At 40.0% G+C, this 51084-nt stretch overlaps 1 long non-coding RNA gene across 3 annotated transcripts; it reads left to right on the top strand.

The window, feature by feature from the left end:
- Positions 1-6185: 6185 nt before the first annotated feature.
- Positions 6186-39889, top strand: LOC126335265 (uncharacterized). 3 transcript variants are annotated; one of them, XR_007564838.1, is made up of 3 exons: positions 6186-6434; positions 6657-6750; positions 38532-39889. It is a non-coding gene; the product is annotated as an uncharacterized LOC126335265 (long non-coding RNA). The 3 variants fall into 3 exon arrangements; XR_007564840.1 differs by lacking the exon at positions 6186-6434 and having other exon boundaries at positions 6503-6750; XR_007564839.1 differs by lacking the exons at positions 6186-6434; positions 6657-6750 and adding an exon at positions 7541-9223.
- The last annotated feature ends 11195 nt before the right edge of the window (positions 39890-51084 follow it).

Below are 51084 nucleotides of genomic sequence, written 5' to 3'. Positions count from 1 at the left end.
CTTATTTACAAACGTGAAAAGTATGGCATTAGCGGCAGTGCCCTACAATGGGTTCATCCTACTTATCAAACAGAAAGCAAGGAGTTAGCATCTCTTTAAATTGCACAAATTATTTTTTTGGCTGGAAAAAATATCTCAGGGTGTTCCAGAAGGCTCCACATTAGGCACAGTCCTATTTCTCTTATATGTTAATGACTTATCAGTAAATATCAGCTCCTCATCAGATCTGTTTGCAAATGATATTTCTGTCTTAGTTGAAAATTAGGATTTGGAAAAAATTTCCAAATCTATGATCACTATCCTCAGTACCTTCGAAACTTTACTTCAGCTAAATGGGTTGAATCGAAACATAGCTGAGACTCACATGATTCAATTCAAAACCTAAAGTCAAAGTGTGAGCAGGTTAAGACTGTTCGCAACAACCAAGACACAGAAGATGTTGAGTCAGTCAAATTCTTAAGTTTAAATGTAGATAAAAATTTGAGCTGTCAGGCACACCTTGAATACCTAGAAAACACACTGAACAGCTTTGCATTAACAATAGAAATTTCATCAAGTGAGACTGGCATGGACACACGAAAGTAGCATATATAAGCTGCTTTGAATCCATTACTAGGTATGGTATATTTTGGGGGTAACTTGACAAATATAGTGAGGATACTAAAACTACAGAAAATCATTTTACATATGTACATTGCAAAACATAAAGAACCATGTTGTCCATTAGTTAGAAAACTTAGAATATTATTTCTTCTATCGCAATTCATCTGCATTAACTTCTTCCCTTTTAATTTATTACAAATTTTCATTCTCTTGTATTGAGGTCCCTGGGCACATAGTCTGAGGTGGTGGGTGGGGAGCATAAAATCTTCTTTGTTTCTAGTATAATGTGAATGGACAAAATGGTTTCCCTCAAACAATTCACGTCTGGTGAACAAATAGCTATTAATCTCATATTTTGCATCTTGCTGCAAGTACTTGCCGAATTTGTCATTTTGTTGGAGTTTTTCTCCAACTTACAGAAGTTGTGTGTTCACTACTGATGAAAAACTGTCAGTGTCCTAAAAGAGAACAGGATGAAGACAGATGGGCCAAAACAAATGTACCACTGCAACATTTAAGCAAATATAAGTGGAGCCGCCAGTCAAGGAAGTGCGAATGAGCTTACCTATCAATTTGTTTCACCAAACGAGAAAGCAGAGTGGCATTATAGACAAGTTTAAACTTCAGATGTTTTTTTAATGTTAATGTAAACATAAATGCATTACACTTATGATAAAAGCAGTAAATCTGCATGCAAAAATCGAATAGTAATCAAAAGGCAGTCTCTTATGATATACCATGCAGCATTTTTGATTGTGTTGTCGAATACTTGAATGTACACTAGACAAGATATGTAAGATATGTTCGAAACTTGCATACAACATCTTCAAAGTTTTTAATCTATAAGATATGATCTGGCTTTAGTTAATTGAATAGTGTTTTTGGTAACATCATATGCACTTCTTTAACATTATTTTCTATTTTTTAATTTTTGTATTCATCGTAATTTTTATTCATTAATAATAATGCTTCAGATGTGAAGACTGCTTTGGTTTTTAAGAATAACTGCTCTTCTGCAACTAGTACTTGCATAATATTCCTGAAATAAACTCGTCCCAGTGACTGGAACATTTGAATTCGAATAAGACTTTTGTCTAATGTAAACACCTCAGCAAGTTCTTATACAAGTTACTTGCTAGTAAACACAAGCGTTTCGTAATACTCTATGTCTTGGGGCAGCTTTACATTGGCAATGCTTGGAGATAAATTAATACCTTTCAAGTGGTGCCGATTTTCTCTGCTTCGGCAGCACTAATGCAATTGTGGCCAAATAGTATGTATTATGTGGTCTACTGGATACTCAGTGGCATTGTCACTAGTAAGTATGTTTTATGTTTTTTCTTCCATTGGCTTTAATTTTGTATTAAGGAAACAATTGTGAAAATATTATTAGTGCAATTAATATGTAAGTAGCCATACAGTACCATAATAATTCATGTTTAGAAAGCGAATTCTAACATATTGTTATGTCCACAGGTACCCAAACTACTTTTCAGTCACTCAGTATAGCGATAATTCAAAATATCATTGTCAATAGATCTGGAGAAATTGCCACTGCAGCTTTAGACTGTCTTTGTCAGACGAGAGGTTAGTTTCTAAGTGTTTCGATGAATTCAATTACTTAAGTGAGATAGTCGGCCTTTGTGTCCGAGTGGTTCTAGGTGTTTCAGTCTGGAACCGCCGTGCTGCTACAGTCGCAGGTTCTAATCCTGCCTCGGGAATGGTGGTGTGTGATTTACTATGTTAGTTAGGTTTAAGTATTTCTAAGTCTAGGGGACTGATGAACTCAGATGTTAAGTCCCATAGTGTTTAGAGCCATTTGAACCATTTGAGCTTAAGTGAGATCGTTCTTGCAAATGTGAAACATCCCCAATTGAGTGGCTTTCAATACAGGAAATATTAGCGATACTACTCTGTCAATTACATTACTTGTAATTAGTGATAGCAAAAATGTTTAAGAATCCTTGTGATTTTGCAGACGCAGTTCTGAACTTGATTGCTGGTTGCTGTACGTATCTATCCACATCAAGGCTCTTGAGAGAGAATCGTGAAGATTCCTGACAACTCTTAGAGGATTTGCAGTTTAAAAGTGCCATAATTATGAAATAAGTGTGAAGAATGAGTGACTGAACTGTGTTTTATTGACGTTATTGTGCGATTTTAAAGGGATGATAAATAAATGTTAAATACAGTGAGTGAATAATGAAAATCTCATCTTCTGCCTGTTAAGCCATCCTGTACCAGCTAAATTTTCGGCATTTAATTATTGGTAAAGAATTTTTGGATAATGACATGCTCCCCCCCCCCCCCCCCCCCCCCTCTTTCCCAACAATCTTCGTGTGGTGAAGCTGACCTGTAACATAGCTTATAACATCCCAGCTGCTCCACCAAATTATAACATTTCAGCTCCTCAACACCAAATTAAAACGTTGCATTAGGAGGTGTCTGATTCGTGCAAAAGGTCTTGAGTTCATATTGACGACAAAAAGTAATTCTTCATTACAGACGTTTATTTACAAACAGAACTGACAGACTTCACAGACTCAACAACTGACTCTCCGAGCTAACCGCACTGCATATCTGAACTGAACTGGCAACTGACAACTCCTAGGTGTATTAATATCTTTCCAAACAATGAGAGTCTTTGACAATGTTTTGTTTATAATAGGATAGCAATTCACGACTTAAAACTAAATTAGACATTACAGAATTTTAGTACAGATTAAAATAAGTAAAAGGATCAGTACATATAAATTCTTACAAGCATAATTTCCAAATAGATTTTATAACATTTTTCTACCAGCTTCTGGATAACCTTCACCAGATTTTTGCTTCCAGAAATATCTTGACATTTGATTCTGGATAATTCTTGAGAGATTTAGAACAACTATTTATATGTAAAATGATTTAAATCGTGTTTCAAAACGTAAATAAATCTTTTTAGCAATATCTCTTGATACAAATCGTCTTTCGAAATTAGGTTATGAAACAGTTTTCACAAGTTTTCGTATTTTTGCGATCATAATATAGAATTTCTCCATAGAAAGTTCCAGAAGCGCGCATCAAACGTTCATCCACAGACCCTCTCTTTCGCTGGTGAGCCTCCAAAAGCATCTTGTCCATATTATACGAAATAATTTAGCTCAAAACTGATAATTTATACAATTAATCATAGCTACAGCAAACAGTGAGTCTTTCTTTTACAAAATGAAATATAATTACAAAATTGAATGAAAATAGGTTACTAACACTAATATACACTCCTGGAAATGGAAAAAAGAACACATTGACACCGGTGTGTCAGACCTACCATACTTGCTCCGGACACTGCGAGAGGCCTGTACAAGCAATGATCACACGCACGGCACAGCAGACACACCAGGAACCGCGGTGTTGGCCGTCGAATGGCGCTAGCTGCGCAGCATTTGTGCACCGCCGCCGTCAGTGTCAGCCAGTTTGCCGTGGCATACGGAGCGCCATCGCAGTCTTTAACACTGCTAGCATGCCGCGACAGCGTGGACGTGAACCGTATGTGCAGTTGACGGACTTTGAGCGAGGGCGTATAGTGGGCATGCGGGAGGCCGGGTGGACGTACCGCCGAATTGCTCAACACGTGGGGCGTGAGGTCTCCACAGTACATAGATGTTGTCGCCAGTGGTCGGCGGAAGGTGCATGTGCCCGTCGACCTGGGACCGGACGGCAGCGACGCACGGATGCACGCCAAGACCGTAGGATCCTACGCAGTGCCGTAGGGGACCACACCGCCACTTCCCAGCAAATTAGGGACACTGTTGCTCCTGGGGTATCAGCGAGGACCATTCGCAACCGTCTCCATGAAGCTGGGCTACGGTCCCGCACACCGTTAGGCCGTCTTCCGCTCACGCCCCAACATCGTGCAGCCCGCCTCCAGTGGTGTCGCGACAGGCGTGAATGGAGGGACGAATGGAGACGTGTCGTCTTCAGCGATGAGAGTCGCTTCTGCCTTGGTGCCAATGATGGTCGTATGCGTGTTTGGCGCCGTGCAGGTGAGCGCCACAATCAGGACTGCATACGACCGAGGCACACAGGGCCAACACTCAGCATCATGTGTGGGGAAAGATCTCCTACACTGTCCGTACACCTCTGGTGATCGTCGAGGGGACACTGAATAGTGCACGGTACATCCAAACCGTCATCGAACCCATCGTTCTACCATTCCTAGACCGGCAAGGGAACTTGCTGTTCCAACAGGACAATGCACGTCCGCATGTATCGCGTGCCACCCAACGTGCTCTAGAAGGTGTAAGTCAACTACCCTGGCGAGCAAGATCTCCGGATCTGTCCCCCATTAAGCATGTTTGGGACTGGATGAAGCATCGTCTCACGTGGTCTGCACGTCCAGCACGAACGCTGGTCCAACTGAGGCGCCAGGTGGAAATGGCATGGCAAGCCGTTCCACAGGACTACATCCAGTATCTCTACGATCGTCTCCATGGGAGAATAGCAGCCTGCATTGCTGCGAAAGGTGGATATACACTGTACTAGTGCTGACATTGTGCATGCTCTGTTGCCTGTGTCTATGTGCCTGTGGTTCTGTCAGTGTGATCATCTGATGTATCTGACCCCTAGGAATGTGTCAATAAAGTTTCCCCTTCCTGGGACAATGAATTCACGGTGTTCTTATTTCAATTTCCAGGAGTGTATATTTACATTAATTCTATTTTTGTTCTTTCTGTGCAAAATGTCCTAATATTGACACAGTACAATATTTAAACATCACCAAAGTTTCCCTTTACATTTTGCATATCTGTATCGACATCCTCTAAAAGTCTACAGTATCGAATACTTCAATATGTCCTGTAATGTTACAAGCTCAAGGTCTAGAGTATGCATTTTGAGGTTGTTGATATGAAAGTGGGAAGTACGGACCTTCCAGTTAAATCAGGAATCGTTTAAGTTTAGTACTTGAAGGAAGCACAGGAAAAGCTTACTTGTGTGGGTTGTATTGTCGGCAAAAACCTCCTGTACGTTCAGTTGGCATGTAGAACACCAGATGTGAAATTTTTTACAGTGCCTTGAGCTGTGTCAGAACAAAAGTGAGGCATGCATATGACTCAATAATATTGTTTTCATTTCATTACACTTATACAGATGTCTGAGTTGTGCTGTGATAACATTGGAAAGTCCTGTACGCATATGACAACTGTCGTATTAGAAGCAGAATCAAACCATTTTTTTTGGTGACTAGTCGCTAAATGATATTTTCAGGAGAAAAAGGCAATGTTGCTTCTTATTGATATAATACCTTCAGAGTCACAACTGTGGTTGACCAACCAGAACTGTTTCTGAATGCAAATGTCGTCATATAGAATGCATACACAGTACATCGATCTCGTGAGACACAAGGTTCTTATAACGAAGTACGAACATCGCTCAACAGATGGCACTAGACAAAGAATGTTAACAGCACCTTTTAATTGCTACTTGGTCCTTCCGACTTTTAGTCGCGACTTGTTACCGAAATCGCAGATGGACCTTCGACCATAGATACTGGTCGAAGAGTTGGACTCGATAGCGAATCGCAGAGAAAGAGCGTAGTACGAACTTTGGCCGAAAGATGACACTGTTAACTGAGCTTTTTAGTTGTTACTTGCGACTTTTAGTCGCTACTTGTTACTGAAATCGGAATTAGACATGGAGGTGTAAGGAGGCATACCTCCATGGAGTTAGACTACATAACGTATCGCAGTGATAGAGCGTAATACGGACTTTGGCCAACAGATGTCACTGTTAACTGCGCTTTTTGGTTGCTACATGCGACCTCCAACCGCGACTTGTCACTAAAATCGCAGGTAATTCCATTGCACGACACCAGGTCTACAGAACACAGTACGAAATTCGTCCAACATATGGTACACGAAGTTGAATGTGAACTGCTACTTGCAACTGCTAATTGTGACTGAAATCATAATTAGATTCTGGAAAGTTGTTATTGTGATATTTGTGATTTCTCAATCACTGTGATTTCCAGCCCACCACTTTTAGTGATATTGCTGGTCTCTCTTCGTTTACAGCCCCCACCTCAAACGAAAACAAAACATATTTCTATGGCCAGGTGACGTCCTATTAATTAATATACATTCTCAAAATCATAGAAGAGGAAAATAAGTGAGTAGCTTCAATTTTCTGATCTTATATTATTTCCACATTATTAGCAATCAAGCATTAATTTCTTAATGAAGTTATTTCTGTCGAGTTTGTAGAGAAATTTGCTTGTATTGACTTTTTCGCCGAGCCAGTTAGTTTATTTGAAACAAAGTTTTTCACACTACTGGCTCCTTTAAACTTCGTTCAATTTCAAGTACATATTTTCAATTTCGGGGGCGAATGACATTATACCATAATAATCAATCCTGAGATAATACAGCACTGGTACTCCAAGAAAATTGTTATCCCGAAAAGCACATAGAAAAGCTGAATTTCGGGTACTACAAAGTGCGTATGGGCGTAGACATATACACTTAGAGCAGAATGAAGCATTTTAGTATGGTTTACGAAATTCCGATGCTGTTGAATTGTCTGATGTCCTGTTTCTTTTATGACACTGTAAGATCTAATAATGCTATATATGTACGAACATATGTACACATTCACTTGAATCTGACTAAGCAGGCAAATTTGGTCAGTAATTTCGAATTAAATATTTTGTTTTACATATATTTATAGCTGTAGCAGAATTTTACAAATCTACCTTCTGTGAAACACAATGTTTTTCGATCACAAGACACTTTTCTAGTGCCTCCTCTAGGCCTGAAGTTATTTCTCAATTTGTGTTGCTTAAATGTTAAATTTATAGAATGCCATTCTATGCTAAATTATAGCCTGGCAGCACATTGTGTTTCATCGTGTTAACTCCCCACATGGCTTTATATTTATTCCTGAAGCAGAATATAAACTGTCAGTTGAACTGTTTCTTTGCCTCACAGACAACCTTGTTAATTTTTTACACATTTTGCAATAGTCATGAAATAGTTTAGTGTCCTTCATTCTGGTGTAACGTACACAAGGAATTGTTTCTTTCATTTTTGCAAGAAATTTGTATTCTTTCTGATCAACTTTTTCCAGTGTAGATGTAAACCTGATTGGAATGCTACATAATATGGCGCAGTACGAATATTAAAAAAAATCTGTCAGTAACCACATAGTAAAATTTTAGGGTACTTTGACCTGTAGTCTAGTTTTGTAAAGAGTATTACGCCAAGAACTGTTTCCTTATTTGCGTTCCTTATGTGGGTAGAATTGATAAAACAATTGCTCTAAGTACAACTCCCTAGGTCCTCTCAATATGCCGCAGGGCTGCACATGGCCACCTGATGCCCCACCACGCACGAAAAGCGTGAGCAGAGCAAAAACGTCATCGTAGCTGCGCATGTGCAGTACGGCCTATTCAGTGTTCCCTGGCAACTACGTAAAGTCACTAGACGGTAGACACTAACGAAGTCGGGAGTTGGTGTTGTTGGTGTAGCCATATATATTTGTACATTGTACAGATTACTCGTTACTTTCATTATTTGTTGTTTTTCTGTGGCTACTGATTATTTCACAGTGAGTGGTGGAAAAGAGCAGTGGAACGTTATGAAGTGTAGTGGATGCTTAATAGGTTGCCTCCAGTTTTTCAGACTTAGTGTGACCAGCCTGTGGGAATGGCTTATTGATCACGATGTAGTTCCAGGCAAGATGTGCAGAAAATGCCAGCAACTTGCGAAGTTTTTATTTTATGACTTTTCATTTAGATGTTGGAGGCCGCGCATTGTGCGGAAGGGTAGTTGTATGGTAAATGTTCAATGTACGTTTCACCAGAGCGCACAAAAAGGTTCTTGGCTTGGGAATTCACTGTCAAGTGTGATCGACATTGCTCACTTTTGTTCCCTTTGGCTCTGTACTCCGTATCCTAAGACGGTAAAGCTCAAGAGGATAACTAGTTTCACTTCACTGACGGTAGCGAACTGGACCTCAGCATGCCGCGAAACCTGCATTTCGTGGGCTTCGAATCCTGCGCGACGTTTAGGTGATCAAGGCAGCGTTGTTGAGGTAGCAGAAGCGAAATTCGGCGAAAAAAGATATTCTCTTGGTAGGAAAAAAGACGTGTGCTGGGTTATTGGCGGTATACATTGCGGATCGTCCAAAACATTCCTTGATCTCGTCGATAGACAAGGAAAATAAACTTTGCGGCGCGTTTTATCAGAAAATTTTCTCCCTGGAACTAGCGGTATAAACAACTGCAGTAATGTATACGGCACTCAGAGTGAGCAGGATTCGGAACAGAGCGATGAAAATCATGGGCTGCAATTTGTATTAACTAATAATGGCGATGCTGATACACGAAATGCGCAAAGAATATTGAGACGTCTTCGAAAATTTGTACCAAAAGGTCGCAAGAGAGAACACTTTCAGGGGTATCTGGCAGAGTGTTTTCAGACAAGCATATCGGCCCAAGGAAAGATTACATCACTTCTTTGTCGAGGCAAGCCAAGTTGGCTCATCACGAGGGTCAATGATAGCTTAGTAACATGTTGGGCAAAGGCAGTTGTAAATGCCGCAACAGGGTGAAACGTACTGCCAACGATTCCCTTCTGTACATGTAAGTAAGTGTTATATTTGACGGCGTCATGTTGCCGACTGTTGTACCACAAACTGTACAGAAAAATGATGCATTTTACAAAGTGTGTAATGTGTCTTGTAGATCATTCCATGTCAAAGCAGCCGGATCATGCCACCCACTATCTCAGATTTTCATGAAACTTTGCACATTTGCTTATAACACCTGTTACTTTTTTTTTGTCTGAGGCAAAATCGTTATATATTGAATTTTCAATGCAGTTGTGTTCTGGTAATTAGGGTCAAGCTTTTAATTTAGAATTTGTTTCATCAGTTAAGAGGTGCATATAGTCAACAGAAATGCATTTATTTCAGCAGTAAAGTTACAAAGAATATTAAAAATGTCATGTTCCATTTCTGGTAAAATTATAAGGGCATTGGAAAAACTCTTATCACATTTCTCCAACCTGCTGGGCACATAGTTTTGGTAGTAATTGTAATAGCAGCTTTATTTATATGTAAATCTGTTTTTACGAAGACATAGGACATGTCAAAGTGTTTACAAGGTTAGATCAATTTAAAATAAGCTTATTCTTATACACATACATTTACAGACTTCTAGTTAGAAATAATCATTAGATTTGCTCCTGGAATACAATACTTTTTTAGCAAATAACTTATTAAATAATGTAATGCCACATTGTTCACTCATATTTCACTGTACACTCACTGTTTCATAACTCTTCACACACGCAACACTGGTGATCTCTGGGTCATTTTCTATATTGCAACTTGCCATTTGCTATTGTGAAAAACTGAGTCAGCATCCCTCAATAATGAGTGAGATGTTGAGCTCAGAAAGAGGAAGAGGTGTTAGTATTGTGCTATGCATAGCTTTGGGGTAAGTTTTTCTAGAAAAGGAAAAAACCACAGTGTGAAGGTGTTATATGGAATGTTGGATGTTTTATAATTATTATTTATCTGTATAACTTTTTTTTTACCATACCCTACTGTTTCATCTAAGTAATCCTACAATGTGTAAAATGAATTGCATAATAGGTACTTTATAGCTGCCTTTTTAAATAAATAAGTGTATTTTTGCAATTTCTTTAATATCTTTCAGTAATTTATTGTAAGTTTCATTCCTTGATAGAAAATGCTGTTTTGAGTTTTATGTTTATTTTTTTGTTGGTAAATGTAAGTTGAGTCTCCCTCTTGTTGCATGGTCATGGACAGATCTGTTTGTGCAGTAATTACCAACGTTATTTTTGATGTGTACAACTGACTGGTAAATGTATTCACATGGAGCAATGTATTCACAGCGCCGAAATTTGTTGGTGGTAATTAATTGTTTTTTGGGGTCTATTTTTCTAGAGTTGTAATGTTTCGTGTATTTATTGTGCATCGAATGTGTTAGTTTACGAAGGGATGTTCGACTTTACAATTTTTGAGGTGTTGTGGTTTTAGTTCTGTTTTTTGTAGTTGTAGGTGTTTTTTTTTTTTGTATCAGTAGTTATGGTTGACCTATATAGGTCAAGGGAAATGACCGATTACAATTTTCATATAGTTTTATATGGAGGTATTGGTGTTTTGGTATTGTCAGCTGTGGTCAAGGGAATCGTCTGATTCGAATTTCTGTAGTTCTTGCTGTAAGCTTTGGTGTTTAGGTATCTTCAGCTGTGGTTGACCTATGTAGGTCAAGGGAAGTGTCAGATTCGCGTAGATTTTGTAATAATTTTTTTTTTTTTTTTGCATGTTTGATGATTGTTTCTTTATTTATAATGTTATGTTTAGCTTGCCCCTCCCTAAAAACCCCAATTTCTCACGGTTGTCCCATTAGTTTGATTGTATTTTTGGAGGGAGATGTTATTGTCTTATTTATAGGTATTTTCGTGTTTTTTTGCCAAGCGTATGTAGTGACATCATAGGTGCCATATTGGAGATGCTTAGAATAGCCATTTCCACCATATTGATGATGTAATGGGTCAAAGCAGGGAGGTGGAATCGAACACTTCTGAAACCCCAAAAAGACTTGTAGTGGTGAATAATACTATATTACTGATTAGAATTTGAAGTACATCAGGCGACAGCTGTACAAAGTTTCAAAAATGGCAGAAAGTTCACAGTGTGACTTGGAAAGCCCATGTTTGATGAGCCATAAAGCATAATTTTATGGATGAATTCAGCCAAGAATTGGTAATGACACACAGCCATTTACTACTTTTCACACCCAGTGTATATGTTGGTCTGTGACATTGACAAGTAAACAGCCATGCATTTCACAGTAGCCTCCGACCTTTTCTATCAAAATGTGTGCACCTGCAAATTTGATGAATACATTTTTGGGTTCCAAACTATGGGTAGTTTTGGGCCCTTATATCTGTACTGTGTGTTCTTTAATCTTTTCTATCCTGCTATTTATAAGGCGGAGTATTCTCTAGCTTCAGAAGCAATGTACGAGGTTTGCACAGAAAGTAATGCATCACATTTTTTCTTTTTCTTCAACAATACTTTATTGAACATAGTGAGAAGTAAACACACGACAGGGTAGTGTTTTGTCTATTTTTCCACATAACCTCCATCCCGTTCTATGGCCTTCCTCCAGCACGGAACAAGGGTGTGTATGCGCTGTTGGTACGGATCCTTGTCCTGGTGGCAGAGCCAGTGCTTGACTTTGTGAATCACCTCCTCATTGACCTCAAAATGTCTTCCACAAATAGCATCCTTTAATGGCCCAAACAAGTGAAAGACCTAAGGGGCTAGGCTAGGTCTGTAGGGTGAATGGGGTAACACTGTCCAACCCTGTTCTGTGATGTGTTCAGCAGTTATCAGACTTGTGTGAGGCCAAGGGTTATTGTGTTGCAGCAAAACATCTCCTTGGGTTGCTGTAGTGCCAAAGTTGCTAGAAGTGCGTCTTAAGTTTTTTCTGATATGTTGACGTATGATTCTGAATTAATGGTACCACCTCTTGGCATCACATCAATGAGAATCACACCTTCACAGTCTCGGAACACAATGATCATGACCTTACCGCTGGAGGCAGGTGCTTTGAATTTTTTCTTTTGTGGGGAGTGGGAATGGCTCCATTCCATCAACTATCGTTTTGTTTTGGGCTCAAAATGGTGAACCCAGATTTCATCACCTGTCACAATCCGGGACAAGGTCTCCTCCTCAGGTCCAAAACATTGCAGCAAATCAAGACAAGTGTCTATTCCATGAGATTTGTGATCCACCGATATACACTACCAGGACCCATCTTTTACACACTTTTGAGTATCCAAGAGTGTGGACAGTTACAGGCAAACTTCCTTTGCTGGTTGACAGATGCAGCGCCAACTGGTGAGTCGTAATGTGTCTGTCCTCCTGAGTGACAACATAAGCTCGTTGCAACCTTGGATGGTCTCCCTGACCACTGCAAATTGTGGAGCTCCACCGAACTGCCTTCTGAAGACCTCACCCTCCGTGGTCAGTGACAAACTGTACTTCTGTCGAAAGTGGTTGCTCCAGACTTTGCAAAAGCGTTTGTGAATATTCCCTACAGTTTCTTTCTCTGCAGTGAGAAAGTCAATGATGGCATGTTGCTTGTAATGTACATCACTTAAAAACACCATTTTGAAACTGTACTACAGCTACGCTACCTGTCGGGAGATGGAAACTTGGTCTGCTCTTTTAGGAGATTTCAAATAATACATATGTTAAATTTTGCATTTGTAGAATTGTTTTCGGCTGAAGGAAAAAAAAAAGGTCTGTGAAAACTAGCATGAGCTGCCTTTTAGCTGTTCCTTCAATTCCATCACAATGAAATTTTCCGTGACTGGTTCCAAAGAAATTCCTCTCAGCAGGTATACCAATATTCTTTTTATGCAGACATAAATTGATAAAATTCTTCAAATTATTGTACTGGGCAGCAGATCCATCACTAGAGTAGTGTATGTGCTTGATGTCTCTTGTTGTTATCCTCATGAGTACATGAAACTGCAGTGGTAACATGACGAAGGCAGTCACTAATAATACACACTTATATTCTAAACTTCTTACTTCCAAAGTAAACTACAAAGGGATGCAACACATTTTTGAAATGAAATGGTGGCTTGTTAAACCATTAATTTTTAAAAGCAGTTCAACTGTAAGCTGTTGTACAGTTGCTCGTTTTGTATCTGTTTTATCACTGTCATTATAAACCTGAACCCACTGTTGGTATTTTATAACCTTTCTAGCTCATATGCTTTGAAAACATCTACCAAATAAGCTTCTAGTGCAGGTTTTTTGTGACATTGTTCATAATGTCATTGTTTGATTCCAGACAGTGCACTGTCTTCTTTGATCAGTTCCTTATAGTCATCATCCTTGACAGGTGCTGTAGCCAACATCAGGTTGGAATTTTGATGTATTACACATACAGAGTGAGCACCAGTGGTGCTGACTGTAATACACAACTTTGGCCTGAGTTCACAGAATTTGGCGAAGCCTGATTTGCTGAAATTCTGCCTACAACAGACTATGGACATTTCTTTCAAGTAGACACATTCCTGCTTATGAACTTTTTGGCCATGCACTCTTACTGCTACGTAATCATTTTTACCCTTTGCTGGTAGTGCCAAGATGCCAGCCCCCATGTTTAGTTCCCTTGCTTGCTTTACCATTCTCACAGAAACATTAAATTCTTTTGTTGTTCTAAGCTCCAGCTGGTTGGGCCCAGGGTCAAAATTTGAACTTTGCTGGAATGACTTGAGTGATGCATTTTATTTTCTAGTTCATTAATTAAAATGTTCATGACCATACATTGCTGGCAGTGCTTCACCATATGTGTCCATAACAGTGAACCTCTAGCCAGCAGCTGCTGCTATAGCCCAGGGAAGAGGAAAGTTCGAGATGAGTCGCTGGCTTTGGCCAATGACATAATGTTAATGTCTGCTGTCATGTTGCCTTTCTCTGCATATATTCGCAGTTAGCTGTGAGTTGCCAAAGCCAGAGAGAGAGAGAGAGAGAGAGAGAGACAGACAGACAGACAGACAGACAGACAGAGAGAGACAGAGAGAGACAGAGAGAGACAGAGAGAGACAGAGAGAGAGAGAGAGACAGAGAGAGAGAGAGAGAGAGAGACAGAGAGAGAGAGAGAGAGAGAGAGACAGAGAGAGAGAGAGAGACAGAGAGAGAGACAGAGAGACTGTGGTGACACAGCTTAGCCCGTTTGAAAAAATCAGTGTCATATTATAGTCACCATATTGTTTAGTGTTTGAGTGTTTGTTGCATGATTCCTGTGTCATTGGTAAAAGCCAACAACTTGTTTCGAGCATTCTTTTATATTCCTTTAGCATTGGTGATGCTTTTGCTAATTCATTAAAGCTTTAAAAGAAAATCTTCAAGAAATGCCAGGTAAGTATTCACTGCGCAGAAAGTGTCAGCTGCATCCATGTAATCAGTAGCTGTAGGTTCTTGCTCATCTAGAGCCTGTATTTGTTATGAGCACATTTGTGCCTACATCTGGGGCAAAGCTGCTGGCCCGGCTTGAAAACTTTATTAGCCAACAGTTTCAACTTTTCAAAATGAGTAATATCAATTGTATATAAAGCCTTCTTAATTTCATGTTTGTTTTTTCCAAATGGATCACAACAGGTATTTTGTAGAAATTGAAAATTTGTCATCAGCTGGGCGTTGTGGTAGGTATGGACAAATGTGAACATCTAGGGTAAAATAAAGTCCAACAATTATATTTCTTTCAGTAGCTGAGGCTGACTTTTACCATAGTATAATTGTGAAAGTTTAAAACTTGCCACCTCAACTGCAGCAGGAGAGGGGGAATGCACCAGACACTTCTTGCTTCAGAAATTAGTTCAGTCACAAAACTTTTCAAGAGTAAGATAATCATAAGATCAACTCCAGAGAGGAACTGACAGTTCAGAGAAAATAAATACAATTAAGCAATGACTAAACAGAGAGCAATTATTTTTGGCCATAAGCAGGCATTGGTAAAAATTAAACTATTAGCTTTTGAAGCTTAAAAAATTCTCTTTCAGGTTACAGCAAGTTATAAAAGATTAAAGAACATACAGTTGAGATATTGACCCCCAAAACTACACAAAACTTTGCACCCAAAACTCTTTAATCAAATTTACAGGTGCTTAAATTTTGATAGAGAACAGGGGCATTGTACAAAAAGCAAAATACAGCATGACTGTCATACACTAAATTCTCGCTAATCTGGCCCTCGGTAATCTGACCCAAATCTGATAAGGTGCACAACAATGAATTATTGTGCTACAATGTTTTGAGTGAGTGGCAATGTTAAGGGATGCTATACATATATGACATTGTGATATTTTATACAGTTCAGTATCATGTCTTTCTAAAAGGATACAGTAAACCTCAAGCAGGAACTGGAAATTTTAAATTGAACAAAGGATCTTCACAAAAAGGCATTGCTGCTGAGTATAGTATTGGTCAAGCTACTATTCAGGACAACAAAAAGAAAGATGACAGTTTGCAACTGAAATGGATGTACTGGGAAAACAGTAGGTTATGCGAAAGAGTGAGAACCAAGAGCTGGGCATAGCGGTTCATAGATGGTTCATACAGCAATGTGGTAAAGGAGTTCCAGTCAGTGGCTGGATAATAAAGGAAAAAGCAGCTGCATTTAGCAACCAACTTTGTAGTAGTAACTTGTTTACAGTGAGGGATGGTTGGCTATCACTCTTGAAAAATAACACTGCATTCGGCAGCAGACAGTCACCAGGAAAATGTGTAGCTAATGAAAAACATGCAGATGAGTATGTAAACAAGATGTGGAAGATAATAATAGAAGAAGAAGAATGAACTGCTGATGCCTTGTACAATGCTGATGAAACTGGACTCTTTTACAAAATTCATCCTTCAAAAACATTAGCTGCCAAGAATAAGGCAGCTCGTGAAAACAAGCAGCAAAAACAGCATATAATGTTAATGACTTGTAATATAATTGGGAGTCATAAACTTTTGGTTATAGTGATTAGGAAATCCCAGCATCCATGTTCTTTTAGACACAATAACATAAATCACTACCAGTGCAATATTGTACTCAGAAGAAAGCATGGATTGGCAGAGAAGTATTCTCTCGGTGGTTCCATGAAACATTTGTACTGACAGTGAGTAAAGAACCAAAGGAGAAAAAGCTTCAGCTGAAAGCTATCCTTATTGACAATGTTCCTAGTCATTCTTCCAATGTATCTTCAAAGTCTGATGGTACACAAGCACTCTTTCTTCCACCCAGTGTGACGGCCCCTATTCAGCCCATGAGTCAGGGAATATTGGAATCAGTGGAATGTCATTATCAATTTGGACTTCCTGTCTCCTTGCTGAATGAATGTGAAGACATACTGACACTATGCTGAAGGTGTGTAAATCAAACGACCTACGTGATGTTTTTCAAACCGTCAAAGCTGATTATGGATAAAGCAGAGTGTGCTACCATAACGAAGAGCAGGAGAAAAGTGTGGCCATCTATTGATGCAGAGCTGCATCCCGTACTGAGCAATGACGATAAACCAGACAATTTGGAGTATTAGATTGCTGATACTTTTGTACACTTTAATGTTCCACAAGCTTCCAGGAGAAGGAGAAATTGGTGGAGATGTTGTTAAGTGGTGCATGAGAAAAACTGGAAGACAGACCGAACTTTTAACAGATGGAAGAAATAATCAAAAGCTTGCAGTGAGGTATAAGTGGAAAATGATGAAAAGCACAGGTGGAGAGAGCATGAAGATTTCTCATACTGCTGGTGCTGAAGCTGCAGACGTTTTCCTGCAGTACATTATGTAACAAACAAGTACATGCAGTACCAATGTAATGCTTGTAAAACAGCTGTGTGACGAAGCAAGCTGCTGTTGCGTATCATCGTTGCAACAGTTAAAAATTCGGGACCAATTTCATAGTGAATGTTGATACTACTGTATAATTATGTAAACATTCAAGGACAAAGTTTTCTTGGAAACTGAGTGTATGTTTTTAAAATGGTGTCTCTGGACTTAAATTATATCCCATATGTTGTTAAAATAAGTTTGACAATATCAGTAATCCAGTGCTGCTGCTACTCGGGCAGCCATATGTGCAAGGAATAGTCAGATTGAGAGTCTAGTGTATTACCAATTCTTGGCTGAATGCAGTCGTCAAATTATGCTTTATGACTGGGTAAAGATGGGCTCTCCAAGTTGCACAATGAATTTTCTGCCATGTTTTGAAGGACTGGTAATACATCTGTCATCCAATGTTTTTAAAAGTCCAATCAGCAATATATTTTTACTTAGCACAAAAAGTTGTTTAAGTATATAAAAGCAGGGGCTTGTAATAGTATGTTTCTGTCCTCTATCTATGAGAGGGTGTAGAAATCAAACCAAAGGAGATAAAAACTTGAAACTTTGTACATATCCATAGATGGCACTGAGAAACCTTTCCATAAAATTTCATCAGATTTGGAATGGTTGAGTGGGAAGTCCGGGTCCACTTGACATGGAATGGCCCAGAAATGGTTAACTGTTTCCAATTTATTTTCCTCATTTACCACAGAAACAAACAGGATGGATTTTACAGCTGTTCGTTTCCAGCAGTAATGGTTGGACTTCATTCTGAGTTATAAAACTGCAGTTTTCGGCAGAATCCATAAACAGAATTGCTTTTTCAGGCGTTAAATTTTCTTCCAAATTTTGCAGGGGTCTTACCTGCACTTCAGATGCAAAGTAGTACATTTTAAGTGCATGTAATTTTATCAACAACAACGCCTTGTATTTTTAAACAGTTGCAGTTGGCTTGGTGGTCAGTATTAACCTTCTTGGCTGCACTCAATTTTGTCAGCAGTATCTTTGTAAGCTAATTTTTCTTTTGAAAATTCTGACAGGTCACCGTCATCTGGATAATTATCACAGTGATTATGCATGCAGTTGTAGTTTTCTGGGGTTATTGAAAGTTGTGATACACCCATTGGCTTTGGCCCATGATGTCATCAAGGCAGAAGACACTCCTACATCATATGTATTTAGTAAGGCGACCACTACATCACTCGTACACCTGCAGATAATATGGGAAGTGGGAGGTTTGTGGGTGGGGACAAACTGAATAAATGCCAATAACACCCATGACATCATTCCAAACAAATATACCTCAAAAATGAGGTACACGGTATCATATGTTTCGCTTGACATAAATAGCTCAAACAAAGGCAGCAATAACAGGAATCCACACACAACTCAAAAACCTGGTACTGCATAGTATGTTTGATCTATACACATGCACACCATACTATGCAAGTCACCTAATGGTGTGTGTTGGAGGGTACTTTTTTACCACTAAGTAAGTCCTCCAACCCAGTTCCACTCTCGAATAGCGCATGGAAAGAATGATTTTCAGTGAGCATCTGTATTGGCTCTTGATTTCTCGAATTTTCTCATGGTCTCTACGTGAGACATACGTATGGGGGAAGTAATGTGTTGCTTGACTCTTCCCAAAAAGTGCTATCTCAAAATTTCAATAGTAAATCTCTCCATGATGCACAATGTCCTTCTTGTAAAATCTGCCAATGTAGTTTGTTGAGCATCTTCATAACACTCTTATGCAGACTAAACAATCCCGTTTTTGAAACTCGGCACTCTTCATTGTATCTTCTCTCTCTCTTCTTTCAGTCCTACATGGTAGGGATTTCAGGTAGATGAAAAACACTAAAGAATCTGTCGAACAAGTGCCTTATAAGCCACTTCTTTCATGGACGAGTTAAATTTCCTTAAGATTCTTCCTATGAATCTGAGTCTGGTATGTGCTTTTCCCACTGTTGGTTTTGTATGGTCATTCCACTCAAGGTCCGTCTGGATGGTTATTCCTGGGTAATTTATTGCAGATATTGTTTCCAGTGGTTTGTCATCAATACTATAGCTGTACTATAGTGGATTTATTTTTCTATGCTTGTGCAATATGTTACATTTATTTACGTTCAGGGACAACTGCTAGAGCATGCACCGTTCATTGATTCTCTGATGTCATTCAGTAACTTGTCACTTTCGTCTAGCATTCCTACTTAGTTATAGACAACTACATCATCTGCAAACAGCCTTGGAGAGCATTGTAGATCATTCATATACAGTGAAACACCACTTTTACACATTTTAAGGGACTTCAAAATGATGCTATAAATTGTGGGAAAATTTTAAATGTGGGAAATAACGTTTTAAGCTGTAAAAGTCAGATGTATGATACCTCCTTGCATTTTGGGCTTTATGTATGGTATACACAGTTCAGCAAAACAGTATGACCACCTGCTTAATAGCCTGTTTGTCTGCCTTTGGAACAAAATACATAACTGGTTCTGCGTATTGGGTATCTGACAGTTGGTTGGTAAGTTTGTGGAGGTTTGTGGCAGTAGATGTCTATGCACAGGTCATGTGCTTCACGTAAATAATGGGCGGCTGATTTGCATATGTGGTGATAATGCCCGATAGTGATCCAGATGGGTTCCATATGTTTTACATCAGGCAAATTTGGCCAGCAAAATATTGTGAGTTCACTTAAAACTCCTCAAACCATTGTAACACAGTTATGATATGGAGACATCGACAGTTATACTGCTTAAAGATGACATTGCCATCTGGGGAGAGATCAAGCATGAAAGGATGCAGTTGGTTCATAGCTGTCAGTGTGTCTTTGATCACTACCACAGGTCCATGCAAGCACAGGAGAATATCTCCCATAGCTTAATACTGCTCCCACTAGCCTCTGTCCATTGTGTACTGCATATTTCGAGCCGCCGTTCGCCTTGATGACGGCGTTTGTGGAGACATCAGCCTGGTGTAACAAAAATGTGATTCACATGCAGAGCCGACACGTTTCCATTGATTGACTGTTGAATCCAGATAGTCCCATGCCCACTGCAGTCGTATTTGATGGTGATGTTGGGTCAACATGCGAACACCTAGTGGTTGTTTGCTGCATAGCCGCATGCTCAACAATGTATGATAAACGGTGTCCTCTCAAACACTTGTGCAGGCACCAGCATTCTGCTCTTTCAGCAGAGATGCCACAGATCATCATCTATCATACTTTACAGAGATGACAAGCCTCCGAATCCCACATCTTGTGAAGAGGTCATGGACGTCCAAACATTTAGCACCTAGTGGTAGTTTCACTGTCCTACCTCTTTCTGTAGATGCTCACAGCAGTAAGACGTGAACAGTCGATGAGCCTTGCTGTTTTTCAGATACTTGTTCACAGGCTCTGAATAATAATAATAATAATAATCATCATCATCATCATCATCATCATCATCATCATCATCTGTCCTTTAACAGAGGCACTTATCTCAATGGATTTCCCAATTTGCACCCTGTATCTTCGGTAGGGTGATCCTCCATCCGTATGTGCTCCGCTTATGTACCTTTGCTAAAAGTCATGTTCCCGCAACACAACCAGGCAGCATTCAACGTCATGGTGGGCAGTGGTTGTAATGTGTTGGCTGGTTAGTGTATGTACATAATAAGCATCAAAATGCTTGTCAGGGACTTATTATTTGATAAAGGTTTATTATCTAATAAAAACCACTGACTTAAATGGGACAGGTAACTGTATGGGGTGAAGAAACATTTGATTCAGTTTCGTACATCATAATTGATGTTAGTGGAAAGCCTGCAGTTGTCATTCATTATTTAAATAATGAAACACTACAACAGTTACATATTTTTTCATTCTTAGCACGACACATTTCGAGAATTTTTTCTCATTGTTGAGTGCAAATATTTGCATAAGTATTTTGTGTGGTGTTTGCAGATGTGGTGTTGTGTCTCTCTTGGACTGTAGTTGTCTTTCTGAGATTATCAGGTACTGTGCCTCCTCTTTTATGTAGAAAACTACACTCAGGCCAACTATCACTCACATAGTTTGTGTAACACCACAGAAAATGTATATGTAAATACTGCATTAGACAACAAGAATAGTTTCCTGAAACACATTTTGCTCATGTTGCGTTACCACTGTGTGTTAGGCTCGTGACTAACTATTGTGTTCGTATTGTGGAAGAAGTAAGTCTTCTATGTTATCGTGTTTTTATTGAAGATCTCTCAGGGAAGAACACATAACATAGGCAGTGATTACACAATAATAATCAATGGAACGTTACAGAAAACTTGCATATAGCTCCCCAAAAGTGTTCTGTGAAATCAACAACGGAACAATTATAACATAGCACATCATTTAATTCATGGAACGCTTGTGCGCCACGGCAGGGAGTAAGTATTTGTCAGCACTCCTCTCAGCCAGCACGCGAACCCCGTTGACACTTGCGATCCTTCAGCTGAAGGCCGGTTGGTGGAGGGAGCTGTACGCATCTAAAGATTCGTCCAAGACAAAAGCAGGCTTAATTCGATCAACCAACACAGTTCCTTTTTCCATTCACCATAGTGTCCATAATTTTGCCCCATCTTGTTACTATGCGGTGTGTCCCAGCATAAGGTGGCTTGAGCTCTGGTTTAATGCCGTCTTTGCCTAGCATGACATGGGTGCAGTGCTTTAACTCTTTATGTAGAAAAGTATGTGGTGTCCCATGTGGTGATGCCAGATGCGGTCGCATGTGTGAAATCCGATACCGCAATTGGATTATAGGCTGGACGACTGTGATAAGTCCCCCGGTGAGGCACCTGGATCAATAAACTCACCTGGTAGCCGCAGGGATTCTCCATAGACCAACTCAGCAGGAGATGCATCAAGGTCTGGCTTAGTGGTGCTGCGAAGGCCGAGTAGTACTAAAGGAAGAGCTGTGGTCCACTTTGATTCATGACACAGTAAGGCGGCTTTGAAGGTCTGGTGCCACCATTCAGCCATGCCATTGCTAGCTGGATGATAACTCTTTATTACATGATGTGATGCGCCACAAAACTTGTACAGCTGAGTAAACAATTGAGACTCGAACTGGTGTCCTCTGTCAGTTGTTATATGCAATTGACAGCCGAAAGAAGCAACCCAGTTGGACATATATGTGGCAGCCAGCATTTTGGCAGAAATGTTGTCAATTGGAATAGCTTCTGTCCAGCAAGTGAATCTATCGGTGATGGTTAGCAAATAGCGTTGACCCTCTAAAGGCAGTAAAGGTCCCACAATGTCCACAGTGGACATGGGCAAACCTCTTGGTCGTGTCTGGGTATTTGCCTACTGGCGCAAAAAAACATGACGTGAAATTTTGCTGCATTGACAATTGACACACGCGCGAGCCCACTGACGGCAATCTTTTTGTATCCCCGGCCACACGTAACAAACAGATATGAGCTTCGTCATTGCCTATACCCCTGGATGACCTAAATCGTAGGGGTTATTAAATATTTGCTTTCGCAGGTCTGCCGGGATGCATGGGCATGCTTTGTTATTGGAGGTATCGCAATATATCTTAGTGTCTAATCCTGGTACATCAATGAACTTGAGCTACAGGCCTGCTGTGTCATTGTTAGGCAATTTTCAAGTTCTTGATCTATTTGATGTGGTTGGGCCAGGTGTGCGTTGACGCGACAAACAGTCTGCCACTACATTGTTCAACCCAGAGATGCGTTTAAATGTCGGTGGAAAATTGAGCAATAAATTCCAACTGATTTAACTGCCTTGGCGAACATTTGTTGTTCTGGCGGACGGCAAATGTCAGAGGTTGATGGTCCGGATAAATTGTAAATTCTTTCGGCTCCAGCCGCATTCAGAAATATTTTATGGTAGCTTAGATGGCCAACAACTCCAGGTCACAAGTGCTCCATTGTTGCTGAGTGGGTGATAATTCCCACGAGAAAAAGAGGTGCTGCCAGGCTTCATCCACATATTGCTGCGTCGATGGCCACCTGGCTAGCATCAACCAAAGTGCAGAGGCATGTCTAAAGCAGCGTGAGCAGGAAGCGTTGCCTCATGTATGCTTTTCTTGGTGATTTCAAAAGTGTCTATCATTGACTGTGACCACTGCACAGGTGCTTTGCCTTTTGTTTTCGGACCGGCCAGAACTGCTGTAAGTGTTTCTTGAAGTTCTGCCACATGTGGCAGATGGCAGCAATAGGAATTGAGGAGTCCAAGGAATCTACGTAATTCTTTGGCTGTCTCTGGGCGAGGAATATTCAATATGGCTTTAAGTTTATCTGGCAAAAGGTCCAATCACGCAGAAGAAATTAGGTGACCCAAAAAACGTTATCTCCGGTTGTCCAAACACACACTTAGTGATGATCAAAACAATGCCATACTTGTCAAAGTGCTCAAACTTCAATGAGATGCTGTTCATGTTCCTCTGGCATTGCTGAGATGAGTATGTCATCTAGGTAGGCAAAACATGGTAACCCTCGTAATACAGAATCAATGAACCATTGCCATGTTACTGCGGCGTTTCTCAGGCCAAACATCATAAATAAGCTTTCGAACAAGCCAAAAGGCATTGTAATGGCTGTCTTCCTGATATCTTTCTCAGCAACCGAAATTTGTGTATGTGCTTTGGCACATTCAAACGCGCTAAACAACTGTTTTCCACACAATGCATGATTGTAGTCTTTAGTAGAGGCACTGGATAGCAGCCTGGAATTGTTCTCATGTTTAAGGCTCGGTAGTTGCCTCATGGCCGTCACATGCCGTTCTTTTTGGGCATCAAATGCAAGGGTGACGACCACGCCCCATTGGACAGGCGGATAATACCCTCGGCCAGCAAAGCATGAAACTCTGCCGTAGCGATCGCATACCAGTTGGGAGCTAATCATCGGGGTCTGCATGAAATTGTGGGGCCAGCCGTCTTATTAATGTGGTGTACTGTATTATGATGTACTTCTTGTTGAGCCCCTGGAGGCCTTGAGAGAGCAGGTTACCGCGCTAGCAGCTTAGAGTAACTGTTGTCCACAGTCTGGATTGCCTTATCGTCCTAAATTGCAACTTGGTGCCGGAACCCAGCGGTAGACAACCCTGTGATTGTGTCTAGCAGCCGAGCGTTGGCGACGTCAGGCATGAGGTGCCAAGAGGTCTGCGCTGATGATAGGCTCCATCACCTCTGCAACTGTGAAGTTCCACACCAAAGAATGTCTCAGTCCGAGGTCTAGTTCCAAATGCTGTACTCCATAATCTATGATTACAGAATTATTAGTGGCAGACAGTTGAAATGCGGTGGCCTGACGGTATTTATGTAGCTTATCGCGTGGTAGAATGCTGAGGTCGGATTCGGTGTCGATCATAAACTTTTGGCCTGTCTTGCGGTCTGTTATGAATAGACATACAGAAAATCTGCCCGATGTATTTACCTAAGTGTGATGTTTGTGGGTGGTATATGCAGAAGGCAGATTACATTTGTGTGCCTGCTCTCCATATCGCTGGTGATACCAACATACATTAGTAGGCAGCGTGTCACAAGAGGCGTGGGCACACGGTGAAGAGTGGCTTTGTGATGTCTGTCGGAACTGTCACCAGATGTTGTGCCACGGCAAGGAGTAAGTACATGTCAGTGCTCCTTGCAGGTGGCACGTGGATCTCTTTGACACTTGCATTCCGTCAGCTGATTGCGGCTGCCAGCTGCGCGACTGCCTTAGTCGCCACACTCAGTATGAAAAATACGTAATTGGTGCTGTGTGTAAAACAAAAGCATTGAGCAATGGAAAGTGAGTGAAGTTGTCGTCAACTAGCACTACAAGTGGCCAAACAAAACACACTAAATATGATTCAACTAACGCTGATTCGACAAAGGTGTCACGGTTACAACAATATGGTGTCAATGTTTGTGAACACTACTTGATGGCCAATGGCAAGCCAGCATCATTTTATGTCAGTCTTTTCTCTGTGAACAATTTTTCATGAACTGTAAATCACAGGGAAAATTATAAATATGTTGATGCAAAATCAGGTGTGAATTAACATTGTGGACACAGGAAATTTGATGGGAATGATAAAAAATGTTGTAAATACCAGGAAAGCGCCAATTCTGGAAACATAAAAACAGAGCTGTACTGTATATTGTAAACAGAAATGGTCCTATCAAACTTCTTTGGTATACTCCAGAAATTACATCTGTCGATTTTGTTCCATTAAGAGCGACATCTTCAGTTCCATCTGCAAGGAAGTCTTGAATCCGGTTGTAAATCTGCTCCAATACTCAATGAGCATGTATTTTTTTTTTTTTTTCACTAAACGGGAGTGCAGGATGGTGTCAAATACCTTCCTGAAATCAAGGAACATGGCATCAACCTGAGCGCCATTGCCTATGGCACTTGTATCTTGTGGAGGAACAAAGCAAGCTGTGTTTTGTAGGATCTTTGCTGAATCCATGTTGTTTTTATAGATGAGATTTTCATTCTCCAAAAACGTTATAATTCTTGACCTTAAGACATGTTCCGTATTCTATACAAATTGACTTCAGTTGTGTATGTGTGTAATTGTGTGCATCTGCCCCACGGCCCTCCTTATAAACGGAAATGACCTGCACTTGCTTCCAGTCGCTAGGTACCCTTCATTGCTCAAGCGATCTACGATAAATTACTGCTAGGAGGACAGCAAGTTCTTCCATGTAATGTTTAGAGAGTCTAATAGGTCTCTCATCTGGTCCTGACGTCTTTCCACTACTAACCAATTGTAGTTTTTCTATTCCGTGATCAGTTACCTCAATAGCTGCACTTTCGATTCAGTTTTGGCCTTCTCTCTGTTATCTTCCATTTTGGTGGCATTTGGTCACTGAGTGAATCAATAGATGATTTTGACCCCCTTACTGTTTTTACAAATGACCAAAGTCTTAAAATTTTTACTCATATCAGTCAAAAAAATTTTACTTCCAAAGTCATTTAATGCTTCTGTCATTGCTCTCCTTATGTTCATTTTCACTTTGTTCAGCTTTTGTTTGTCAGCTAGGATTTTACATCTTTTGAATCTGAGATGAAGTTCTCTTTGTTTACAATGCAGTTTTGCAACACAGCTATTAAACCATGGTGAGTCTTTCCAATCCCTTAACACCTTAGTTGGAACATACTTGCCTAGGGCATATTGCACATTTCCTTTGAATTTTTTTCATTTGTTCTCCACATCTTCAGCCTCATGCCCTAATATTTGATGCTGACTGCCCAGATACTCTGAAATTTATATCCTGTCATTCTTGCTAAGCAAAATATCTTCCTACCTTTCTTAACACTTTGTCAGACCCAATGTAATAGATGCTATCATAACCCTTTGATCACTGATATCTTCCTTCGCATTAACAGATTCCATAAGTTCAGATCTAAGATGTTATACTCAAGAGTTGGTTCTCTATCTATCTGCTCAAAGTAATTTTCGGACTAGACATCCAGAACAGTGTTACATGAATCACTGTATCTGGCACCAATTTTTATTGCATAACACTCCCAATACGCACCTGGCTAGTTGAAGTCACTCCCTATTGCAATGGCACGATGAGGAAAATTATTAAGAATATTCTGCAAGTTCTGCCTAAAGTGCTCTACCACTAGAGCTCTTGAGTCAGGTAGTGTATAAAAGCATCTGATTACCATTTTTGATGGCTCTTTGATACTTAATTTCACACAGATTAATTCACAATTGGAATCCATGATAACCTCACTAGATTTTATCAAATTGTTTAATGCAGTAAACAACTTCTGGTTTCAACCAACTTTCTGTCCCTAATACTACCTGTGCATTATAACCTTCAGTAAGTGATACTAATTCTGGGACTTTTCCTTGGATGCTCACGCAGTCTACTGAAGTCATATAAACCTGTTATATCCCTAATCGGCGAGAACGAAAATTCCCTTAGGACTTTATGGCTAATTTATCAGGAAAATCGTCTTTAATCCCAAGGGAGGGCTTCTCTTAGCGTAAAAGAAAGACCCATGTGCATGCCACACTTACTCAATTATCCGAGAAGTCACCACGTGCATGTAGTACACACTTGATCTGTTAAGTGGAACCATACAATTCTGCACCTGATAGTGGAGGTCGAGAAATTTGCATCCGATACCATCACAGTGTCATCTGTGCCTTTGGTTTAGCTCTTCCAGTCTGCTCCAAACCAGAGGGCCACAATCATCAGTGGGTACTATGCTACAAATAGATAGCTTAGCCTGCACCACACATACGATGCTAGATGCCTTCACCAAATCATCCATCTGTCGAAAGGAACCGAGGATGCCCTCAGAAACCAAGCAGCAGGCGTCATTTGTGTGAACATGTGCCACTATATGCAGTTGGTTGCACCCAGTGTGCTTGATAGCTGCTGGCAGGGACTCCTCTACATCATAGACAAGACCCCCAGCAAACATTCTGAGAGCACACTGGCATTCTTTCCTGCCTTGCCTGCTATTTTCCTGCTGCGGCCCCATCACATGCCTAATCTTTGAGCTCCCAATGAAGAGTATACCCACCCTCTGCACTTGTTCGGACTGGGCAGGAAAATCGGTCACTGGCCTAACAGGAGTAGCATCCCATGCTGGCTCAGAGTTATTGTCAACACTGGGTAGCACCTTGTACCTGTTGCTAAGACATAGGGAACCAGTCATGCGACCTCCTCCTACTTTCACCTTATGCCCAGTGGTTGGTGAACCCACTACTGTCTGCCACCCACTTTCGGAGGAGGACGGATCGATCAGATGTTGCTTATCAGAAGATGCAGTGATACCTGGGTCACCAGGGGATTCCAACAGCACCAAAAATGTTGCAGGTCTTGCCTCCAGTGCTCTGATGTCACCACAACTTCGAGTGTTATCCAGAAGTGTGTTGATGGTAGCCAATTCTGCTTCTGGCTGTTTACAGACAGCAGCCAAGTCTTTTTGTGTCTGCTTACAACAAGCACAGTCCCTAGCCATGTCGTGATGTGTAAAAATTCATATAAAATCTCAGATGACTCTATTGAGTTTAGATTGTATGCAAAATATAATGAAAAGAATAAATAAACACTAAAAACTGCTCTGCAGATTTCTTGCTATATCCTGAGATGGCAACCTATTAAAAAGAAATAAATCTCTCTACTGAAGTTGTTGTATCTGCCGTAACCTATTACTAGAAACTGCTTACCCAAAAGCTACTGCACAAGATAAGTATGCAAACTAGAGTGCACTGAGCTAAACTATATGCTGCATACCAGCACGAGATTTAAACTTAGTGGTGTGACGTAGAGCTTCTGGCAGCAGGAAACTTACATTGGGAAATTGTCTTACACACTTTCGGCAGTGTGGTTTGTTGTCCGAGACTGCAGATGTGTGCCAGTTGCGTTTGCATTTGCACGTGTGTGTGTGTGTGTGTGTGTGTGTGTGTGTGTGTGTGTGTGTGTGTGTGTGTGTGTGTGTGTTCTTGATGGCCAAAAGCTATTATTGTGTGAATCTTTTTGTTGTGCTTATCGTGACTCAGCCGCTCTGCTACACGATGAGTAGCAATTTTCCTTCTCTAATATTGTTCCTGTATGTAATGATTTAGTTTTTTTTTTGTGTGACAAAACGATTACACATCTTTGTGATTTTATCCAGTTAGGTATAAATAACATAGTACAGCTATCAAAATATTCATAATAGGGGAAAGAAAAAGTAGAATGATATTATAGAGTATATAAGGGGACACTGGTTAGAAATCAAAGTGTTGGCATTGACACTTGCAAGTTATGTGGGTCAGAACACTATACTGAGACATTAATGAAATATGTAAATGAAAGTTTGACACTGTGAGACACAAAAATGTATTCAGGAAATTATAGAAAACTTTATTTCTGTAGCATCTCCAGGAGAGTAAGAAAAAAACTAGTGACATATGATTGATGCCAGAGTGTGGAAGTCAGTAACCAGACTTATAGAGAACATTTTGCCAAAAGAACAGATGGAGTTTGTTGTAGATTTATATGTGCCAATACCCAAATTAAAATTTACAAAATTAAAGCCACCAGAGAAAGCATCTAGCAGGAATAATTTTAAAATCGTGAGAGATTATATTGCAAATGTGGCAACACCCAAACAAAATCCTTTCTAATGATGGTAAGGCTTGGAAAACTTTGTTGAGGATTTAAAACATAAGTCATATTCCAGTGTCTATGTATCCATCTTGTAACACTGCAGAAAGGTGTAGGGGAGCAATGGGAAGGTTATGTAGGACATAGTGTTAGTAAAAATCGCACAATTTGGAAAGAACATGTCAGTAGTTTTGAAAAGGTGTTCCAAACAGTCTTCAACACATCACTTCTGGATTTTCTCCCTACAAAATTTTATGCTATAAAAGGCACCTAACTTGATAAAAACATTGATTGGACTTCCAGCTTACAAAAGAATTTCTCCACAAGAAACAGAAGAGATCGTATGGGAAACTATGGAACAACAGGGAAATATCAGGAAATAAAGACATGACAAGAAGTTCAAATCAATCCAGTTTACAGTTAGTGAACTGGCTCTAGGCAAACTAAAAAATATCTACATCCATCTGTGGCGAATTAAAGCAATTTTTTGATGTTTTGATTCATTCAAAATTCTTGAGAATCCCTGTCCAAATGCTAACAGATCCACATACACAAAATCAAGAATTTTTTTGGTTTAAGAAATGTAACCAAAGTGAAATGATATAAACAGGTAACCAAGGCAAACAACTAATGTGAACATGTACACCCATGTAATTAGGAGTCAGATTTTTATAATTTGTTGCCTAAACACTTCTTCCCATGTGACGTTATGCCTGTCAGGGGGACATACAACCTTCTGCTATTTGTGGCAGGCACGAGGTCCTAAAGTTGATTTTACTTTTCCAGGCTTCTTGTCAGAAACACCATAGTATTCCCATAACAGTTCCGTTAATTCTCTCCTGATTAAGACTTCACTTGTATGCTTCCTAAAATTTAGCTTGAACTAAGTTGTTATACTGCTCATCAATCATTTCTTCCCTATAACAACATCAGAAAACAATAATAATAGTCAAATTACCCACATTCATTGGCTGCACCTCCCTGCCCCCTCTTCCCTCAACTGGTTATTGGTGTTTGCACAACTTCTAATAATCAGTCTTGTTTCTGAAGACACTGCTTTTTGGCTCAGTAAATGCAGGTAATCCCCCAGTTGATATTTATACCTAAATCTGGAATTATAAGGCAAACTTGTGTAAATTTTCTGCCGGCGGGTGTGGCTGTGCAGTTCTAGGCGCTTCAATCTCGAACCGCATGACCGCTGCAGTCGCAGGTTCGAATCGTGCCTTGGGCATGGATGTGTGTAATGTCCCTAGGTTAGTTAGGTTTAAGTAGTTCTAAGGTCTAGGGGACTGATGACCACAGATAGACAAAATGGCAGAAAAGTAGCACCATTTGGCAGTAAAAGCAGAAAAATAAGGGTATGACGTCAGACAGAGGGAGCAGGTCATTGATTCAGGAAAGGTGGGATATCAGATGCTCATGTGGTATTCATCTATACCCCATCTGCTACAAATTTCTTACTTTATGGCACAGATTGTAGGCATTATTGAATGTTTGGATAACAGTGGCAGCAGACAGGTATCAACACATATGAGGAACAGAGGCTATTAAACTTTTATGGTTTTGATTACAAGAGCTCACTATCTACCATTCAGCTTAACTAAGAATGAAAGTTTAATTTTACCAACAAATTGCTTTTTTTTCCAAAATAGCCTGCTATTTTTCAACTTGACATTCTGTCATTTTGAAATAAAGATTAAAGCTACAAAATTACCTTTCATGAGCATGTTGACTCATTTATTCAAGGAGACTACAATAAATGTATGTTTTCTGTGGCATAATAGAAGATTGGAGTGTTAAATTGGAAGGTGCATCATTCAGAGCTACATTTTACATTTTTTAAACATTTGTATGAATTCACTAGAAAAAGATGGCAATATTTAGGACAATGTTTACCCAAATTATAAGTCTGACAGTAATGACATAGCTGGCCTTACTGCACTGCAACGAAAACATTTTTTCTTCAACTAGGCAAAGTCATGAAAGATCATGTCCTCCTCGCCGTGTCTGGCGACAGAGACTCCATCAGTTGTTTAGTTTGTATTGTGGCGGGCTCGGATGTGGCTGGCAAAACTGAACTTTGCTTTGAAGACCTGGTCGCACAAAGTGTAATACAGTTGCCCAGCGGAGTTATACATATAGATGTAATTAGACTTGGGCTTAGATTTGCGGAACTTTTGTTTATCGTCCAGGTTCTTTAGGCAGATATGCTTGAATTGTTCCACACTCTTGAGTACAGTTGAGCACCACTCTGATTTATGCAATAAAAACTCCTCCCAACATTTGCTTGGAATGCCACAGGCTGTGAGGTGGTGTTTGATGGTGTCCTTATATCGCAGGTGTTGGCCACCGTGCCAGCGCTTTCCACTCCAGAGCTCTGAGAACAACACCACTTTGGAAAGTCTGCTGTTTCAATGCATATGATATGGCCACTCCATCTCAGTTGGTGTTTCATTAAGAGAGCTTCAATGCCAGGTAGTTTCATGTGACGCAAAATCTCTGTTGTAATATGGTCTTCCCATTTCATGTGGAGAATTGATCTCAGACAGCAAAGATGAAAGGTGTCTAGTCTCCTAATGTCAGCTTTATAACAGCACCAGGTTTCCAAGGTGTAGAGTAAAGTTGGTAATATTATTGCTCTCTAAACCGCAATTTTAGTTTGTAGTCTGAAATCATGTGATTTCCATACTCGGTGATTGTTTGCTGAACACTGAGGCTGCATTGGTAACATGAGCTGCAATTTCTGTTGTCAGGCTGTTGTCACTTCTAATTTGGCTACCCAGAAACTTAGTGTGACACATTTTCCAAATGTTTGTTGTCTAACTTAATACTGCAGTCGTTTGTATTGGAACCCCTAAGTGGTTGTTGAAGGACTTGCGTCTTGGTGATACTTATGACTAAACCAAATCTTCTGCAGGAGTAATTTAGTAGTTTCATGTGTGTTTGGAGAGAATCAGGAGAATTAGCCATCATGCATATGTCGTCTGTGTAAAGAATTTCTAAGATAGATATTTTATTTACGCAACTTTTTGTTCTGAGCCGAGAGATGTTGAAGACACTTGTCTGTTCTCGAGTCAAGACCCATTTGAACACTGTAGGCTTTGGTCGCGTCTCTCATAACAGCTGTGAAATAAAGTGAGAAGAGTGTGGGAGCCAGTACACAGCCTTGTTTTACCCCGCATGTCACGGGTAATGGATTTTTGCCGTCATGTTGTCATGAAACTGTCTTATCAAGGTAATAATTTTGTCAGGGCAGCCAGTTTTCTTTAGTATAATCCAGAGAGCTTCCTGTGGGACTCGGCGAAATGCTCTTTCCAGGTCTACAAAGCACATAACAGAGGCTGATATTGCTCTAAGCTTGCATTTGTTTGACAACAAATATGTCATCCACTGTGTCTCTGTTTGGGTGAAAGCCACACTGGGTCTCTGGTAGCACTTTTTCTGCAAGGTGCTTTAGCCGGTTGTTGAGTATGTGAGCCAGGACTTTTCCTGCTGCTGAGAGAAGAGATTCCCCTGTAAGAACTGCAGTCAGAAATGTCACCTTTGCCTTTGTAAATCTTGCAAATGCATGCATCTCCAATCTTGTGGAATTATTTCGCACTCCCAAATCTTTGAAATTAGAAGAAACAGTGGCTTTGTAATGTTTGGTCCACCATATTTATAAAGTTCTGATGGTAAGCTGTCTAATCCTGCTGATTTGTTATTTTTCAGCTTAGCCAGTGCTGAAATGAATTACTGAACGAAGGGGCATCAGAAAGTTGTTTGTCGACTGGCAAGCCTTAAAGTGATTCTATGTGTGAAATATCAGTCATATGATGGTTGGGATTAAGAATGCCATCAAAATGTTCTGCCCAGCAAGCAAGGATATCCTTCCATTGCGTCAGCCAACAGGTTTTATCTTTGTCATAAGCAGGTGCTATCTTCCTCGACTTTGGACCAAAGATAGTTTCCAGGCAGTCGAAGAATCTGCCTGTTCAGTTTGTGTCAGCATATGATTGCATTTCATTGGCTATATTCAGCAGCCTTTTCAGTAGTTGCAAGGGCAACAGTCTGGATGATTGACTGACCTGGCCTTGTAACAATAACCAAAACGGCCTTGCTGTGCTGGTACTGTGAACGGCTGAAAGCAAGGGGAAACTACAGCCGTAATTTTTCCCGAGGGCATGCAGCTTTACTGTATGATTAAATGATGGCGTCCTCTTGGGTAAAATATTCCGGAGGTAAAATAGTCCCCCCTTTGGATCTCCGGGCGGGGACTACTCGAGAGGATGTCATTATCAGGAGAAAGAAAACTGGTGTTCTACGGATCGGAGCGTGGAATGTCAGATCACTAAATCAGGCAGGTAGATTAGAAAATTTAAAAAGGGAAATGGATAGGTTAAAGTTAGTTATAGTGGGAATTAGTGAAGTCTGGTGGAAGGAGGAACAAGACTTCTGGTCAGGTGACTACAGGGTTATAAACACAAAATCAAATAGGGGTAATGCAGGAGTAGGTTTAATAATAAATAGAAAAATAGGAATGCGGGTAAGCTACTACAAACAGCATAGTGAATGCATTATTGTGGCCAAGATAGATACGAAGCCCACACCTACTACAGTAATACAAGTTTATATGCCAACTAGCTCTGCAGATGAAAGAATTGAAGAATTGAAGAAATGTATGATGAAATAAAAGAAATTATTCAGATAGTGAAGGGTGACGAAAATTTAATAGTCATGGGTGACTGGAATTCGGTTGTCGGAAAAGGGAGAGAAGGAAATGTAGTAGGTGAATATGGACTGGGAGAGAGAAATGAAAGAGGCAGCTGCCTGGTAGAATTTTGCACAGAGCACAACTTAATCATAGCTAACACTTGGTTTAAGAATCATGAAAGAAGGTTGTATACATGGAAGAACCGTGGAGATACTAAAAGGTATCAGATAGATTATGTAATGGTAAGACAGAGATTTAGGAACCAGGTTTTAAATTGTAAGACATTTCTAGGGGCAGATTTGGACTCTGACCACAATCTATTGGTTATGACCTGTAGATTAAAACTGAAGAAACTGCAGAAAGGTGGGAATTTAAGGACATGGGACATGGATAAGCTGAAAGAACCAGAGGTTGTACAGAGTTTCAAGGAGAGCATAAGGGAACAATTGACAGGAATTGGGGAAAGAAACACAGTAGAAGGAGGATGGGTAGCTTTGAGGGATGAAGTAGTGAAGGCAGCGGAGGATCAAGTAGGTAAAAAGACAAGGGCTAGTAGAAATCCTTGGGTAACAGAAGAAATATTAAATTTAATTGATGAAAGGAGAAAATATAAAAATGCAGTAAATGAAGCAGGCAAAAAGGAATACAAACGTCTCAAAAATGAGATCGACAGGAAGTGCAAAATGGTTAAGCAGTGATGGCTGGAGGACAAATGTAAGGATGTAGAGGCTTATCTCACTAGGGGTAAGATAGATACTGCCTACAGGAAAATTCAAGAGACCTTTGGAGAAAAGAGAATCACTTGTATGAATATCAAGAGCTCATATGAAAATCCGGTTCTAAGCAAAGAAGGGAAAGCAGAAAGGTGGAAGGAGTATATAGAGGGTCTATACAATGGCAATGTACTTCAGGATAATATTATGGAAATGGAAGAGGACATAGATGAAGATGAAATGGGAGGTATAATACTGCGTGAAGAGTTTGATAGAGCACTGAAAGACCTGAGTTGAAACAAGGCCCCCGGAGTAGACAACATTCCATTAGAACTACTGATGGCCTAGGGAGAGCCAGTCCTGACAAAACTCTACCATCTGGTGAGCAAGGTGTATGAAACGGGCAAAATACCCTCAGACTTCAAGAAGAACATAATAATTCCAATCACAAAGAAAGTAGGTGTTGACAGATGTGAAAATTCCTGAACAATCAGTTTAATAAGCCACAGCTGCAAAATACTAACACGAATTTTTTACAGATGAATGGAAAACTTAGTAGAAGCCGACCTCGGGGAAGATCAGTTTGGATTCCGTAGAAGTACTGGAACACGTGAGGCAATACTTACCTTACAACTTATCTTAGAAGAAAGATTAAGGAAAGGCAAACCTACATTTCTAGCATTTGTAGAGTTAGAGAAAGCTTTTGACAATGTTGACTGGAATACTCTTTCAAATTGTAAAGGTGGCAGGGGTAAAATACAGGGAGTGAAACGCTATTTAGAATTTGTACAGAAACCAGATGGCAGTTAGAAGAGTCGAGGGACATGAAAGGGAAGCAGTTGTTGGGAAGGGAGTAAGACAGGGTTGTAGCCTCTCCCCGATGTTATTCAACCTGTACATTGAGCAAGCAGTAAAGGAAACAAAAGAAAAATTCAGAGTATGTATTAAAATCCAGGGTGAAGAAATAAAAACTTCAAGGTTCGCCGATGACATTGTAATTCTGTCAGAGACATCAAAGGACTTGGATGAACAGTTGAACGGAATGGACAGTGTCTTGAAAGGAGGATATAAGATGAACATAACAAAAGCAAAACGAGGATAATGGAATGTAGTCGAATTAAGTTGGGTGATGCTGAGGGAATTAGATTAGGAAATGAGACACTTAAAGTAGTAAAGGAGTTTTGCTATGTAGGGAGCAAAGTAACTGATGATGGTCGAAGTAGAGAGTATATAAAATGTAGACTGGCAATGGCAAGGAAAGCGTTTCTTAAGAAGAGAAATTTGTTAACATCGAGTATAGATTTAAATGTCAGGAAGTCATTTCTGAATGTATTTGTATGGAGTGTAGCCATGTATGGAAGTGAAATATGGACAATAAATAGTTTGGACAAGAAGTGAATAGAAGCTTTTGAAATGTGAAATGTGGTGCTACAGAAGAATGCTGAAGATTAGATGGGTAGATCACATAACTAACGAGGAGGTATTGAATAGGATTGGGGAGAAGAGAAGTTTCTGGCACAACTTGACTAGAAGAAGGGATCGGTTGGTAGGACATGTTCTGAGGCATCAAGGGATCACCAGTTTAGTACTGGAGGGCAGCGTGGAGGGTAAAAATCGTAGAGAGAGACCAAGAGATGAATACACTAAGCAGATTCAGAAGGATGTAGGTTGCAGTAGGTACTGGGAGATGAAGATGCTTGCACAGGATAGAATAGCATGGAGAGCTGCATCAAACCAGTCTCAGGACTGAAGACGACGACGACAACAACAACAACAACAACAACAACAACAACATATTCATCCACCATTTGTCTTTGAGGGTGCACACCTTTATTTTCATGTTGTAGTGTGCTACTTTACGCTTGTCAAGATTAGAATTGCGAAGAGATACTCTGAAATCATTAATAAGCTTTTTGATCTCTGCATCTGAATTGTTAAACCAATCTTGGTTCTTTTCCTGAGGGTTTCCCAAGACTTCTGTGGCACATCTGTGCAGTTTGGTAGCATATATATTCCAGTGCTCATGTACAGAGGCAGACTCGAATATCAAAAGCCCATCAGAACCGAATGCTCTCGTAGTCTGATTGTTGTCAATGATTTTGGAGGATAATTTTTATGGTGTTTTGTGTGACACTCGGCATGGCGCTTTCAAAGTTATCTTTAATTTGGACCTCACAAGTTGATGGTCTGTCCAACCCTGAGCGCCTCTCATAGCACGTGTGATCAGTACTTCACCAAGATCTTTTTTTCGTACGATCACGTATTCTAGAAGGTGCCAGTGCTTAGATCTTGTGTGCACCCATGTCATTTTATATTTATCATGCATCCAAAAAAATGTATTTGTCAAACAGAGTTCAAATTCAGCACATAAAGTTAAATGTGCAAAACCATTTGAGTTGCATTTTCCAATTACATAGTGATGAATGACTCCATTCCAGGCATTGAAATCACTGCCAACCCAAGCATTGAAATCTCCGTGCAACAGGACTTCATCTGCAGAAGGAATGCCCTTAAGTATCAGATCTTGGTAGAACTTGTACTTCTCCTCATTGGGAGATGGCAGTGTAGGTGTGTAGACACTGATCAGCTGAATGTATTTCTTAGATGTTTGTTGAAGTCTGAGCATTATGATTCTTTCGCTGATGCCTTTTGGAAGTTCCATCAATGAACACGCCAGTTTATTGCATATGGCAAAGCCTATGCCACATTTCGCCCTTTTGGTAGATGATTTCCCACTCCAGTACTAAGTGTAACCTCTGAGCTGTTCACACAGCTCTCTGGAGTCACTGAGATGTTTCACTTACGGCGGCAATGTCTGTTATATCTAGCCAACTCTCTAGCAGTAAGTGCTGTTTTTCTCTCTGGAAATTGATTATGGTCATTATCCGTTAAAGTATGGACGTTCCATGTACCAATCATAAAGTGTTTAATGCAAGTACTTCGTTTATTATTTTTTTGACCGCAGATTTTGGTGAACAAGTGACTGCGGTTTTCCACTTGCACTGAATTGAGATGGGCTATGTTCGGGCCACCTTTTCTAGGCCCCTCCCTGGATTAGGGAAAGCAGAGTGATCCTAAATAGGGCTGCTTTGTCTTCTGATGAACTGAACTGACGAACCATTCCTCCCATCCCAGTTGAGTTACAGAATGACCATCACCGTCTGAGTGCCTAATGTGCGGAGCACCAACTAAGGTTCAGGCACTCCAAACTCTTGCCTCACTATCAGTACTCCATCGCTGCAGGACTATTTCAAAAAAACTCGTAGCCCATGAAACTTTGCTGGAGTCATCTGTGCATGAATATATTTTAAGTGGAAAAGCAGTTGCGCTGGTGCACATCCACTCTCTCGTCCACAACCACAGTTGGCAGTGGATCGCAAGGCCGATATGACTGCCGAGAGGCAGAGGATGCTGTGAATGACCGCATGCTAGTAGGAGTATCCTGACATACACCCTCAAGGCATATCATAGATGCCTTGCCTCATCGATACAGGAGCCGAGTATTTGGCTATTGACATTACCTGCCTCCTGCACTGATGACTTATGACACAGGATGGTAGGAAAAAGGACAAGGCTAGGACAAGATGAGTATAGGAAAATGGGGATCGATAGGACGTTGTGGGACACACTTTGTCTGGCTCCTCCACTTCAGCCTGTCCAATTGGGTAACCCTTCTGGCAGCTAAGCTACCGCTGACATAGTTCTCTGGATCCAGAGTATGCAAACCATCCAAAATCCAATCACAAAAGCAATTTTTGAAGAGCTATTCTTAAGATATTACCAGGTCTGCATGAGAAATGGTACAAATATGTACAGCTATGCCCAGTAGTTATTATCCCTGATTGTTTAGAAGCAGTGATTATATTTTCTCAGTAATGACGGAACACTTTGACCAGCAGGTAATGGATAAGGATACAATGACTACTTGTGCACAACAACCAACCATTAAAGCTGTCTTTGCTTATGTCTATTCATAATTGCTATTGTTTGTTATTACTGCACATAATGGTTCTTCTTCTTTGTTCAGTGTTCTCCAAAGTGTCAAGATCTGCAGCAAGGAGAAGTGTTGATTTGGTGGATCAAAAGCTGCAGCAGGGAAGGTGACCTCCAGCAGATGGGATCCTGTAGCATGTCTGGTCAGAATGTTCGAGCAGGACAAGGAGCAGCTGTTATCCATGCCCCTCATCAATGAAAACAGCCAGCCTGTCCCAGACTCACAGAAGCTGCAACAGGGAAGGTGACCTCCAGCCCATTGGATTCTGTAATGCATCTGGTCAGCATGTTCGAGCAGGACAAGGAGCAGCTCTTATCCATGCCACTCATCAATGAAGACAGCCAGCATGCCTGACACAGAAGTGCACTGTGGAGCTTACATCACAAGGTGCAGGTCAGTACTGCCCTCCAACATAGTCATCCAGAAAATTCGTGTTACACCAAAGAGAAGTGTTGATTTGGTGGATCAGAAGCTGCAGCAGGGTGGGTGACCTCCAGCACATGGAATTCTGTAGCGCGTCTGGTCAGCATGTTCAAGCAGGACAAGGAGCAGCTGTTATTCATGCCACTCATCAGTGAAGACAACCAGCCTGTCCCAGACTCACGGAAGTGCACTGTGGATCTTACAACAAATGACGCAGGCCAGTACTGGACTCCAACATAAGTCATCCAGAAAATTCGTGTTATTCTAAGGACAAATGTTGATTTGGTGGATTAGAAGATGCCAGTTACTCCCAGTGCTCTACTGATTTTAACTTCAAACTTACATAAGTTTTCAAAGCGCTTAAATGTTGGTATAGAAGTGTCGGTGGACAGTGACTGGCATGTTGTTAGACATTTGAAAGTGCATTGAGAAGTGTTAGTGTGTTTAGAGTTTGAATGGGATGAACTGTGTGGTACAATACACTAGATACATCAGAAGATGACGTCAGAGTATTTATTGTCCATCTCGTTCACCCCTGGATGGTGCTGACCTGATGCTGTCTCGCATAATTGTGTGATGGTGCGGTACTCGTAGTCAGATTTGGATGCTGGTCCATTATCTACAATACACTACGGTTACAAACTTATTCAGCCTGAGGATGGTGCTCTCTCTTGTATGGGAAAGACTGATCAGATGGCTGCCTTGTGTGCAAACTGTGTATAAAGACATTGTGAACTATCTCTATATGTATAGTGTGCCTGCAGCCAATATAGAACATTGAATCAATATGGTGTCAGGAGCTAAAACCCATGTTTGGGAGAAACACATGCTGAATTATGTAAATATGAGAAAGCTTTAATTGCTAAATTTTGTGCAGGTGTAAAGATAAAGAAAGTACAAGTTTATTTTTTTATATGTAGTGCACCCTATGTATGTTTGGTAAATAAAAATATGTATATTATCACAAACCATGTTTTATTTTGTTCATACCTGTCATAATAATGTTACTGCTACAAGTATTTTCATTGCCATGTGTGCAATACCACAGCAGCACCAAGTTGTCTGAATCATCTTGTCACCACAGTCAGCATCTTAAGTCACTGTTAAACTAAATGATAGAGCAAACTTTCATGTGTATGTATATATACCATATGAGCATTGCAGCTCAATTGGTGACATATGCGTTTTCTATAAAAGTCCATTGCACAGCAAAACCTGATGTAGTCGGTATCATGGTGGGGTGGGTGAAGCATCGTCGACACAAAAGACTGTTGTAAGTAACTCGTCCTGTGATGTTGTGAAGGAAGACAAGAAGAAGAATGGGATACTGCTACAAAATAATGTTGGCTATAACTGTAGGTGCATCCAGTTGTGGCAAGACAAATGTTCTCTAGTCACTGCTAACACAACCAAATGGAATCAGTTTTTAGCAAGCATGGAAAGAACAAGTAGAAAATGTTATGGGGAATGCAAACCAAAGACTGCATTTTGTTGGCAGAACACTTAGAGAATCTGTAAAAATCTACTAAAGATACTGCCTACATTACAGTTCTCCATACACTTTTGGAGTACTGCTGTGTGGTCTGGGGTCCTTACCAATCAGGATTAATGGAGTGCATCGACAACATCCAAAGAGCAGCACATTTTGTGTCATCACGACATAGGGGAGTGTGTGTCACGGAAATGATACAGGATTTGGGATGGATACCATTAAAACAAAGGTGTTTTTTGCTGTAGCAGAACCTCCTAACGAAATTTCAATAGTTATCTTTCTCCTCCGAATGCAAACATATTTTGACACCAACCTACATAGGGAGAAATGATCATAATAAAAGGGAGCGTGGAGAGATATAGGTGTCCATTTTCTCCACACACTGTCAGTGTGTAATAATGGAGAACTATTGTGAAGTTGGTTTGATGAAACCTCTGCCAGACACCTAAGTGTGATTTTGAGAATATCCATGTCGATGTGTATTTTCAATAACGCTGGTTCAGCTCAAGTACCAGCTGCAGCAAAAGATACAGCATTCAGACAAAGCAGGGAAGTCCTGCTGCTAGAAAAAGTAAAGCCAAACACCATGTTCTTATCTTTTTACTGGAAAACCAGGATCAAATTCTGCGATATTTCTGTTTTGGCCATCGTATGGGTGTTGAGGAGTTGAACGGAATGGACAGTGTCTTGAAAGGAGGATATAAGATGAACATCAACAAAAGCAAAACAAGGATAATGGAATGTAGTCAAATTAAATTGGGTGATGCTGAGGGAATTAGATTAGGAAATGAGACACTTAATGTAGTAAAGGAGTTGTGTTATTTGGGGAGCAAAATAACTGATGATGGTCGAAGTAGAGAGGATATAAAATGTAGAATTGGCAATGGCAAGGAAAGCGTCTCTGAAGAAGAGAAATTTAACATAGAGTATAGATTTAAGTGTCAGGAAGTCATTTCTGAAAGTATTTGTATGGAGTGTAACCATGTATGGAAGTGTAACATGGACGATAAGTAGTTTAGACAAGAAGAGAATAGAAGCTTTCGAATTGTGGTGCTATAGAAGAATGCTGAAGATTAGACGGGTAGATCACATAACTAATGAGGAGGTATTGAATAGGATTGGGGAGAAGAGAAGTTTCTGGCACAACTTGACTAGAAGAAGGGATCGATTGGTAGGACATGTTCTGAGGCATCAAGGGATCACCAATTTAGCATTGGAGGGCAGTGTGGAGGGTAAAAATCGTAGAGGGAGACCAAGAGATGAATACACCCAGCAGATTAAGAAGGATGTAGGTTGCAGTAGGTACTGGGAGATGAAGCAGCTTGCACAGGATAGAGTAGCATGGAGAGCTGCATCAAACCAGTCTCAGGACTGAAGACCACAACAACAATATGGGTGTTCACGTATTTTATTTGAATCATAGTCCGGAATTCCAAAAAAAGTGAGAGATAATGCAAAATTTATAGCACATTTATGAAGCTCTTGTGAGAAGTGACATGTTCAATGAATTTTTAAAGATATGTGGAGATTGATGGAGTTGGACACAGTATGGGTTTCTTGTTATTGATAAAACAGGAAAATGTGTGACGGTAGGTAGAGGCACAACTCTGAAGAGTTTAGAGAGAGAGAGAGAGAGAGAGAGAGAGAGAGAGAGAGAGAGAGAGAGAGAGAGAGAGAGAGAGAGGTGCAAATTTTAGTATACATCACATCATGGACAATTTTCCACACATACAGGGCACTCCACCTGAGAGGCTGGGTATACATGTATACATAGACAGAGATTTTATCTGTACATAGACGGAAAATTACACCTCTCAAATGTAAAGTTGAGGACCTAGAGATCTCTATCCAAACCTTTCTGAGGGTGACATGAAGCATAAAGCAGAAATACTCATGATCCTTTTTTAGTGTGTTCTTAAGTGTAGAGGAACATGAGAAGTAGAATGTATCTTTCTCAAGGCTGTCGTGCTATACACTATGTTTCTGTATCGGATGGCGCAAGGACAAAAGTGTGTGTCGACGAGGTGAGAGCACAACCTGATAAAGAGCGTATGTGTAGTAAATTTTCAGCTTGAAAAGAACGACTGAACTGTAAAGGTTGACAGGATTGGGTGGAGTGTGTGCAAGGCGCACCAGGCAAAGGAGTCCGCTTAGGTGTTGACTAAGCATAAACTCATTGTGGCTTGTAGGCTGTTCAGGAGAAGGTATAACTGCTAAGGTTAGGACATTTGGATTGAAAGAAGACACTGAGTAAAACCTTTAAACCAGTTACTGAATCTTGAACTCTCAGCAAAATTACAGAACAGTGATAGTGTTGCTGATTTCATTAACCATCAGAGTGATGCTAGGATAGACAAAACACTTAGTGAGAGTGGTGAAAAACCATACGTGCTGGGCATGCAGCCGTAAGTTTAAAAGAAAAACCAATACAGATAGGTGATACGGAATTTCAAACACCAACTGGTTTAATGAACCATATTTTCCTAAGTCCCACAAGAACAGTTAAATTATTCATCCAAAGATCTGGAGATGTATGATGAAATACTGCAATTGGAGGGTGTACATAGAAAAGTGGCGAAACTGGCACAGTGGAAATACAGAACCATTATAAAACTTGCATTAGATACTAGATGTACCATTGTTGATGGTATCCACATCCAGCATAAAGGAGTCAGCAACAGACACCCACAGTATATTTATTACGATAATCCCAATGAGCAAATAAATCGACTGTGACTGCTCATGCCTTCTGCAGCTGCTGGTAATACTGCTCATTAAAATGAGGTTGTTTCAATAATATCTGAGCTTAGAGGCATAATCAGACAAGTATGGAAACAGTAGTTCAAGAACTCCATAAATTAGCATGCAAAATATACCCACATAGGAACGTTGTGATTAAAGGTTTGGACGACTTATCGCAGGTTGATCTTGTAGATATGCGGGAATATTAAAATGCAAATAATGGATTCAAATATATTTTAATGGTCAAATTTGCCTGGGTATTATCTTTCAAAACAAAAATGGTGAAACCTGTCACAGTGGTGGTTCAGGTGTGATGCAGGAAGGAATGAATCTATGCCTGGACTAACTAATCATGGTGGAGAGTTTTGAAGTAGGTATTTGAAGAATGTATTGCAGTGGTTCACTACTCGAGATTCACCCAGCTGAAGGTGAGCATAGTGAAATGTCTGAACAGAACAATAAAAAATAAAATGTTGATGCATTTCAGTCTTTGCGGTTCATGGAAATGAATGGATGTCCTCAGGGGTATAGTTGGACAGTATAACCAAACAAAACATAGCACAATAAAAATGCGACCAACTCATGTTTGTGATGGTGGACTCATGGATATGGTGTACTATCACATTAAAATTCTGGCTCCACGTAAACAGAAAATTGATACAGGTGATTTGGTGTGTATCTCAAAACACAATACAGCATTTGAGAAATCACACCTCCAAAACTAGTTGAGTGAGACATTCACAGTTTCCAGAGCGCAGAGAATAAATCCAAGAACTTGGGTGTTAAAAAGGATAACAGCAGCATTGAAATGTCAGGATGCTTTTACACAGAGGAATTGCAGAAGTGCTCAGAACCACATAGTTTCTCATAGAGCATTCATAAGATGCTGAGGGAGTAGAGCATTTGTTAAATGGCTTCGTTTTCCTGCAACACAAAGTAGTTGGATTAATGCTGACAATTTGCTATATAAAGGGGTCTACACACCATAGTCGGCATAGTAGCATAATGTGCATGGTAGGAGACACCTTATAGGAGGTGATGGTGGTCTTTACAAACTTCCAGTTGAATTGCACGTTCCAGGGTATAATTACTGAGGGTCTGGCAAAATGCTTCAGAAACGTTTTTCTTGTGATGATGTGGGGTTACACTGCTTGATGAGGCGTGTTTGGAACATGAAATTGCATACACAAAAGATGAAGATCTCCCAAGATGTCACACTGCAGATCGAATTTTACCCAATAAAGGCACGTCAATATGTGTGAGAAGGATATTGGCACATGACAGTGCATTGCAGAATTTGTAGTTGATAAAATTAAGTTGGGCTTGAATGTCAATTTCAAGCAATTTATGAATTCTGCAGGTCATGCACTGTAGAAGAAGAAGAAGAAGAAGAAGAAGAAGAAGAAGAAGAAGAAGAAGAAGCTGTGCAGGGTTGTTTAAAAAACTGTATCGTGGCAGCGATGAATGCAGCTAAAAGCGCCCTGAAGTGTAAAGGATTGGTTACAGCACCTCGAGTTCTGCTGATATACCCAAGACGTCAGGTAGAATTACCCCATCCTCATTCCTGCCCTCACAGATCGCGCAGTGATGGGTTCACTAGCTGATGGTGCTATGGCTGTTGGTAGAACAGTCAAGAACTCCCAGGAGCAGCTAGAGAAAGCAAACATAAACTGGATGATGGAAGCAGTAGCCATTGGAAAGGACTATACCTGAACCCATACAAAAAGCGACTAGGTCTTTCCATAAATAAAACAGCCTGCTAGATGTTCTACTGGATAGATGGCTTAAAATACAGATCTGCCCCAATTTGTTAGGAAAAAACCCAGCATTCGAAGAGTTTGCGGTGTGTTTATGTGGTATACATTACCAAAGAGTATGTGGAAATCTGGAGAATGCAGAATTGTGAATTTATTTGTTGCTGGGGACCAGGACCGTACTGGGTGGTGTATGTTAAGAAAAATACGGATAATGTCTGCTATTTTAACTCGTTTGGAGACTGTGGGGCGGCGAAGAAGTCGTCGAATGAGTTGTTTGAATGTTCATTTCACGTAACAGATTATTGCCGATGCAACATATGTGGGACGGCGAAGAAGTCGTTGTTTAATGTTGAATGAAAGTTGAACATTGCCACCTTAAATCACGCGAGCCTGGCAACTAATTTGGTGGCCAGTCAGAAAGCGAAGGGAAACTTACTGACCTTAGTTCCCAGTCTGCACGGCCACATTCCTGTACAGCCCAGCTAAACGAAAAATATCCATAGTTCTTCACGGGATTAGGGCTGCTTCAATAAAATTTAACGTTCCAAACAAGATTTTATTATCTTAAAGGCTCACACAAATTACTCGAAACTTCTGAAAATGCTAAAGACATTAAATATTGTTAATTCAGCCAATCGTTTAATAGTTCAGAGGCGACTTCTACAGCAAGTTCCTCCCGAATAGTTCATTACTCTAACTAACGGTGCTCTATTAATAGTTCGCAATAATGTTAAAAAAAAAGATTAATGCTCGCCTTAAAAGTGGAGTTAGTCACCACTTGCCACGCGGAATTATACTTCACACGGACGGCACAATAACAGTTTGTTACCGAAGTCTAAACGATCCAGGACGGTGTACAGTCCTCGCGATTTTCAATGTCCGTTTACATTGCTAAGTACGCGCATGTCACAGCCCGCTATGACGTCACCCGAGGCGAGGCGCGATCGGACGTTAAGCTCGCGTGGACTAGGCGTTGGTCTAATGCGGAGTGAGCTTCCTACTGCCTCTGCCGCTCTTTTTATATAGCTCCGGCGCGTACCGCCAAGAGAGCATCTGTTCTTTACGTTCATATGCAGATGCCTGCGGCCTCCAAATGACCGCTATCTCAGGCACATAATCTTAAATATCACATTTAATAATAGCTTTACAAACTTTTCAATTTTTGTATACATACATCTGAGCAGTACAGAAGCACGTAGAAAATCTCAGCCCGCTAAAATTAAAACTTTACTCTCTAGAATTTTTACAATGGAACTAACGGTAGATTGTTACCTCTGAACCATAGCTTTATCAAGACTTGTATCAGCTGTTAATTATGCTACAAGACTAAAACTTGGTGTAGCTTTGTTAATTGTCCTATCTGATCATTGGTCTTAAAGAATTTGTTTTATCATTAAAATTTAAAGTACTTAATCTATAATGCTTATGTACATTTTACTCACAAAAGTAGTTTTTACTAAATTACTAAAAAACTAGAAGAGGTAACTGATTGTGGTATTTCCATTATTATTATTAGGGTGAACTGAACCATCCTACCAATTTTCAATATTGTAGCTCTATTATTTCGCGCCTCTGATTTTTCCGAAAAACGCGGATTCTGGAGTCAATTTTAGTTTTATGGTTTTGGAAACCAGCACCACTCATTAATGACTTCTTACTGCACCTTCTCACCAAATTTTGGCTTCCTAGCGTCATTATTTAGCGCCTCCTATTTTTCTTTCAAAACGTGCATTTTACGTAAACTACTAATTTTATAACATTAAGATTTGTTACCTGAAATATTATTACATAGAACTATACTTCAACAAAGTTTTACACACAAATCTTAATTTTTACTTTTATGTTAAATGTGGTGCAATACTATATGCAGGCGCGTTACGATGACGTGACGCTACTAGCAGTGAACTAGGGTAAGTCCCGTGCACTCGCTCGCCTCTGTATCTTATACATGATACAGCGCTTGCTTTGCTTCAAGACCTACAGCCACCAGATGAGTTACAATGATACTTTGCTGACAGATGTGTATTCTACAATTTTCACCTGTGTGTGAATCGTGTTCCTCCTAACATTTACAGAGAAGCATATATAAAGAGGAGTGTTAACTGTCCACCTGTCTGTTTGGGTTCTGATTCAATGTCCTATACTCTGGCTTTAAAAGAAATATCATCAGCATTATGTGCAAATTACTTCTCACTGATTGATTTAAGCAACAGAGAATCATGTATTGTGCTGACGGGACTAGAGACATATAACAGTATTCCGAATACGAGGGCTATGCCGAAAGTTTTTAGCAGAATGTGCGAAAAAAAAATTATTTGCAAAAAAGTTTACAACTTTTCAAAATACCCTCCATTAGCAGGTATACATTTTTCCATTCTCTGAGACCACTTAGAAAATGTGTCAGTCCAAGCTTCTTTTGGGATGTCACTTAGTACACTCTCGTACGCAGCAATGGCCTCTTCATCTGACGAAAATCGATGCCCTCGAATTTTTTCCTTAGTCTTAGGGAACAGAAAGAAGTCACAGGGGGCCAGGTCAGGTGAATAGGAGGGATAGTGTAACACTTGCACTTTTTCCTTCTCCAGAAAGTCCATTGTTCTGGCAGCCCTGTGCGCAGATGCATTGTCATGATGCAGCAGAGGGTGTCCGTTCTTGGACTTTGGATGCTGTGACTTCCATGTGGCGATAACTTTTGGAAGACAATTGTTCAATGTACCATTCAGCATGTGTCCAAGGTCAGAGAGGTGAGATGCCTGATCGTTGTGAAAAAAGTTGCCACCATCTTTTTTCCAGAGCTCCAATTTCGTGGGTGGTTCCTCCCCTGGAAAGCACCACACAGAAGACTGTCTCTTCGTTTTAGGGTCATAATGATAGACCCATGTTTCATCACCTGTGACGATATTGTAGGTGTCTTGGGACTTCCCTCCATTGAATTTTTCGAGCATGAAACGACACCAGTCCACTCTCTGCTCCTTATGGCTTTCTGTCAGGGAATGTGGCACCCAACAGCCACATCTCTTACTAAGGCCTAAGTGACTATGAACGATGGTCTGTGCTGCTGTTGATCCAATATTTAGGGTCCCTCCAATGTCGCAAAATGTAAGATGTGGATCTTCTTCGATCATTTTCCTCACAGCATCAATGTTTTCAGGAGTCACAGTTGTTGCTGGCCGACTGGGACAAGGTTCATCTTCAATTGACTGCCGACCCCTTGAAAACTCGTGAAACCAATTTCCAATTGTGGCCCTAGAAGGGGAAGCTTCACCAAAAACACGCAGCAAAGAAGAATGGCATTTTTTGGCACTTAAACCATTTTTATAATCATAAAAAATCACGGCGCGAAAGTCGTGTCGCGATAGCTCCAGCCTGCACCATCTCTGACTCACCAATGTCTGTGCTTTCTTACCACGCTGTGGGGAGATACCGCTAGCCAGGGCTGCCCGCGCACATCCCAAGGTCGAAAAACATCGCTCTTTTGAATGAAAACAACCCCATTGTCCTCCACCTTACGGTTCACCGGTTGCTAAAAACTTTCGGCATAGCCCTCGTATGACAAAGGCTAACAATAAACTTAATTTGGAAATTAATGCCAGAAAAAATTGCTGAAATTGAACCTTATGCATACGATATTGATGATTTTTAAATGACGTTTTAAAATGGTTTGAAAAGGGGAGTCTGCTACATGCAACCATCAATACATTAAAATCTGAAATAAAGACACTGAATGCAGCGACTGACTTAACCAGAAAGATTCAGTAAGGTAGCTATTATTTCACAATGAAGAAGAACCCTAATAAATTTTACAGGTCTGACCAGTCAGTGGATATACTTCCTGTCAGTAAAATTTGTGTTGAGTGTAACATTGCAACAAACTCCTGTCTCAACAGCAGATTGATTTATGCAATTTACAGACTCTTTCCATCAGTTGGAACACGGTATAAGATCGTTGATACTCCTACCATAGCTATATATCTCCCAGTAACAGTTCAGACATTGGACTATCTGGAGCTGCTTATTGTGGACCAGGATAACTAGATTAGATTTGATTAGATTAGTTATTCATTCCATAGACCCATAAAAGAGGGAATCCTCCTGGGTGGAACATGTCATGTAAGCACATTACAAAAATGTAATTAGAAAAACTTGAGTTTCATTAATTTTAATGATCCTCAGTCAATAAACAGTAAAATTATGTACATGAACTAAATTTAAACTTCTAATACTTACAGGTTTAATACTTATATCTGCTTTCATTAAATCCACCATTCAGACATTTGCTAGTTTCTTGCCTATTACAACCAAGTGTTGTCAGAAATTAAGTAAATTATTGATTTCAGTGATCCTCAGTTGAGAACAGTCAGATTATGTACAAGATTTAAAATTAAACTTCCACTATTTACAGACTTAAGACTTATATCTGCTTTCCATACATCCATCATTCACACAGTAGGTAGTTACTTGGCTGTTACAACCAAATATTGTCAAAAATTAAAGTATAATAAATTTTCATGAAAATGGTCTACTGCACTTGTTGAGAAACTCATGGATGGAATAGAAGGAGTTGGCCACCAAAAATTCTTTTAAATTATGTTTAAATTGTGGCTTGTCTCAAACTAAACTCTTAATGATTGCTGGTAACTTATTGAAAATATGCATTGCTGAGTACTGGACTCCTTTATGGACAAGAGTAAGTGATTTTAAATTTTTATGCATTCCTAGTATTGATACTGATATTGTGTGCTAAGCAGTTAGTTGGAAAAAGAAATATATTGTTTACAATAAACTTCAGTAAGGAATAAATATACTGAGACGCTCTGGTTAATATATCCAATTCTTTGAATAGATTTCGACATGGTGTTCTTGGATTTACACTACTCATTACTCTTATTACATGCTTTTGCACTCTAAATATTTTTTCTCTGTTTGTGGAGTTACCCCAAAATATGATACCATGCGAAATAATGGAGTGAAAATAAACAAAATATGCCAGATTTTTTATATTTATATCTCCTATGTCTGACATAATTCGCATTGCAAACACAGACTTGTTTAGGTGCTTTAGCAGTTCATTAGTATTTGCTCCCAACTGAATTTATTATCAAGTTATAATCCCAAGAATTTTACAATCTCAACTTCTCCTATTTCCATGTCACAATATTTTATACACACACCATAAGGAAATCTCTTGGAAGTTCTGAACTAAATATAATGGGTCTTTTCAAAGTTTAATGACAGTGAATTGGCTATGAACCACTTATATGTCGGTAAAAATTTGGTTACCTGCCCTTTCTAAATTTATATGTTTGTATCATCTGCAAATAAGACAAACTTGGCATCTGGTAATGTAACAGATGACAGGTCATTGATATACACAAGAAGCAGTAGTGGACCTAGTATGGAACCTTAGGGAACACCACATGTAATTTCTTCCCAGTCAGATGATGTCTGATTGCCTACTGCTGAAGTGTTACGTAATGACACCCTTTGTTTTCTATTAGTAAGATATGACTGAAACCGCTTTGCAGCTCTACCAGTGACGTCATAATTTTTAATTTACTTAAAAGACTGCTGTGATTCACACAGTCAACCGCCTTTGACAGGTCACAGAATGTGCCAGTTGCCTCTAATTTGTTGTCCAATGAATTAAGGATATTTTTGCTGTAAGTGTAAATAGCTTGCTTAATATCAGAACCCTTAAGAAACCCAAACTGTGACTTTGACAGTATGTTATTTTCACTGAGGTGTTTATATAGAGACTTTAACATAACCTTTTCAAAGATTTTTGAAAAAGCTGGCAAAAGTGAGATCATTCGGTAGTTTGACAGCATTTCTTTTTCCCCTTTCTTGTGGAGAGGTATAACTTCAGCATATTTAAGCCAGTCTGGGAATGTTCCTGTGACAAGTGATTGATTACACAAACAACTTAAGATATCACTAAGCTCACATAAACACTCTTTTATTAACTTTGTTGATATGTTATCATAACCACTAGAATTCTTTGATTTCAAGGACTTTATGATGGATTCTATTTCTTTGGGTGAAGTAAGTGTCAATTCTATTTTACTGAGATTGCTTGTGTGCACTGGTCTCAGATATTCCATTGCATTATTTACTGAACATGACAACCCCATACTATCAGAAACAGAGACAAAATACGTTTTTAAATGGTTTG

This window comes from Schistocerca gregaria, chromosome 2 (assembly GCF_023897955.1).
Source record: "Schistocerca gregaria isolate iqSchGreg1 chromosome 2, iqSchGreg1.2, whole genome shotgun sequence".
NCBI classification, from domain to species: Eukaryota; Metazoa; Arthropoda; class Insecta; order Orthoptera; family Acrididae; genus Schistocerca; species Schistocerca gregaria.
Note: the sequence above shows the minus strand (reverse complement) of the source record. Positions and strands in the feature narration are given on the sequence as shown.